The 72089-nt window shown below is 44.1% G+C and overlaps 1 non-coding gene across 1 annotated transcript; it reads left to right on the top strand.

Moving 5' to 3' along the window:
* Positions 1–46571: 46571 nt before the first annotated feature.
* Positions 46572–46675, top strand: LOC144820565 (U6 spliceosomal RNA). The gene has a single exon (XR_013607852.1). It is a non-coding gene; the product is annotated as a U6 spliceosomal RNA (small nuclear RNA).
* Positions 46676–72089: the final 25414 nt, after the last annotated feature.

Genomic DNA, 72089 nt, shown 5'->3' with positions numbered 1-72089 from the left:
AAACCTACCCACTCAGGTGGACATGTGTTGGATCTTGTGTTTGCTAATCAGACTGAGACAGAGGTGACTGGCATACTACCCCAATGGTGGACTGACCACTCCCTAATCCACTTTAAGATCACTATATCCACTCATGTGAATAAAAATGCCTGTCCTGCAACCTACCGAAAGGGAAGAGACTGGTCTAAACTACCAAAAGATAAAACGGATCCCACCTTAAACAATCAGACACCTTTTGCTCCGGGTAATTCGGTGGGTTGCCTACTTTAATTATGTCACTGATACCCTTGATAAACTTGTCCCCCTGAAAAAGATAAGGAACAGAGGGAAACCGTCGTCCCCTGGTTCAGTGAGGAGCTGAAATTATTACATAATCAATGTAGAGTAGACAGGCAGAAAGAAAGTGGCGAAGACTCTATCTAGAGTCAGATAAGAGTCTGCTAAAGATAGCATAGAATAAATATAAAGGGGCAATGGTCAAATAAAAAGCTCTTTTTTATGCCACTTCTATACTTCAATCACCGAACAGCACAAAAACTCTCTTTAATATTATAAGGGACCTTTCCAACCCAGACTGCACGAGCAACACGGTGGTTGCAACACAAAAGCTCTATGACGAAATCTCTATCTTCTTTGAAGAAAAGATTGCCAAAATTGTGGGGGACTTGTTCAGGATAAGACCAGCAGTAAGGACACTCTCCTTTTGACTGTCGTGGAGGAACCATGGGCAGTATCATCTATTGAGAGTTTTCAACCTCTCACAGAAGAGCTCTTTAACAGCCTTGCTCTTAGTGTATCTTCTGGCTCCCTCTTAATCCCCCTTCCTCATAAGATCTGGAAGGAGTATGGGCCAGAACTATTTCCCTGGATGCGACGGATCTGTGTCAGTCACTGGAGGAAGGAGTAGTGCGGGAAATATGGAAGCAGGCAACGGTAACTCCCCTACTCAAGAAACCCTCACTGGACCCAACTATCCCAGCTCATTTAGGCCTATATCCCTCCTGCCCTACCCTATAAAAATCCTGGAAAAGGCTGTTAGTAGATCTTTGTTGAGGTATCTTGAAGATAACCACCTACTGGGTAAGGATCAGTTTGGGTTCCGCCCAGGCCATGGGACAGAGACTGCGTTGGCTACCATGCTGGACACACTGCGAATGCGAGCCGACAATGGTAATTCATCAACACTAGTGCTGTTGGATATGTCGGCCGCATTCGACACGGTAAGCCACGCAGTCCTGCTAGGCAGACTGGAGAAACTGGGGGTGAAGGGCAAAGCTCTGACATGGCTACAATCATACCTGTCAGGTAGACAACAGGTAGTGACCATGACTCCGTATGCCTCTCCTAAATCCCTGGTTCACCATGGAGTGCCACAGGGCTCGGCGATCAGCCCTATCCTTTTTAACATATATTTGCGGCCTTTGATCCCCATTATAAAATCTTATGGGATCGACCTGATCAATTACGCTGACGACACCCAACTGGTGTTTTCCCTTGAAGGGAAACATGCAGTGTTTATGGACATATTCCAGGAATGCATGTGTCGGGTTTCTGGTTGGCTTAATGCAAATTCCCTACAATTTAACGAGGGGAAAATGGAGATAGTCTACTGCTCGACTGTGAAATTGAATCAGCAGCCACAGTGTCAGCTTAGGCTCTCCCCGGGGGCTGATCTATGTGTCCCAGCTAAGAAGTGCGTAACCTGGGAGTACTGTTTGATGAAGATCTTCAAATGGTATTGCAAACTAATAAAACCATCAGCGTCTGCTTTGGTCTCCTAAAAGCACTTAGACAGATTCTCCCTCTTCTTCCCGTCGAGACCAGGCCCCTGGTGGTAAGGAGTATAATCTTATGCAGACTGGATTACTGCAACTCCCTATATTTAGGTGCCCCCTCATATATCTTGCAAGGACTGCAGAGAGTCCAGAACTTTGCGGCCAAGCTGGCACTTAATAGACCACATAGCTCCTCTACCACAATGGCTCTGAGAGACCTCCATTGGCTGCCCGTGAGGGACAGAGTCACATTTAAATCACTGTGCATTGTCTACAGAGCACTGCACAGTACGGGCCCCCTACCAATGCAGGAGAGATTTACATGGTACAAGCCCACTAGGCCTCTTCGCTCCTCTAGCCTGAGTCTAGCAACAACCACCAGATTCAAGAGAGCCAGGATGGGAGGTAGGGCTTTTTGCACAGTAGCGTCCCAGCTGTGGACTGAGCTGCCCCAGAACATCAGGCACGCCGACTCCCTGATAGGTGTTAGAAGGAGCCTGAAGACCTGGCTATTTGCCAAATTCTGAGATTTTAGTACCCACTATTCAGCCCTGCCAGCAGCCGGCTCCATCTGATTAGGTTCTCTCTAAAAGCGCCAGGCTACCCGTAGGGTGGCAGTTGCGCTATACAAGAACTATAAAAAATAAATTAAAAAAAAGGGTAAAGATCACCCAGAATTTCTTTCTCAACATTTATTCAAGTGGGGATATAGTCTAGAGGTTCCAAAAAACCATAAGGAACCCTGTCTGGCTAGTTAAGCAATTTGGTAGTTTCTAAAGTCAGCCAAATTCCCTCCTCCCTTGTCTGTGGGGAGACACAGCTTTTTCGTGGAGATTCTGGGGTGCTTATTCTGCCTCAGGAATGTCGTTATCAACTTGTCAAGTTTTCTAAAGTCATCCAATAGCACCAGAGGAAGTATATTTATAAGATAATTTACATCATCTTGAGGGTCTCAGTTTGACCCCTCCAAGTGATCAATTTGGGGTTACACCCATCTAACAGTTGTTCAGTCTTTTTTTAATGTTAATTTTTCATTATGTTGGAGGGTTTCTAATAAATCCAAGGAAAACTCAAGTCCTAAATATTTTATAAATGAGGCTGCCAAGACAGATTTGTAGAGTTTAGTAGATCACAAGTACAGAGATTGTTTAAGCCCATGACTTCTGATTTGTCTAGGAAAAGTTTATAACCTGCAACCTGGGGATATTCATCTATGGTTTGTAGTAGTGGGGAAATTGGCAGACTGGCATTCTCAGCCATGACCAAAATAAAATCTGCTTCACCGTAGTTGTGTTGAAGTTAACACTGGTGATAGAGCAGTTAGTTTAGATACAGTAGAGAAGAAGTTCAAGGGACAGAATAAAGAGCAAAGGGGGTAGGGGGAGGTCTTGTCTAGTACCTCTCTCTAGATTAAATACCAGAGACAGCAAGCCTCCAGTCCTTACTCTGGCCGAGGGCCCACTATAGAGGGATATAACCATCTTGGTAAATGTTTCACCCAGATAGAATTTATGGACGGTTTCATGAATTAATGACCAGGAGGCTCTGTTGAAAGCCTTCTCTGCATCTAGGGTTATCACTACGGTCTGTGAGTAAGTAGATTTACCTTTTTCAATGATATAATATAGAAGGCGAGTGTTGTCACTTGATAGCTGGTTCCTCATGAAACCCACCTATGTGTGGTCAATCAAATGTGTATAAGAAGAATGTTGGCATATATTTGTGCGTCTCAATTGATTAGTGAGATTGGCCTGTAATTCTTAGTCAGTGTTGGGTCTATACCCTCTTTTGGAATAACCACAACGGTGGCCTCACTATCCATGCCCTTTATAACTCCATATGTCAAGAAATGAGGAAAAGATAAAGGAGTGTGGACCTGACTATGAAGGCAAATGTTTTGTAAAAGTTAGCCAAGAAACCATCAAGGCCTGGAGATTTATGGGGTTTCAAAGTTCTAATAGCCACTGTAACTTCCACTAATATCAGTGGTGAGCAAAAGTTAATCTTCTCTAGATCTGTTATAGTGGGCAAGTGCAGCTAATTTAATAAGTCCCTTCACTGCTTGGAACAGGAGTTTGTGTTGTCCTCATATAGCGATTCATAGAAATCTTTCAAGATGTCCAAGATTTTTTGTGGATTCTTATGGGTTATGTTCAGATTGACTTTAAGAGCAGGAAGACTTTTGCTGGACTGATTATGTTTCAAGGACAATGATAACATCATAAAATTTTTGCCTCACAGAATTTTAGGCTTTTGTATTTGTTAACTGTGGCCTTCTCCCGGGGTGTCTGAAAATCGATCGCTGGCCCAGATATCCGGCCGCGAGTTGGGAACGACAGGGAACAAAGGCCGCCTTCAAGATGGTTGGAGTGACACATACCAGACATCCGACAGGTCTACTGGGCTGACCTGTGGATCGGTGGCGGGATCGGCGAGCAGTTCGGATGGTGCTCAAGCCCCCCAGATCTCGTGGGCCGGTGGGTGGGAGCTAAACTCACTTACCAGATTCCGCTACTTCCAAGAGAGCATGGCTGAAGACCACCAGTCACCTGGAGCCAGGACGCATCCGAGGAAGACCAGAGGCATCGCTGATCACCACACAAGCTGACCACAGTGGCGGTGGTCACTTTTAATATGGCACGGTGAAGACTCTACCTTATGGTCAGTTCCTTTTCCCTCTGGTGATTGCTGTGGGCCCGGGGGGAATCCGCCTCCGGGAGCTCTGCCTGACCTCAAGATGGCGGCCGAACAGATGGAAGCACTGGAGTTCGACGCCTGTTTTGCGATGGGAGCCCTATTTGGAAGGCGGTGGGCACTGCTTGTTCCCCCTGTACCTCCCGAGCTGGGGGGGAGACGTTGTCCTTGCAGATACCTTATTCCCTGTTGTCTCACGCTTAGCAATGCCTGACCCTAAGATGCCTGTCTGACTTTACCACCAAGCAGAGGCCTGACCCTACCGTGATGAGACCTACATGAGCACCACCCGCTTCCCTGAGCTTACATCCCAGGAGGCAATCAGTTATCAGGCAATCGATCCCACACAGAGCTGGGCTCTGCCCCTATGCCGCCCAAGAAGGCTCCTAACAAATTCTCCCAACTATTTTGCAGCACCGGAAAAAGGCTCCACACCTTCGAAGACGGAAAAAGGCTCCACACCTTTAAAGACAGAACACCGGCAGAATATGGCGCTTACATAGGAGGATCTGGTAGCCACCCTACGGGATTTTAAAACTGAACTTTGCCTAGAAATTAGAGGAGACCTGCGGTCCTCCATGGGTCAACTCGGTAAACAACCTTTACAATGCAACTTTTACCACGCAGTGCCTTTACAACGCAACTTTTACAACGCAAACCATTACAACGCATTGCGCTGGGGGGCACTCTAGGATAGGGAATAGGTTTAATGTACTATCCAACACCTTCCCTACGATCCACGGGGACTGGAGTTGGAATAGTAAATTAAACAATTCACTATCCAGCGCCTAAAAGCACTATGCGTTGTAATGGTATGCATTGTAAAAACCGCGTTGTAAAAGCATGCGATGTAAAAGCATGCGTTGTAATGTCATACATCCGCCAACTCAGGGTTGAGCTCACTGAGAAAATGGGCGCTCTATGACAATATGTAGACACTGTCGGAACCAGAGTACTGGAGGTGGAGGAACAGGTGCAGGACCTGGAGGCGCGTACCACCAAACTGCAGGATTCTCAGCGAACCGTACAGGCCCAGCTCCAGCAAGCAGTACTGAAAGCAGAAGACTTGGAGAACAGAACTCGACGGGAGAACATACGTATTCGTGATTTGGCGCGGAGGGCTCTGACCTGGAGACATTCGTGGAGGGCCTCTTTGCGGAAATCCTAGCCCCTCACCAACTGAAACTCAAAATGGACCGGGTCCACCGAGTGGGGACCCTTACAACTGGGGAACGCAGGAGACCTCAGGACATTTTAGTCAAGATGGACTCTTTTAAAACTAAGGAGGCCATCCTGAGCTCAGCAAGAAAAAAGGAGGAGACGTCATTCCAAGGTTACAAATGTGCCCTCTTCCAGGATCTGGTGCCTTCTACTTTGGCACATCGACAACTGCTGAGACCGGTCACGGCAAAACTCTGAGATGAAAATGTATGTTATCATTGGACATTTCCTTTTGGGCTTGCATTCGAATACAAAAACAAGGCGTACCATGTGACAGACCTCCCCGAGGGCCTTCGCATTCTGGACCCCCCCGGAGGAAGGAAACTCGACGGACACCTCCAATGATACGGAGCGGCCCCGGAGGGGCTCCAAGTTCTGGCAAACAGTTATAAGATCTCTTTAACGTACAAGTGGTCGACACCTGAAGAATAGCTTTCTATAGACACTCCGGCTTTCGGGAGCTTCAGCCTATGAGCACTCCTGTGAAACTAAGATGGACCACAGTTTTGCAGCCAATGGATTGACATGTTGGCCAGCCTGGTATGCGAGACACTATAACCGTCTTACATGGACACTGAGGTTTTTATTTTCTTATTATTGATCTGCTCCCTAGATATCCCTTGTCCGTACCACCCAAAATACTTTTCTTTTATTTGGAAGAATTTCAAGCCGAAGGCCCTTTGGTCATTTGGCTTCTGTTTTTTTGGGGGGGAGGTTGAGGTTTTTTTTCGAGGAGGGAGGAATCCTGGTGGTGGTGTAAGGATTTTACTGATCTTTGACTTGTTTAAGGTCATGCAGCATGAGCAATGGGGGCGCGGCGAAACAAGTGGTTTCCAGGGAGGGTGAGCGTGCTCTAACAGGGTTGGAAGACGTCACACACACAAGGGAGAGCTGGTTCACATGGGGAGGGAGGGATGTCGGCCCTGCCAATGGTTTCAATAGCATCCTGGAATGTTAAGGGGCTGAACTCCCCCCAGAAATGGCAGAGAATCTGGAAATACCTCACGGACTGCAGGTTCGAGGTAGTAGCCCTCCAAGAAACTCATCTCATATCCCTTAATATATAAATCATCCGCAAGTACCAACACAATGGAGCGGCACTGCTCTTCCACAGCACTTCTAAGTTCCAACCTGAAGCCACCAAGGTCGACCGGGAAGGGAGAATCATAATGGTCAGGGGGAGGCTGAGGGGCACTCTATGCACATTTGTCTCTCTCTATGCACCCAACTCGGGCCAGTCCACATTCCTACCTAACGCTCTGGACTTGATAGGCGGTTTTACGGAAGGTCCAGTGGTATTGCTGGGTGACTTCAATTTGACATGGCACGAGACACTAGACAGCTCACATGCCACCAGGGCGACCACCAACGCCTTCTCTGAAGGGGTCAAACAGAAAATGCTCACACTAGGCCTTTGTGATGCTTGGCGGACGTTGCACCCCACTACCAAAGACTACACATACTACTCCCACGTCCACCAGACGTACTCTAGGATTGATTATGTTTTAATTAGTCAGGCTTTAATTGGGCCTCTGCAGGCAGCGTAGATTCTGCAGATTTCAATATCAGATCACAGCCTCGTCACCATTAGCTTGACCTGGGATGGGCCCAAATCTAACTTGTCACAGTGGTACTTTCCAATGGCAATCACATGTGACAAGACTATGCGCGAGGAATTGAGGGCGTCTATCACGGAATACTTTACTCTCAATAACCCGCAGGCTACATCCCCACAAAACAATTGGGACGCCTTTAAGGCGGTGCTGTCGGGTAAATGCATCCAACTTAATACGGTCCTCAATAATCAAAGGGCGAAGGATCACATTGCCTTTAAGGGGAGTTAGAAACTGTTGACAAAGCACATAAAACCACACCAACGCGGACATTGCAGTGGCAAATTACTGCGATATGGGGCAAACTATGCTCTATTTACAATAATAGGGCTGAGTACACACTGCTGAAGCTGCTGTATGCGACAAGGTGGGTCCACACTTAGCATGTCAGCTCCGAGTGAAACGGGAATGCAAATTTATTGGGGGTATACTGGATCAGGGAGGTCAGCTAGTCCATACTGAGGCCACTAAGGCCAACATCGTTGGCGACTTCTGTGGGAAACTCTATTGAGATACATCTCCAGATATGCACCTACAACAGCAATATCTGGGTTTGGAGTCTCTCCCCCATATCTCCCCACGACCGTGAGCTCCTTAGATTCGCCCACCACTTCAGAAGAGGTGAGGCAAGCCATCTCGAGATTTAAACTTCATAAAGCCCCTGACCTGATGGCCTCACGGCACAATTCTATAAGTGTTACGCGTCCGAAATCAGCTGACCCGCTTTGAACAGGTGGCTGGATTTAAGGTTAACCTGTCCAAATCCTCCATACTAAATCTCACGCTCCCCGCAGTTGAGGCGACCAGACTCAGAGGTCAGACGTCCCTGCAATGGGCTAAATACTCGGGGGTTCACCTCACACCCAGAATTGGGGATCTATACAGGGTCAACTTCCCTTCCCTGGTGACTCAGTTCCAACAAGACATTAAGAGGTGGACGCCCCTTTACATTTCCTGGTTTGGGTGGATCAGCACTGTTAAGATGACGGTCCTACCAAAACGACTATATTTATTTCAATCCCTACCTATTGATCTTGATCGAGACCTACTACCCTGCTCGCGCTCACTAGTCATAAAATTCATTTGGCAAGGTTGGAGGGCCCATCTTCCCTATCACGGCCTGCGACGGCCGAGGAACGAGGGAGGGGTGGCTCTACCAGACTACACACACTATTATCAAGCGGCACAGCTGTGAGTGGTGACCAAATGGTCTGCACGGGAGTCCAACAAGCACTGGCTCCACATGGACAGGTCGATTGTGGGGCGCTCCATATGGGATGTCCTGTGGAAGCCAAGGAAAGATCGATCTACGAACGCTTACATAAGCACTCCCACTCGCACTACTCTGACAATCTGGGATCAGGTCACAAGGAGGGAAGGGTGGACCTCATTTCCTTCCTCGTATACCCCAATTCACTTCAACCCAGCATTTCCACCGGCACTCCGTGAAGGGCCCTTTGACTTCTGGAGGGAGGGGGGATGGCTAAAGCTCTCTGACTTATTCCATAATTATGACATCCTGGCATTCGAAAACTGCAAAAGAGAATTTTTAATCCCCCACAGCGAACTCTACCACTGCCTCCAGCTTAAACACTGGGTCACACTCCCACACATTAGAGAGGCCGCGACTAGGAAGCTGACGGTTATGGAAAAGATGGTGGTTCACAAGGCGGGCTCCATGAAAGGAGCCATCTCCTCACTCTACACCATGTTACTGACCATATTACATGCACCCAGGGCATGCTACATGTCCTTCTTGAAGCTGGTTCTAGGGCGAGATATCACTGAGGAGGAATGGAAACATGTATGGGGTGACGTCACTGGACACAACAAATCGGTGGCACTGGGAGAAGCTCACTATAAGACATTGCTGGTTTGGTATCTCTACCCTAATAAGCTCCGACAGATTTTCCCTGACACCTCAAATCTCTGCTGGCGGGGATGTGCCCTGCAAGAGGATTTCCGCCACATCTGGTGGGATTGTCCAGCTATTCGGCCTTTCTGGAAAGAAATACTCTCTCATCTTAAAGATATGCTGGGTTACCCAATTCCGACCACCATCAAGGGGGCTCTATTGGGCATTAGAGATTCGGTGTTGGAACATCAAACATCAAACAAAAGCCGACAAGGTGATCATGTGGACAAGTCTAGGGGCAGCGAAACTCACGATAGCAGCTGCATGGAAAAAGTTCACACCAGTTATGACGCTGTGGCATGCTTGCCTATGGACACTCCTCTCTAAGGAACGTCTTGCAGATATCTTCCGAGATAATTAAAAGGCTTTTGAACATAAATGGGGACCGCTAGTAACCTATCTATCCAGTGGCTTGCCTTCCGCAGTTTGACCATCCTGTATACGGGCCATGCACCTCTTCCAGCTCTAGCCTATCCCGAGTTGGAATTTCGTTGAAGCAACCCTCACCTCTTGATCAGATAGAACTCTATGTTTGCCACCCCGCTTCATATCTGTACCTCTGCTGCCCACTACTTCATCATGTGACATCACCACCACCAGGGATGGGGAGGAGGGGGGGAGGGAGCGGAGGGGAATTTTTTTCTTGTTGAACTTATGTTTCTGCCTGAGGGACTCCCCTCAAGGTCTGTTGTCCAAAAAATGGCGTCCTCTCTATTTCCAAGAGGGGTTGTATAGTCTCTAAGACGTATGACGCTGGTACCTCATTAAGTGAATATTTTTTACCCCGGCCCCTACATGCCCTACTGTATTCATCTTGTCTTTTTGGCTTATGATGCTCAATTAAAAGAATTTTGACACAAAAAAAATGATTCCTTTTCAGGTCACAATAATTGTTTTTCTTTATGTTTTTTTTAGATTTTAAGTGTTATTCTGCAATTTAATTTCTATACAAAATGCAAAATGTTACTGGCCCCCCCCTTCTTTTTGTCATCGCCTGGTAATCCATCCATAAGATGGCAGAAATGGCACAACGTTTTTGTAAGATATGTGTGGTTCCTTTTTGCTTGCTAAAAGGAAGACAGCCTTAATGCTACATTGTCTAGGATCTGATGGGCAAAACGTTTTTGACCATCTTCCCGAAATCCATGATCCTGATTTGAATGAATTTGAAATTTGTATAGCGAAATTAGATAAGCATTACTTACCTAAAGTCAGTACTATTCTTGAGAGGTATCACTTTGCTCGCAGGAGTAAATTGGAAGATGAGTCTATAGAGAATTAAATAACAAGTTTGAGAAAGATGGTTTCATCATGTAAGTTTGGCTCCACTCTTGATGAAAGGATTAGGGACCAATGTATTTCAAGATGTTACATTGAACGTGTAATAGAGGAACTGTGGCAAAAGGATGAACCTTCACTTGAGGATGTTCTTATTATTGCAAAAAGGATTGAACACTCTCTTAAGTGTGTAGAAGTTAGTTAGAATGGTCAATGCTAAAGAGTATATTTCTCAAAAGGGGGCAGCATATTGAGTTGGTTCCAGCAGAGAAATCTTGGTGTGATTTTAGATCAGAATCAATCGCCTCCCATTAAATTAAGGGAGAATTTTAACAAAAATGTTATATCTTCAGTAGAAGGTGACTCTTCTGAGGATTTTATGCAAAAGTTAAAGTTATGGTTTCCTCAGGTTTTTTGTAAAAGTTTGCGTTGTTTGAGGAATTATGTACATCACATTTGTTTGGTTGATAATGTTAAACCTGTGTGTAGTAAAGTACTTAGTGTGCCTGTAGCTGTGTTTGAACAAGTAAAAAGTGAGTTAGAAATATTGAAAGCTGATGGTACTATTGAGGAGATGGAAGTGACACAATGGCTTGCTCCAGTCATAGCTGCCAAGAAGGCTGATGATTCTATGGGGCAGATTTACAATAACTGGCGCATCCCCAGGGATGCGCCAGTTATTGTGCACCGCAGCTCCGCCACCCATGGTGCGCCGCATTTACAATGCGGCGCACCATGGGGCAAAAATGGCACAGATGCGTCACACATCTGTGCCGTGAAGGCGGCGCATTGCTGGAGTTGCATCGCAAGCGCGACGCAGCTCCAGCAATGCTCTGGGGGGCCCTATCTGTCCAATGCTGCGTCAAGCCTTACGACTGCTTCAAGCAGGCGCAGGGTTTTGACGCAGCATTGGCCTAAAAGTGCCTTCGTGAAATCTTGTAGATTTCATGCAGGCACTTTTGCGAGGCGCACCTGCCCTGGAACGCCCACCCTGCGCCGGAACGCCTGCAGGTGGCGCAGGGCTTTACAACGTGAAGCACCTGCCTAGATGCGTCACGTTGTAAATGGGTCGCAGGGATGTGCCACGTTTACGCCGCTGTTGCGTGACGCAACTGCGGCGCAAACGTGCCGCAAGTCTGACATAAATCTGCCCCTTTATGTTTATGTGTGGACCTGAGAGAGTTGAACAAAAATGTGGTGGTAGATCGTTATCCTTTGCCGAAGATTGCAGACATGTTGATGCTACTTCGAGGTGCTAAGGTATTTAGCTCCATCGTTCTTAAATCTGCGTAAGGTTGGATGATGACTCAAAAGATCTACCGTTTTGTCAGGCTTTCATTTGGTCTAGTTTCAGCAGCATCAGTCTTTCAGAGAGCTTTGGAGAATGTCTTGAGAGATTTACCTGGTGTTAGAATATATCAAGACAATATATTAATCTTTGGGAGAGACAACAGAGAGCATGATGAGAGGGTCTTGAAAGTTTTGAGTAGACTTAATGAATTTAATTTGACTGTCAAAATTGAGAAGTGCAAGTTCAGGAAAGAATCCATTGACAATCTAGGTCATTCCATTTCCGCAGGTGGGGTGATGCCTATGGAGGACAGTGTTGATACTATTCGCAAACTACAATCTCCTACTAATCAAGAGAATTAATGAGTTTTTTAGGTATGGCAGAGTATTACAGCAAGTTTATTCAGGGTTTTGCTTCTCTGTGTGTTAACATGAGGTCATTGCTGCATTAAGGGTATGAGTTTGTATGGGACCAAGTTTGTGAGGATGAGTTTTGCACCCTTAAGGAGATATTGAGTGCTGCACCTAAATTGAGATGTTTTGACCCCCAAAAAAGTAATTTCTCATAACCGATGCCATTGTGAAAGGTCTGGGTGGTGTGTTATTGCAAAGGAGCCAGAGGCCATATTACATAAATTTGTTTCTTTCAAGGAGCTTGCGGGGGCTTAGATGCGATACTCTGTTATAGAAAGAGAAGCTCCCGCTGTATATTGGTCCATAAAAAATGTACGAATCTTTTGTGGGGCTGTGTATTTGAAGTCAGGACAAACCACAAACCGTTGTGTGAAACTTTTTTAAAAAAAGGGTATTGATGCTGTGTCAAGTAGAATCACCAAATGGGTTGTAGCATTACAAGATTATGATTTTGACATCACGTAGTTGCCTGGAGAGGAGAACAAAGTTGTTGGGGTTTTATTGCGCTTGGTTGATGATGATGAGAAATGCTCTTCTGATGATCATGAGCAGGATGAGGACATGGTATGTTCTATTGAAAGGAGCAGCATTACCAAAGAAAGGTGGATTGATGCTCTTAGTACAGACAGTGTGTTGCCTAAAGTTTTAGAGTGTTTAAGGGCAGGTTGGAAGACAAAACCCAAAGGAGAGGACGAGTTAGAGAAATGTTGGCACGTCAAGGATCAACTTTCTGAGCAAGGAGGTTTACTTGTCAGGGGTTTTAGGTTAATTCCACCGACTGCCCTTAGAGAGGCAGTCGGGTTCTTTAGCTCATGCAGGGCATCAGGGTATGTAAAAACTAAGGAGAGGCTGAGATTGTCTTACTGGTGGCCTGGAATGGATTTACGTGTAGAACGCAGAATCAGAGATTTTGTGCAGTTTGCATTAAGCGAGAGAGTAGCCAAGCCTAAAGTTCAACCTATGGTTATACGAGATTGACCTGATGGTCCATGGAAGGAAGTTGGGCTTGATATTGTTGGCCCTATTCGGTCTTTGGGTGTGAGCGGTATGTTCTCGTTCAATGACATGTAAAACATTTGTGATGTCTACAGTGATAAGAATGATTGTAGATTGGCTGAGTCTAGGAGGATTGAAGCTCGTAAAGGGCTTTATGATCAAAGGAATAGTGTAAAGAAGGATTTTGTGAAAGTGGGTGATTGGGTTTTAATAAAAAATCCTTGCAAGAAGGGTTCTTCTACAGCATTTTTGAAACCTGGGCAGGTCATTAAGATCTTTAATAATGCTGTGAAAACTGCTGATCATCGTATTTGGAACTTGAACAGAGTGGTTGTAGTTAGAGATGATTTGGTTCCATTTCATCCCTCGTGTGGAGGATCGAGATCTGGCTCAGCTAACTGCTCTAATGAATCAAAGGACACTTTAGGAAATTCAGACACCATTTGTAAGTCTTCAAGAGTGTCTTCTCCCCCAGCATATTTGAGTGAATATGTAAAGTGATTTTCATGCTTAAGTTTCGCTTTTGTTTCTTATGCTCATTTCGTTTATACCTTGTTACCTTTGCTTTAATTTTTTCTTTATTTGTAAAGAAGGGAGCTGTGTGGCATTCTAGTCTTATGCTCCTGTTGCCAAGAGCTTCAGAATGTATTGATGCTAGAGGCTCTTGAGGAAAGTTGAAGCTGAGTCTGCTCCCTGGTTGTGCTGTTACTGTGGATGGGATCTTTTTCTTGGAATAAACTTGATTTTAATATCAACCTGTGTACACCACTTCGTTACATTAACCCAAATCCCAGCTGCCTCACTCAAAATTCTGATGTATTCATACTTTTATTATTGTGGGCAAGGAGTGTCTGGGAGTCTGGGTTGGGGACAAAGGAAGCCTCTAGAACTTTGATTGTTTTCTCAAGTTCTTGAAGACTGTTGTTTCGTGTTTTATTCAGTTTAGATTGTAGTTTGATTAAGGAGCCTCTGACTGTATCCTTAAGTGTGTTCCAAAATGTGGAAGGGAAAGTGTCTGAGGGTCTATTCCCTCTGATGTAATTTAGTACGGTAGTTTCAGTGAAACGCCTCTAACTGACTCATTGAAACTCCAGATTTTACAAGATGGTCTCACGTTTGTACCTAGAAGCGACAGAGTAATAGCTGAGTGATCAGATATTAGCCTTGAGAGTAAATCACATACACACCCGGTCGCCCGGGTGTGTATGTGATTTAGATAATAGAAGGTAATCAATTCAGGAGTATGACATGTGTGGATTGGAAAAGAAATTGTAATCTCCAGGTATCTAAAAGATTGAATCTAGATCAAAGATTATGTAGTGATGATTTGGACTATCTGTCAAGGGTGAGATCCATGCACAGATTGAGGTCACCGCCATTGATAAGTAGTCCATCTTTAGGGACTTGGCTCCGGTGGGTACCAAGGGATTACCAGAAATCAGGTTTGGCAGTGTTTAGGCCGTACACACTTAGGACACGGAAACAGTTTATATTTTTAGATCTTTGTTTGATATGTGGAAATATACAGAAAGGCCTGAGTTCTTGATGAATAGTGTAATGGCACGCCTTTTGTTGTTGATGGCTGGAGAACAAAGGGCAGTGTTAATCCAGTTTCAACCAAAATTTTATAATTCATTATAGGTAATCCTAGATTCCTGTAAAAAGATTCTCAGCCTGATTCATCAATCTCCCGTTTTGCGAGCACCTAATAACGATTCCTAACGAATCGCTATTAAGGACTTGCAAAACGGGATTCATGTAGGAATTGCTAAATAAATAGCGATTCCTACACATTCCTTATTTGCGAGTAGCAAATTGCTAATCGCAAATAAGGAATAACTCCCCATTCATTCCTATGGGCCAAAAGGCCCATAGGAATGAATGGGGAGTATTCCTTATTTGCGATTAGCAATTTGCTACTCGCAAATAAGATAGCGATTTAAAGGGTGCCAGGGGTGTCCAAAGGACACCCTGTAGCACCCCTTAAATGCAAATTGAAACAGGTGTTGCGCACACACATGTCCAAAGGACATGCAACATGCAACTTAGAAAAATGCTTTTAAAAGCATTTTTCTAAGTTTTTGCTATTTACCGAGAGGTCTGACCTCTCGGTAAATAGCGGCCCGAAATTGCGAATTAGCAATTTAAAAATGGTTGATGAATTGCATTTAAGGAATCGCAAATAGAGATTCCTTAAATGTAATTCCTCGCAATTTAGCGAATTAGCAATTACCGATTTGCATTTGGGATGATGAATCCCAAATGCAAAAATTGCGCTCGCAAAGGGCCAGATTCTCAGATTCTGGCCCTTTGCGAGTGCAATTCGGCTTGATGAATCAGGCTGTTAATCTGCTCTTAGCTTGTGTAGGTAGTTCTCATTCAGATGATTTTTAAATTCATATCAAGGGAGTATTTAGCCTTACCATAGGAGAGTACATATGGTTGAGGGATACAGAAAATTAAGAAGAGTCAGAGTGACTGTGCATGTGGAAGCAGTGAGTGCAATGGGTGAAGCTCTCGAAGAGCAACTCCAGCATCAGTAAGAGGAAATTACTGGTGTGGGATTGAATTAAAATTATCTCAAAAAGGATTTATATGACAATGTATCAATGTCAAAGGGCAAATGTCAACAAGGAAAAGAAATTGACTGCCATCTCAGAACATTTATTAGGAAACAAAAAGGAGAAAGAAACAGCAATATCCAAATTAAGACAACCATAATAAGAAACAGAACCACAACCTGAACTCTCACCCGTCCCTCCTAACCGAACCCATCCACAATTCCAAATCATAAAGAGATGACAACAGGGTGAAAACCCATCTGACGCTGGAGTGCAAGAATAGTCAAAGAAACAAATAAGAATAGAGGTCTGCAGATTTAAGGAGTACCTTAAGCAAGAGTTTAAGTACCAAAAAGTTGCAATGTAACCAATATAATCAAGACCAACAGAGGCCAAGAGTTGGCGATGAGTGGCTTGCATCTTAAGACATAACATAACAGTAGAAACACTACCAACACTTAGTAGATACAATTTCAACAAAGAAAACACATTGTATGAATCGTGAATCACATCACGCACCCAGCGTGAGAGCCATTTAGCAAGAAAAGCGATGCACTTCACAGTAATTGTCAGATTCAATATGCAAAGTAAAGCCCGCCACGGGAGGAAACGGACCTTAGAATTTAACTTATGATAACCTGTAATAAGAAGTATCAAAGTGGGAGGTTTTTCAATATGCAAGTCATAACCAAAGTGGAGAGAGGCCAATCAAAGTGTTAACATTATTCCTGATACACGTGTATGTGTATGTTTAATATGCATGTGTACCATACATATAAGGCAATGAACAGTTGGCGATGGAGAGTTTGCCGAGCCTAATAAGCACCAGTATGTGGTATTGGTATGAAAGGCATGCAGAAACGTATCTGTCATTATTTGAAGAGCAGTAAAAGTATAGAAGTATTCAGGGGCTCATAGCAATAACATGAAGGATTACTGGAGTTTGAAATCACTTAGTAAAACAGTCGAGAAGTCTCATGCTTTCGACGTAGATGGTTCATGAGTATCCATTAGAGGATTTTCTCTTTTATCCTGGAAGGTTTGCAGGTCCCTGTACTCATTGAAGATGTGGCGTGGCAAGGACCTGCAATTTTTCAGGCTCAACAAAGAAGAATTGGAGCTTCGCATTCCTGAATCTAGGCCTGAGGGCAAGAAACCCTTTCCTAGTTTTTAAGGTGTATGTGGAATAGTCTTGCAAAAAGAATATTTTATGATCATTCCATGAGATATGATTGCTTTTATGCATGAGGGCAAGTATTAGCCCTGTGTGTTGGTATGTCAGTGGGTGGCAAATAATATAATGTGTTATATTCTTGTTAGAGGGCTTGAATGATGGGACACCATGAGTTCTGTCTAGTTCAAAGACGTTATGGAAGTTTAGGCATGTCATCTGAGGTATCCATTTCTCCAAGAAATGTAAGCAAGAGTTTTAGGAGTCTTCTGAGCCTTCAGGCACTCTGAAAATATGTAGATTCTGCCTATGAGTCTTCCAATTTCACAATGTCTCTTTGTAGGGTCTTGGTTGTGATTTGTAGTTGTCGTACATCCTTGTTTTGTTTGAAAGCATGAAATTGTACTTCAGGAGGATGAGTCATGTCTCAGCAGCAGTCACTTTTGCGTTAATAGTGTTTGTGTTGACAGTGTGAATGTCAATTCTAATCACACTTTATTTGTGTTGCATCGGTATTGGCCTTGGTGGATACAGCAAGATCATGTACTTGAGGATCCATGGTGTTATTAATGTCTTATATCCCTTTGATAGGAGACTCAGGCAGTGGTGGCTGCACTTTAGTGCGTTTATGACTCTTGGGGGGATATTCTCAAGATCGTGTCATAATCATTGCCAAAATAGGTTAAAGCAATTATTTATATCCCCGTCTATCGCTGGAAAATAACTCTGTGTTAACGTCCTATTCACAACACGGAGGTAACATGTGATAGACTCCAGATAACGCATCAAATGTGCGTGATTAAATGACTGTGACAGCGATAAAAATCCGAAGCCGAATGTAAACGATAGGCCCAACCGTGATAAAAAAATCAGTGCTAAGCTGCGCCAGGCTTGCAATTCACACATCAGGCAGGAAAAATCAGTAGAAAAGTAGAAAAAAAAGCAAACAAAAAAACGGATCACTGACAAAATATCGACCTTCAAAATATCGACCTACAGGAACATCGATGCTGAAATATCGAAGGCAAGAATATCGACATCCCATCTACAACATAGTAAGTACAAAAATATCGAAAAAAATATATAGATGTTAAAAATATCGATGTTAAAAATATTTTTCTTTCCTGTGAAAAAATATAAATATAAAATGAAGTAAATAACACTAATAAATAAAATAAACATAGTTAAAAATATCTAATAATGTTTAAAATTAATAAATAATACATATATAATAATACATTAATTAAACATATACAAACAATATATAATATATACTTACTTAACAATATGTTTTAATAATTATTTTAATCATTTATAAATTAACAAATATTATAACTTACAAATACATTTACAAACATAAAACAAAAACAAATAAAAAGTACTTAATTATTAGTAATAAATTACAAAAATTTAAAATACTTTCAATATTTAAAAAAATAATTATATACTACATTATCTAAAATTATACAAAAAATATCAAATAGCTAAACAAATAAAAATACTATTCAAAACCCATAGCTAAAAAAAATACAGTAATAAAAACGTTGCATAGCATAGAACTTGAAATTACCATTCCCACTCCAGCGAGCGCAACAGTGAAAAAACCATTGGATAGCGTATGGGTAAAAATTACTATTCCCACTCCAGAGAGTGCAACAGTAGGGAAAGCGTTGGATAGCGTAGGGGTAAAAATTACAATTCCAACTCCAGAGAGTGCAACAGTAAAATAAGCGTTGGATAGCGTAGGAGTAAAAATTACTATTCCAACTCCAAAAAGTGCAACAGTAGGGAAAGAGTTGGATAGCGTATGGGTAAAAATTACTATTCCCACTCCAGAGATTGCAACAGTAGGGAAAGCGTTGGATAGCGTAGGGGTAAAAATTACTATTCCCACTCCAGAGAGGGCAACAGTAGGGAAAGCGTTGGATAGTGTAGGGGTAAAAATTACTATTCCAACTCCAGAGAGTGCAGCAGTAGGGAAAACGTTGTATAGCATAGGGGTAAAAATTACTATTCCCACTTCAGAGAGTGCAACAGTAGAACAGTAGGGAAAACGTTGGATTGCGTAGGGGTAAAAATTACTATTCCAACTCCAGAGAGTGCAAAAGTAGGAAAAACGTTGGATAGCGTAGGAATAAAAATTACTATTCCCACTCCAGAGAGTTCAACAGTAGGGAAAGCGTTGGATAGCGTAGGGGTAAAAATTAATATTCCGACTCCAGAGAGTGCAACAGTAGGGAAAGCGGTGGATAGCGTAGGGATTACTATTCCCACTCCAGAGAGTGCAACAGTAGGGAAAGTGTCGGATAGCGTAGGGGATAAAAATTACTATTCTAACTCCAGAGAGTGCAGCAGTAAGGAAAGCATTGGATAGCATCGGGGTAAAAAATTACTATTCCCACTCCAGAGAGTGCAACAGTAGGGAAAGCGTTGGATAGCGTAGGGGTAAAAATACTATTCCCGCTCCAGAGAGTGCAACAGTAGGGAAAGCGTTGGATAGCGTAGGGGTAAAAATTACTAATCCCACTCCAGAGAGTGCAACAGTAGGGAAAGCGTTGGATAGCGTATGGGTAAAAATTACTATTCTAACTCCAGAAAGTGCAACAGTAGGGAAAGGGTTGGATAGCGTAGAGGCAAAAATTACTATTCCAACTCCAGAGAGTGCAACAGTAGGGAAATTGTTGGATAGCGTAGAAGTTAAATATACGCGGAGGGTCAGCTCGAGGACAGCTCGAGGAGCGGCACTTCCTGCCTCGTGGCACCACTTCCGCCCTGCTCGAAACCTTCGCAGGTTAGCGCTCTAGTGCTGCCGACCCTGCAGACTATTTAGACCTCGCCTTCAGCCCCAGCCTCATTGATTAACGCGGCGACCTAAGCTGCGGCGGTGTGTTGCTGTGGACTGTTTGTTTTTTTTTGTTTTTTTTTCTTTTTTCAAAACCTTTATTGGAGTAAGCATAGAAAAGTACAAGAATGGGCCTACAACCTCACGGGCTGGCCGCTAATAACAAGGCACAGTGCATGTAAGAAAATGTACACCCGTGGATAGGTACAGCTCAAGTACAAAGCATTACTCTATAGACATCACAGAACAATTTGTATTTTTATTTTTTACAAAAAGAAACACAAACACTAAAAGGCGAATGAATGATACTTAAGGTCAGCCCAAAGAGCGGAGGGGACGGTTCCACGATCAGGAGAACACACCCAGAGCCCGGAGGCTCCAGTCAAGTCGGGGAGGGGGGGGGGAGGGGAGCAGCGGGGAGAACCGGAAGTATAAAAATCCTTACGGAAGGGTTCCGGGAACTCTAGTCTAGGGAGAAAGGACAATCTCAGCTGTGTTGTCAAGGGGAGGGGTGCAAATACCCCCACGATAATCATTCCACTGGCCCCAAACCTTCGTCCACGCCCTGGGCCTGCCCCTGGCCACATAAACCGTCTTCTCACAAAACATGGACCAGTCCATATTGTCTTCCCACTTTGAGACCTCAGGGGGCCTGGAAGCGCGCCAGAGTTGCGCGACATCCCGCTTCGCAATCATGTAACCAAGGGTAGCCCATCTGGTCTGGGCCACCGAGTAGTCAGTGGGCTCCCACACATTCAACAGACATCTGCGAGGCTCCGGCCGCAGGGCCACACCCGTAACAGCAGTCATCACCTCAAGCACAGCAGTCCAATAAGCAGCTACAACCGGGCACTCCCAAAGGATATGCAAAAAGGTCGCACTCAAGCCACATCCACGCTTGCATAGCCCATCCGAAGAAAATCCCATTGTAACCAGACGCGGACCAGTGACATAGACTCGATGAAGAATCTTAAGCTGAACCAAGCGGAGACGGGCAGGAATGGCCACCTCCTTGGGAGAAGAGAGCGCCGATTGCCAATCTTCGTCGTCCAGTTCCAACCCATCGCAAACCCAAGCCTCCCGAAGTCGGACCAGTAAGTCCGCCCGATTATTAATCAATTTCTTGTAAATAAGAGAAATAGTGCTATCGGGAAGATGCCCATCAAGGACACGGTCCTCGAGGGGGGAAGATTCAGGCAGGGCCTCATCAGGAACCAAGACTGAGGCGAGGGCATGCCGGACCTGCAGGTAGCGAAAAAATTCCCTACCACTCAAACCATATTCCGCCTGGAGGGCCTGGAACGACTTCACACAACCGTTCGAGTACACGTCACCCACCTTACAGATCCCAATCACATCCCAGCGGTCAAAACCCTTGGTAGACCAGAGCCCGCCCAAACGTTCGGATGCATAAAGCGGCGTCGCCAACGTCAATCGATCCTCCCACCCCAAACTCACACTCGCAGCCCGCCACACCGTTACTGCAATCCTGGATGGGCCCACAAGATGGCGCCCGGCCGATCGGGAATAAAGCGCTCTAGTAAAGTCCCCACCCGGAAGCTGGAGTCTTTCCATCTCGAATGCAGGATTACGACCCGGGGAAAACATCACATGATTAATGGCAGACAACTGGGAAGCCCAATAATATCGCTTGATATCGGGGAGCGCCATGCCCCCGTCATACCAGGGGATGGTGAGCTTTGCGAGTGCGATACGGGGTCGCCCATCCCATATCAGCTGCCGTTGAAGACTCTCAATCTCTTGGAAATAGGTCTTAGGGATAGCGTCATATGAGTTGTGAAGCGCGTAAAGGAATCGCGGCAAGGACATCATTTTAAACAGGGCCGCCCTGCCCAGCGGAGATAAGGGAAGCTTGCGCCAACGGGCCACATCCAAGCGCAGTCTAAGCAACGGTGGTAGGAGATTACGCTCAAAGCGGAGCGTCGGGTCCAACGTAATAAAAATCCCTAAGTACTTGATGCCCGACCGGACCACGTGAATAGGAAGTCTACTCGGCAAGGGGGGCAAAACCCCCGAGAGAACATATACACAGGACTTGGTCCAGTTAATAACGGGGCCCGAGTTGGCTCCAAAAGAAGCAAGAACATCAAACAGAACAGACAGAGATTTACGCGGGGAGGTGAGGTATAAAAGGATATCGTCCGCATAAAGCGAAACGCGGTCCTCAAAGTCCGGAGACCAGCGAATCCCCTTGAGAGACGGTTCCCACCGGAGCCAGGCAGCCAACGGTTCCAAGGCGAGAGCAAACAGTAATGGAGACAAGGGGCATCCCTGACGGGTACCCCTGCCGAGGGTGAAAGGAGCCGAGACCCTACCATTTACCACTACTTGCGCCAGAGGTGCCGCGTACAGCAACTGGACCCAACCAATAAAGTCAGGCCCAAAACCAAATTTCTCAAGCGCCGCCCAAAGATAGGGCCACTCCACCGTGTCGAAGGCCATGGACGCATCCAACGATGCCAAAATGGCCGGCTCCGTCAGAAGCCCCGCCCTCGCGATCGCGCCATGAAGACGACGTAAGTTCAGAGCCGTGTTGCGATGTGGGATAAATCCAGATTGATCCGGATGGACCAAATCACTTATGACCGTCAAGAGACGGGTGGCCAGGAGTTTCGCCAACACCTTGGGTTCAACATTCAGTAGGGATATGGGCCTATAGGAGGAACAAAGATCACGTGGTTTGCCCTCCTTGGGGATGACGACTATCGTGGCCAGTCTCTGATCATAAGGGAGAACACCCCGTTCCCGGGACTCCAGAAACATGGTGCGGAGATACGGAGCAATCCTATCCGGACGCAACTTGTACAATTCGATTGGCAACCCGTTCGGGCCCAATGCTTTGCCAGAACGGAGGGAACGGAGAAGTGTGGCTCACTGATTAGAGGCGGCAGACCCGTAAGCAGAGAACGGCCCGGGACCAGGGTTCGATTCCCGACGCGGCAGGGTTGTGGACCAGGGTCAGCGGACTCGATAATTCTCGCCTCGGTGCCTACTCTAGTCAGAAACCACACTCGGCAACTCTGGGCATCAGCTTGCCTCATCTTCACAACGGCCCCCCCAGACCGCCGGGGATGCTTGGTCACACCTTAGAGATACCCATCAGGGACCATCTCTCAGGGTGAGCCAGGACGGGTTCCCCAGCGGTCGAAGCGTGGAGATACTCCTCCGGGAGTCGATTCCTAGCGCTATATAAACCCGCAGTAGCTATCTCATCAACCGTAAAGGGGGAGTCCAACGCCACACGGTCCGAATCAGAAACAATGGGCAGGGCTATATCACGCAACAGAAGGCGAGAGTCAACCACATCCCTCACAGACACAGGGGTATACACCACACGGAAGTACTCGGCAAACCGGTCAACTATCCCAATCGGGTCCGTTACACTCACACCACATGCAGACTGAATCACGGGTACCACACGATTAGCTCTCTCCTTCTTATCCAGCCACGCCAGCAATTTACCCGCTTTGTCACCCACATCATACAAACGTCCCTGTTGTTCCCGAAACATCACTTTGGCTGCATCCGTGACCAAGGACTTATAAGCAAATTGTTTCAGACCCAGGGCGTGGAGCTTCTCAGGCGTGACACCAGATTCCAAGCCCTCCTCCAGTACAGAAATTTCCCCCTCAAGATCAACCACTTCTCTATTCCTCGCTCTCTTAGCCTCAACAATAAGGGAGAGGGCCTGCCCACGAATCACAGTCTTAAAGGCCTCCCACAGGGACACAGCAGATGAAACCGACCCCTCGTTATCCAGAAAATACGAGTCGAGGGACTTAAGTAAAAGGGTGCGGGTCTCAGGGGAGGTAAGGTACCACGGATTAATGGGAGCGACCCTGCCCACTGCTTCCACCCCAACCTCAAAACGAAGCCAGAGCGGAGAGTGGTCAGAGATACCCCTGGGCATGTGCACAATCTCACGCACAGCCGGGGACTGTGTCGCAGGCATCAGGAAATAATCCAGCCGAGACAAACTCCCATGGGCCCCGGAGTGAAAGGTGTACTGCCGCTGCGTAGGATGCAAAAGCCTCCAGCAGTCCACTAGGCCGAAGGTATCCAAAAAGCCACCCAACCACTGCTGAGCCGCCGGGGTATCCCTAGGGGGGTGGCGATCATGAAGGCCAGAGACTACCGAATTAAAGTCACCAGCCAGAAAGAGAGTACTATCAGGAAGGTCCAACAAGACACGGCCCAAATCTGAAAAGGTGGAAGTCTGCAAGCCGGGGGGCACATAAACAGTTAATAAGGAGAGGGTACGGCCTTCATACCGACCCACAAGGACAGCATACCGCCCCCGGTCATCCTGTATAACATCATCAATAGCCAGGGGGAGGGAAGCCCGAATGAGAATACCCACACCCCTGGAACCCGAGGTAAACCCCGAATGTGCTACGAGGCGATAGCCCCACCTGTTCATTGCATGACAGACATTGCCTATCAAATGAGTCTCCTGCAGGAAAACAATGTCAGGAGATAAACGTCGTATACATTTCAACACCACACTGCGTTTGATACGATCACCCAGACCATTAACGTTCCACGAAACAAATCTCAACCCGCTACCCCCCATCCCACCCGACAAAGCCCAAACCCCCCATCAATGAGCACGACCACAAAAAGCAATTCAAATACAGAATAAAGTCGCCTTGAACACAGAACAGACAAACAACGAACTTCCCAACCACCCACCCCCCAAATAACAAGAAAACACCCCCCACCCTGCACCCCTGCAAAAAGCTAAAAAGCCACCCCAACCTGCAGTGTGCCTGTCGCCCAAGAACCCCTATTCTACACGAAGACCCCGGAGGAGGAAAGGCTCCGTTCCACCCGCCCCCCCGATCAACAAACAACGAGAATAAGACCATACATCAAAACACATATGAGGTAGAGGAACATAGGCTTACATCCCTGGAAAAGTCAGACAAAACAAGGCATCAGTCAAAAACGAAACGTTCAGCTCTCAACACCACCTTCAGCACCGCCCGGGTGGGCTTCGGACTCAGTCTCAGGAGGTCGATTAGGCAGGGAGTCCAGCCAGTCATTCACAGCCTCTGGCCGATCAAAAAAGAAAGTTCGATCATCATACTCCACCCGCAGCCTGGTCGGAAAGAGCATTGCGTAACGCATCCCCAAGTCCCTAAGACGTTTCTTGGCACCACGAAATCCCATCCGCTGCTTCTGGACCTGTTGGGAAAAGTCCGGATAAAAGTTCACAGTGGCATTTTCAAAGGCTACTGGGCCCTTCACCCGCGAGGCCTGCAGGATAGCGTCCCGATCTCTGTAGTGGAAAAGCTTGGCAACAATAGGTCTCGGCGGGGCGCCTGGCTTGCCCTGGCCCCCCGGAACACGATGTGCGCGCTCCACTGTGAAAAATTTACTAAGGCCAGACGGTGAAAGGTGATTCTGGATAAGATCTTCAACCAGGAGATCAACCGAGTGGGGTTCTGGATTCTCCGGCACACCAACCACGCGAACATTACAGCGACGTGCCCTGTTCTCAAAATCTTCCAAGCGCCGGGTCATGAAATCGTTCACCCTGCGGAGATTGCCAATCTCCGTCTGAATATCAGAGACGTCCGTCGTGAGGCTGGAAGATTTGATATCCAACGACTTCACCTTTTCGTTCGTCTTGGAGAGATCGGCTCGAATCAAATTCACCTCAATCGCCACAGTGTCAAGTTTGTAGGCCAAAGTTTCATACTGGTGGCCTATGGATTCCCTCATGCCAGAAATGGCGCCCATGATGTCCTGCAAGGAGGGCTCCGGCGACGCATCCAGTACTTGGTCAGACGCAGTGGGACCGGGCGGGGCCGCTCCGGGGGACCCCTTAGAGTGGGTATAACGATCCATGACATTAGATTGAACCGGACCCCCGCGCAGAGGTGTCTTCGTCTTGCGCGTCTCTCGGTCCCCTCTGCCCGCCATTTTGAAGATGCGTCACGAGCAATGTCACCAGGGTCGACAGACCGGGCACCAGAAATGGAGGCCCCTGGACCAAAGGACTACAAGAGGTGTAGCACCAGGATAGAGGCAGCCCACTCCAGAAACAGTGCAGCCAAGGGCCAGACAACCTACGTGTATCACAGCCGCAGCTCTGGCCCAGCCCTCTCACCAATGTCCCAGTCTGAGGCAGAAACGAAACCGAAACTTAAGAGGGGGACTCACAAGATCAATCCCCCTGCCGTTGTTGTTCAACTCCAAGACGGCCACCAAACCTCACCCAGTCCCGGGCGCACTTCGAGGGCGGAGCCCAAAAGTTCAAGTGAACATAATTCAGGCACCCGATGTCCAAATCCGTTTACGAAAAGTCCAGGTAGATCAGCCCAACGTCCTCTATATGAATCCTCGCAAAAATTCAGGATTAAATCAGAATATCAAGCCGGGAGCGGCGGGGGTCCGGGGAGCGCTGTGCTCACGCGGCCATCTCGGATGCCCGCCAAGCTCCTCCTCCCTGAAAGCATTTTTAAAAACTGTAATTTGCACTTTTTGCACCTACCTGTATTTTCTTGCCCTCATGACCCCGTTCCGCCCCGGCTTGGTGCCGTTTGTGCGGAGGGTCAGCTCGAGGAGCGGCACTTCCTGCCTCGTGGCACCACTTCCGCCCTGCTCGAAACCTTCGCAGGTTAGCGCTCTAGTGCTGCCGAGCCTGCAGACTATTTAGACCTCGCCTTCAGCCCCAGCCTCATTGATTAACGCGGCGACCTAAGCTGCGGCGGTGTGTTGCTGTGGACTGTTTGTTTTAAAAATTGTATATTGCTGCTGATTCACTAGCACGTCTTGGAAACATTTTAAAACTGTAATTTGCTGATTTTACTAGCACGCCCTGAAAGCATTTTTAAAAACTGTAATTTGCACTTTTTGCACCTACCTGTATTTCCTTGCCCTCGTGACCCCGTTCCGCCCCGGCTTGGTGCCGTTTGTGCGGAGGGTCAGCTCGAGGAGCGGCACTTCCTGCCTCGTGGCACCACTTCCGCCCTGCTCGAAACCTTCGCAGGTTAGCGCTCTAGTGCTGCCGAGCCTGCAGACTATTTAGACCTCGCCTTCAGCCCCAGCCTCATTGATTAACGCGGCGACCTAAGCTGCGGCGGTGTGTTGCTGTGGACTGTTTGTTTTAAAAATTGTATATTGCTGCTGATTCACTAGCACGTCTTGGAAACATTTTAAAACTGTAATTTGCTGATTTTACTAGCACGCCCTGAAAGCATTTTTAAAAACTGTAATTTGCACTTTTTGCACCTACCTGTATTTCCTTGCCCTCGTGACCCCGTTCCGCCCCGGCTTGGTGCCGTTTGTGCGGAGGGTCAGCTCGAGGAGCGGCACTTCCTGCCTCGTGGCACCACTTCCGCCCTGCTCGAAACCTTCGCAGGTTAGCGCTCTAGTGCTGCCGAGCCTGCAGACTTATTTAGACCTCGCCTTCAGCCCCAGCCTCATTGATTAACGCGGCGACCTAAGCTGCGGCGGTGTGTTGCTGTGGACTGTTTGTTTTAAAAATTGTATATTGCTGCTGATTCACTAGCACGTCTTGGAAACATTTTAAAACTGTAATTTGCTGATTTTACTAGCACGCCCTGAAAGCATTTTTAAAAACTGTAATTTGCACTTTTTGCACCTACCTGTATTTCCTTGCCCTCGTGACCCCGTTCCGCCCCGGCTTGGTGCCGTTTGTGCGGAGGGTCAGCTCGAGGAGCGGCACTTCCTGCCTCGTGGCACCACTTCCGCCCTGCTCGAAACCTTCGCAGGTTAGCGCTCTAGTGCTGCCGAGCCTGCAGACTATTTAGACCTCGCCTTCAGCCCCAGCATGATTGATTAACGCGGCGACCTAAGCTGCGGCGGTGTGTTGCTGTGGACTGTTTGTTTTAAAAATTGTATATTGCTGCTGATTCACTAGCACGTCTTGGAAACATTTTAAAACTGTAATTTGCTGATTTTACTAGCACGCCCTGAAAGCATTTTTAAAAACTGTAATTTGCACTTTTTGCACCTACCTGTATTTCCTTGCCCTCATGACCCCGTTCCGCCCCGGCTTGGTACCGTTTGTGCGGAGGGTCAGCTCGAGGAGCGGCACTTCCTGCCTCGTGGCACCACTTCCGCCCTGCTCGAAACCTTCGCAGGTTAGCGCTCTAGTGCTGCCGAGCCTGCAGACTATTTAGACCTCGCCTTCAGCCCCAGCCTCATTGATTAACGCGGCGACCTAAGCTGCGGCGGTGTGTTGCTGTGGACTGTTTGTTTTAAAAATTGTATATTGCTGCTGATTCACTAGCACGTCTTGGAAACATTTTAAAACTGTAATTTGCTGATTTTACTAGCACGCCCTGAAAGCATTTTTAAAAACTGTAATTTGCACTTTTTGCACCTACCTGTATTTCCTTGCCCTCGTGACCCCGTTCCGCCCCGGCTTGGTGCCGTTTGTGCGGAGGGTCAGCTCGAGGAGCGGCACTTCCTGCCTCGTGGCACCACTTCCGCCCTGCTCGAAACCTTCGCAGGTTAGCGCTCTAGTGCTGCCGAGCCTGCAGACTATTTAGACCTCGCCTTCAGCCCCAGCCTCATTGATTAACGCGGCGACCTAAGCTGCGGCGGTGTGTTGCTGTGGACTGTTTGTTTTAAAAATTGTATATTGCTGCTGATTCACTAGCACGTCTTGGAAACATTTTAAAACTGTAATTTGCTGATTTTACTAGCACGCCCTGAAAGCATTTTTAAAAACTGTAATTTGCACTTTTTGCACCTACCTGTATTTCCTTGCCCTCGTGACCCCGTTCCGCCCCGGCTTGGTGCCGTTTGTGCGGAGGGTCAGCTCGAGGAGCGGCACTTCCTGCCTCGTGGCACCACTTCCGCCCTGCTCGAAACCTTCGCAGGTTAGCGCTCTAGTGCTGCCGAGCCTGCAGATAATTTAGACCTCGCCTTCAGCCCCAGCCTCATTGATTAACGCGGCGACCTAAGCTGCGGCGGTGTGTTGCTGTGGACGGTTTGTTTTAAAAATTGTATATTGCTGCTGATTCACTAGCACGTCTTGGAAACATTTTAAAACTGTAATTTGCTGATTTTACTAGCACGCCCTGAAAGCATTTTTAAAAACTGTAATTTGCACTTTTTGCACCTACCAGTATTTCCTTGCCCTCGTGACCCCGTTCCGCCCCGGCTTGGTGCCGTTTGTGCGGAGGGTCAGCTCGAGGAGCGGCACTTCCTGCCTCGTGGCACCACTTCCGCCCTGCTCGAAACCTTCGCAGGTTAGCGCTCTAGTGCTCCCTCACCCCTACTATTTAATGGCAGTATGGAGGAAGCGCAGCGGACGAGCGCAGCGGGAGCGCAGCGGGAGCGCCGACTTCGCGCCGAAGTCGCGCACAAGTCAAGCCCGTCTGCGCCCGTCCGCGGCCGACCGGGCCCAGGGCCCTGTCATAATGCCCAATTATATTTGTACTCCTCCGCCGATCTCATGAGCCTTAACTTACCAGGACCTATTCCCGCTCGTGCAGTTAAAGCGGCCCTGTCATGTGGTATTCTCGTTCCATCAGACTTCCCGGCACTGGCTTCTGTCCATGACCCCTCCCCTTCAGCTCCACTATTCTACACTTCCTTATTGATTTATTATCTTAACACCCGCTCTCTTATACGTCATCAGCTTGAGGTGTTCCAATTACTGATCCAAAGTTCTATCGACATTCTTCTCCTAGCGGAAACCTGGATCACTGAAGACTCAGCCCCTGACATCCTCGCTGCTATCCCTCCGGGATACTATATTTTGCATACTAACCGGCCTGCTGGGAAGATGGGTGGCGGAGTGGCGGCTATTATCCGCTCCGAACATGTCTTTTCTGAGATCACGGCCATTCCCATCCCTAAAACTGAATACCTGTCACTAAAATTCACCTCTCCTAAATCGTCCTTTGTCTGCGTCCCCGTATATAGACCCCCTGCCTCTATGCCTGTCTTTCCTCAAATCTTCAGTGATGCAATCGCTCAACTTGCTATCAACCACGCTAATATCATGGTAATTGGTGACTTCAATTACTGGCCATCTGATGTTCATGAAAGTCAATCGTCGGTAGAATTCACAGACCTTTTAAAAGGCATGAATCTCATTCAACACATCCACACCCCCACCCACCTGAGAGGTCATATTCTTGACCAAGTTTGGACATCAAATCTCGATATTTCACCTCCCTCAGTTGTCCCTTGTTCCTGGTCTGATCATTATTTCATTTCCTTTCACTTACATCTGCACACTCTGTGTCCTCCCCCCCGTACCACAAATATCATGGCTCGTAACTGGAAAAGGGCCAACCTCCCTGACTTTTTTGACTCACTGGCCTCTACTGCCCCTCCGTCGTCGACCTTATTAGGAAATCAGGCTGACAATCTTGAGGAATGGCTGCGTCAGGCTAGTGATAAAGCTGCCCCTTTTAAGAAAATTAAAACTAAGCGCCCCCACGATGCACAATGTTGGTTTTCTGACCAACTTAAAGCGGAGAAACTTACACTGCGGCAAACTGAACGCCGCTGGCGCCGCCATTATGACCCTCAGCTTAAACTTGCCTACATTGAGTCCTTGAAATCTTATAAATGCTCAATTCTGGCAGCCAAGACGGCATACTTCTCACAAAAAATTCTGAACTCTAATAACAAAACTAAAGATATTTTTTCAATTGTAAATGAGCTCTCCCTGCTAGATAGAGTCACCCCTCAACCCCAGCCGACCCAAACTCTTTGTGACTCGCTCAACTCTTACTTTACAGAAAAAATAACTACAATAAAAAATAATATTCCGTCGCCGGCATCCCCTACTTCTCCTCCTCTTCCCCCCGACTAATACTACTATTTTGACAGAGTTCCCACCTATATCGCCAGAAGAGTTCATTACTCTCCTTCATAAAGTCAGTTTGGGATCCCCCAATGACTGCTGCCCCCCGCAGGTTCTGAAAGAAGCCTTTCTTGCTTGCCCAGGCCCCCCTTTAGCACTACTTAATAACTCCCTTGCTATCGGTGAGGTCCCATCTTCTTTCAAGCAACCTGCAGTTCTACCTATATTAAAGAAACCTAATGCAGACCCCACAATCCTCAGTAATTACAGACCGATCTCCCTCTTGCCATACCTAGGAAAGATCTTGGAGACCTACGACACCCGCTGTCTGAGCTCTTTTATAGAGAAATCATCCTTCTTAGACCCCCAACAAGCGGGTTTCAGACCCCTCCACTCCACCGAGGCGGTCATAGTAGCTGTCATGGACACCCTTAGGAAAGGAGCAGACAAAAACATCTCTCAAGCCCTTGTCCTATTAGATCTTTCGGCGGCATTCGACACGGTCGATCACACCATCTTGATCAACCGTGTCCAAAACGCCGGCATTCAGGGGGTGGCCCTTGACTGGCTCAGATCTTTCCTCTACCAGCGTTCACAGTCTGTTCACCTTTCCACTTTCTCCGCCCCTTACACCTCCCTTCCCTGCGGTGTTCCACAGGGTTCAGCACTATCTCCTCTCCTTTTTAATTTGTACCTCCAACCACTGTTAGCTTCCCTCCGCAACTCCCCTGTCACAATTTATAATTATGCGGACGATCTTCAGTTAATTTTTCCCATAGATTCCCTCCCTTCCTCCCGGACCAATTTCCAGACCATCATGCTGACCATAGCGGAGTGGATGCACCACAGCCATTTAAAGCTGAACCCTACCAAAACTGAGCTTGTTTTGGTAGGAGGCCCCAATCATCCTTGGAATTCCACCTTTTGGCCAACATCCTTGGGGCTTGCACCCTCCCCTGTGAGTTCAGTCAAAAGCCTGGGGGTGATCATCTCTGAAGACCTATCTATGAGACCGCATATTAATGCGGTCACTTCTGCCTGTTTCTTCCATCTCAGGCGGATCCGTAAGATCAGCAGGTATTTTAGCAAAGAAGCCCTGACCCAAGTGGTTATTGCGCTCATCACCTCCAGGCTCGATTATGCAAACATTTTATATGTAGGTATTCCTGCATATCATCTCCAACGACTGCAGCTGGTGCAGAATCAGGCTGCCCGCCTGATTTTCCACCAGCCCAAACATCAGCACGTCACTCCCCTCCTCCGTAGTCTGCACTGGCTTCCAGTTTCTAAACGCTGCACGTTTAAAATGGCATGTACTACCTTCAAGGCCCTGTCGGATGCAGCTCCTGCCTTCATTACTTCGGCCCTGTCCCGTCATATCCCGATCAGAACTCTTCGCTCAGCCTCATCAAACTTTCTCGAGATCCCTAGATTCAAAAGAAAAAAGCATGGCGGCCTGAGCTTCTCCTTTCTGGCCCCCTCCACTTGGAACTCCCTTCCACTCTCACTTCGTCTTTGCCCAAAGTACGATTGTTTCCGTAGACTTTTAAAAACCCTGCTCTTCCAAGCCGCATATGACTAACCCTTCAGCCTCTGGTCCACGCTACCTGTCAATGAGCGCCAAGAAACCGATGGTGATAGTGCGCATTATAAATATTTGTTGTAAATAAAATAATTAATAATTTAATTTTTTTTAAACTCTACATCATTTGCATATTAAAAACATAATTACAATTGAATAATTAATTAACAATAAATTAACAATATATACCAATAAAAATTAATTAATAAATATTAGTTAACAAATAATAAATATTCAACACAAAAATATTTTTCAAAACTAAAGACATAATTACAATTGAATAATTAATTAACAATAAATTAACAATAAATACCAATTAATATAAATTAATAAATATTAGTTAACAAATAATAAATATTGAACAATAAAATATTTTTCAAAACAAAAAACAGATCAATAATTACAAATTAATTAACAATTAAAATATAGTAAACAATACATTTATTTTAAATAAAAAAATATTTTAAATGAAACAATAATACCAATTAATAAAAAGGTATTTCCAATAAATAAAAAGTAATTAACAATTAAAAATCTGAATTACCAATTCAAATAATTAATTGCCAAATAAAAACTTTAATTACCAATTACAAACATTAATTGCCAATTAAAAAAATTAATTACCAGTTAAAATAATTAATTACCAATTAAAATAATTAATTACCTATTAATCATTTATTAAAAATAAAATAAGAATCAATTCCAATAAAAATAAATCATTACCTAATTAAAATTAAATTACTTCCCACCCAATTCCCCTATAAACCCACAACCTGCTACAGAACTTCAACACAAAAATTAATTAAAAATAATTTACAATTACAAAAAATTATTAATTAATTTACTATAATTAAAATTACTTCCCACCCTATTCCCCTATAAACCCACAACCCGCTCCAGTATTAAAACATCAAATTAACTTAAAATTAACATTATTAATATATAAAAAATTGTACACATATAATTTAAAACAAATAAAATACTTAACAAAAAACATATAACACATACATATAAAATACATAATAAAATACATAACAATGAACAAATATCAATATTAGTAACATCGAAATTAGTAACATCGATATATTTGATATCGATATTACTAACTTCGATATTACTTACATCGATATGAAAAAATTCGATATTACTTACCTTATGGTCAATATTCTGTCCAACGATATTCTTGACCCCGATATTCTCCACCTTCAATATTTCCAACTCGATATTACTGTAAGTCGAAATTTAGGAATCGATATTTAGACTGCACCAAAAAAAACAACTGCGAAGCACAATGGAGGTAGCCGGAGCAAGTGCAGAGGACAACCAGAACCAAACAAGCCCCATGGAGGACCAGCCTGGGACCTCAGGTCAGGAAAGGGCAAGGAGAAGAAGAGGAAGATGCCATTCAGTACGCAGAAAAACAGGATCCTGATAATGGAGGTGATAGAACACCATCAACTACTGTTCATCACCTCCACTGTGTCATTTGCAACAAAAAATGGAATATGGCAGTCCATCGTGGACAAGGTGAATGCAGTCGGAGTGCTGAGGAGGACAATGGAAGAGGTCAAGAGGAGCTGGAATGAGGTGAAGTGCAAAACCAAGGAGAAACTCGGCAAGAACCAGAAGGCAGCAATGTAGACTGGAAGTGGGAGTACAGTGCCACAGGAGGAGCTGGATGAGATGGAGGAAATGGTGTCCACAGTCATCAGTGTGGAGATGCCGGCTGGAGTTGGGGGACCGGACACTGCTTAACATGACCTGACACAACAGCAACAGGGTGAGTAACAGGGGGCAAAGGGCACAATGGAACACATGCACAATTAAGTATAGCACAGTGCACACCCGAAATGACTCTGGATCATGTCCCAAATCACCTTGGCACACTTTAGCACACCTAGAAACAGCAAGTAGGCCCCTGTCGGCTATGTGCACAGAGGGGGCCCTTCTCACACATCACCAATCTCACAACCAACCCATTCACATGTGCCAAACCCAGCAAAGCGGCGTATCTGTGAGCCACACTGACAATGTAAGTGACACTGCATGACGAATAGCATGGCTGCAGTCAATATATAGGGTGACCAGGCATCCCGGATTTGCCTGGACAGTCCTGCATTTTCACCAGCTGTCCCGATAGATTTCATGAAATTAAGCTCATGTCACTGTTTTTAGAGAGGGTCGGCTGAAAACGGTGAGAGGTATCTTTTTTTGTTTTGCAAAGCAGGGATAGTTAGCAGCTGATATAAGAAAGCAGTTTAATTAACAGGCATGCTACTGGCTCTAAAAATGGCATTTAATGTATGTTATCACTGCCTCTTCTGTAATTCTCTGCTAAGGAGCACTGTCATTCTGTGCGCTGGGTTGAAGTAAAATTGCAGTCCTTCTTCTATTTTTGGGAAATGTCCCAGTTTTTGGCTTTAAAATTATGGTCACACTATCAATATATCATGACAATATGCGCGCCACGATACTGAGGTGGTTGAGTGTGGACCACATCCGTAAAGGAGCAGGTCATACTTTGACACAGCCACATGCACAAACAACCCCGACGTCAACAACACATCTGCGGACAAACCATGCCCCAGAGTCACAACTCCTACCAAGATCCCAATTTACCCAATTACGCAACATCTCATCACTGTATAAGCACAGAAGTCTAAGGCACACCGCCTGAAAGGAATAAGGGCGAGCAAAATCAGAGCTGCAGGGGCGACTCTCCCAAAATGCAGCACACTCACATAACATTCAGAGCACATCAACATTGACAACAATGTGCTACAAACTGCAACACATTCACAACAGAACAGAGGACACAACTGCTGCTGCTTGTGTGTAGAAACTGGCCAATCACATTTGGCATAGCAGGGAAATGTGAGTTGATAATGTACAAGTACAAACACACATCCGTGATGTTGTCGAAATGTCCACTGTCCCGCATCAAATAGGCAGCTCCTCCCAAACATTCACAATGTACATTGTCATGCAGTCTGTATGTAAACTTGTATAATGCGTCAACATACATGTGAACACAAAGTTAAACTGCATCTCCCCTTCACATTGCAGAGGGAGAATCAACACCTCCTGCAGAGCAGACCGTGGATCTCTTCACTGATGACGAAGAGGACCTCCACACCATAGACCCTGACACCCTCCAACAGCTCATGGACAACCTCGGAACCCCACCTCCAAGAGCAGGGCAGCCCAGCTGCATCGAGGAGACCCCACACCCTGCACAGAACACACAGCAAGTAGCACCCACCACCAAGCCTGTCTCCCAGGACCCCCACGAACAACACATGGCCTTTCAACGCCGAGTGTTGGGGTGCCAGGAGAAGATAGCTGATCAGGTGCGAGTGGGGTTCAACCTCATGGCATCCAAACTAGATGCCATACGTGGGTGTCTAAGTCCCATCAGGGACCGCTCAGAGTCCCTAACAGACACCCACAGTCTGCTCCATGCTCTCCAACGATCCATGGTTGAAGTAGATGGAGTCCTTACTTGGAGACAAGAACAATCATCTAGTCAGAGTGGCTCCAGCGATGTCAGCCGGGAGTTGGGGCACATGCGGAGGATCATGGAGAACATGGAGTGGACGCAGGCAGAAAAATGGCTGCCACTGCGGCACACCAGTGAGGTAGCTGGGTTCTTCCATGCCCTGCAGACCCTCTTCATGGCATTGCTGCACAAAGCCTGGTGCAGATGAATGCTGCTGCTATCACTCCATCCACATAACCGCCCCCTGAAGTGTCAGTGTCACACAGTGCGGCAGACATTCCACCTCCGGCCCCTGATGTGTTGATGACACACAGTGCTGCAGACATTCCAACTCCGGCCACTGATGTGTCACCTACACACAGTGATGCACACAAAACAACAACACCCACATGTGAGGCACATGATACGTCAGAGGACGAAGATGCTGATAATTCTGCCTCATTGGTAAAAAGGACGTAGTAGCATTCATCTCCACCATATGGCCTGTTTCTGCTTGGTTCTGCCCTCTGCATCATCACCTTCCACTGTCCCCGGATACACTCTGCGACACTCACCTTGGACCTCGACATGGCAAAAATGTAAAGTGGGGTTTGCATGGCCCTGTACTGCTCCAGCCTCAACACTCCACCAAATGTGAATAAAACATTTTAATTCACACAGATGTGTCATGTCTATGATCAATCAAGTGTGAAAGCGGGGATGAATGTATTGGCAGTGATTCCCCCTCACATCCATGTTGCTAGTGTTGTGGGACTTGAGTCACAGGGTAAAACTGTCTGCATCATGGTGGTACATATTTGAGCACAAACGATGCCCTGTTGTCTTGTCTTGGTCACTAATGACAGCCTTTATGTCATGAATTTGGACACCTGTCATACGTTGTTGAGTGGGATTACGTACTATCTTTGACACCCTGAAATGGCATTTTGAATACGTGACACCCTAAACTGGCTCTCTGTACAGATGTGACACACTCACCATTTAATTTCCATTTGTGAGCTTGTTAGCACTAAATGTTGCAGTTACACTTGTCAGAGTAATGTGCTAATGTAGAGGAGTGACATGCACACAGGGAATGTGTTTTGGAATGAATGTTTTTGCACATGCTGTGCCTGTGGTCATTTTGTCCTGTCCCATGATTGCTGAAGAAAGTCACAATGTGACGTGCTCCTGTCAAGAAATTGTTAATGATTGTGTTCTTTCGGGCTATTCCTGCTGCAACTGCAGTGGGGTGTGGTCCACCTGCCTCATCTTCCTCATTGTCCGGTGAATCTGGCACCTGGATGCATGCAGCATTGGTGCGTACACATATGTGTGCAAAACACAACAAGAAATGATCATCTTGCACACTATTTCTGGGCTGTACAGGAGCCTTCCACCTGTAAAGTCCATTCACCTGAAATGTGACTTTAACATGCCAAATGAGCGCTCCACAATGCCCCTGGTGCTTTGTGGGCCGCATTGTAATGCCTCTGGGCCTGGGTGTTCGTGTCTCGGAGGGGTGTCATCAACCACGGGCAGGGTGCATATCCTTGATTACCTGTGACAGGGGAGAGAGATATGTGTCAATCTATGGTTCTGCATTCTGTGTTGGCAGGCTTATTAGTTTAGTGGTGTGTGATATGTGCGACTTTGTGATTCATGTTTGACATGTATTGATTGTGGCAAATGAGCGGCATCTAGGTGTATTAAGTTGTCGCACAGCTGCTCCTCACTCCCCCTGAGCCTATTTACTTGTGTGCGCTGCGTGGTTGCATAACTTGCTCTACTGAGACACACAATTGTCATGACTGTCTGCACATGTCCACAAGCCTGAAACCAACTCTGTGACATTGGCCGTTGAAGGTGGTCAGCCACGTGTGTGAGGTCCTATGGTCAGGATATAGCAAACACAGAGACACACGCAGTATTTACTTTGGTGGCCATCCCAGAAGTGAGCCACTCCAGAGCCCCAGGCCATTTATTCCCACTCTTATGCTGGACTGGAGTACGCTGGCCCAGCCCATGAGATAGCTAGATGTCCAAGGTCTTCCCCACTGCCTGTGGTAATATGGTTGCGTCCACTGTCCACACACTACAAACACCAGCAGTATATGTCCACATGGACATATCTGTGCTCTGCATTCTGAAGTATGTCCAGCACATCACCGCCACACTTGGCATTGTGTACATTCTTATTCATGGGTTACTTGCCTCCTTAGCACAGACTTGGTTCCCTCCTCTCTCCACATTCAGCAATTGTGTGGCAGCGGTGCAATGACGTGGATGGTTTGTCTACATGGCCGGCCATGGTTACTACAGTTACTTGTGTTGTCGTGTCGGGTAGGTGGGCATGTTGTTTGGCATGTTGTATATGATTTTGTAACGTGTCCATTCCCACAGTTGTGAGTTGCATGATTGTGGAGTTGAAGGGTCTCCAGCTATTCCTGCGCAGTGTGGGGGAAGTGTAGGTGCTGGGATACCAAGCTGATGATGGCATCCAAGTCAGGTGTTAGGAACTTTGATAGGGCTGGCTGTGAGACTCCTTTGACTCTGGCAGTTGTTGGTTGGAAGGTACCATAGGCCAACAAGTGCAGCAGAGCCAGCAGCTTAGTCTGCGGAGGGATGTTGGTTGTCTGCTGTGTTGGTACTGTCAGCCTGTGGGCAATGTGGGTCAGGATGGGTCAGGATGGTTGTCCTTTTGAGCCTGTAGTGGGCAATGACATCCTCTGGTGTTAAGTCTGTGAGGCTGGTGCGTTTTCAGACGGTCCACTGTATAGTTCTGCGCTGCCTCAGTGGTAGTCGGAGGGGTGATCTGTGGGGGGGGGGCTCCTGGGGGTGGTGGTGTTGGGTGTTGCGGCCCTCTTGGGTCTCCGAGCTGCATGATCAGTAGCTCCATGACCTGTGTTGGTCTTCAGATGTGGCTCTGGGCTGGGCACCCTTTCATACTTCAGGTTGTTGTCCTGCTTAACACCAGTAAAAGGCAGGTGTTAAATCCCTGCTCCTAACGTGCCTTATCGCCTGTTTTTGGATCGCATTGCAGATCTGGCTGGTCATTGAGAATATCGAGAAGTTGTTATTTTGTGTGTTTTTGCACAGGTACGCCTATTCTGCATCTCATTAGCGTTAGTTGTCGCTCTCATCCGTGGCAATGTTTTTTGCGGCAGATATCGCTGGAAAACTGGCGATATCAGCAGTTTGCACCAGCTTGAGAATTGGGCAATAAATCTACTGCTACTTTTGTGGCGCTAAAGTGTTGATAAATCAGCGATAAGTCCTTGAGAATATGTCCTTTGAATTATTTTTCTGCTGTGTTTCTTTCTGAGGAAAGACAGTTGGGGGAGTACACCAAACTGCCACACCGGCTGAGCTCAATGTGAGGTAACAACACCCATAACTGCGCAAGATGTTGACATATGCGATTTAGGTACCGCATGGGTCTGGTTGTAGGTTGAGGAGATAGTCATAGTGAGCTGAGGATGAAGGAGGTAGGTGCAGTATCTCAGACACTCAAAAGAGTAGAAATAGGATCAGACTGTCGAGGAAGCAGGTATCATAGAGGTCCAGGGAGAAGACTGGGAGGACCTGCATATCACACAAGAGCTCCACTAGCTTGCACAAGCTCTCACAAGCACAAATTACCAGTGAGGATGAAGCATAAATGAAGCACAGGTCACATTGATCACAGTTAGCGACAGCACAGCACAAGCACGATATTGCTTTTTTTGACAGCACCAGGACGGGCACAAATAAGGTGTAAGAGCCAGAAAGATAGCTTAGTGTGACCAGGAGTAGTATAATGCACTTTTATAAACCCCTAGTAGGAGAGTCTCCCTAAACAAAAGTCACAAGTGATTGAAGTCAATGGCACTAGGAAAGCTTTGTGGTGAGGCGCCATCTTTGAATTAGGCAAAATGAAAGGGGGTATATAGCTGATATTAGGCTGGTATTAAGCATCAAAAGTCCCCAAAAATGCCTCATATGTCCGTTGCAGCTCAGACTCAGCAGCAATTATGGTGAGAGTGGGATTGCCATAGGTAGAAAAGGCTTACTAGTCTATGGAGCATAGCGTGTCCTCGTCTGACACCCATTAGGTCCATCTGCCATTTTGGTAAGATGCGCAAAGCCACATTGGAGACACGGTGGATCAAGGATACAAAATGCAGGTAAACTCCTCAAACCTGGCAGCAAGTAGGATCTTAGGGAGCGCTGGAGTTTCCCAAAGCAGCTTCTTCTTTTGTGCGTTATAGGATGTTTTGTAGACCTCATAAACTGCTGTTAGCACCAGGCAGCAGCAGGAGCGACAAGATCAAGCTGCCCTTGACCCTGCCGTCCAAGCCAGGCCCTAGTTGTAGTCATTTTTAAGTTTATATACTGACACAACATTCAATCAATCAATCAATCATAGCATTTGTAAAGCGCACTACATACCCTGAGGGTCTCAAGGCGCTGGGGGGGAAGGGTGCTGCTACTGTTCGAAGAGCCAGGTCTTGAGGAGTCTCGTGAAGGTTAGAAGGTCTTCGGTCTGCCATAGGCGGATGGGGAGGGTGTTCCACGTCTTGGCGGCGAGGTGGGAGAATGATCTGCTGCCAGCGGTCATTCTTTGGATTCCGGGGGTGGTGGCGAGGGCGTGGTCTGCAGAGCGGAGCGGCGGGCAGGGGTGGAGAGGCTGAGTCGTCTGTTTAGGTACGCTGGTCCGGTGTTGTGGAGTGCCTTATGTGTGAGGGTGAGAAGCTTGAAGGTTATCCTCTTGTTGATGGGGAGCCAGTGCAGATCTTTCAGGTGGGGTGTGATGTGGCTGCGGCGGAAGATGTCGAGGATCAGGCATGCTGAGGAGTTCTGGATGTGTTGGAGTCATTTCAGGAGTTTAGCCGGGGCTCCAGCGTAGAGTGCGTTGCCGTAGTCCAGTCTGTTGCTGACGAGGGCCTGGGTTACCGTCCTTCTAGTTTCGGTGGGGTTCCACTTGAAGATCCTGCGAAGCATGCGGAGGGTTTCCTTAGTTCATGTTTTCTGCATGTACTTTTTTGTCTCCCAAAAACATGATCAAATAGCAGCATTTCAAGCTTATAAACACACATGCCATTCACGCTCAGATGTTAGCATTGTTAGTTTATAAATACACTCCACGTTTGATTGCCTCAGCTCGTGTTTTCTGAATTAATATTTTTTGGCTTTAGCCAAAGAAATTTGCTTAGATGATGGCATTTTTAGTTTGGAAACACACATGGCATTCGCTTGTTTATTTTATAATATGAAATAGAGCGACCCGAGGGTGCTAGAGAGTTTTACATGAGCCCTAGTTACATTATACAATGTCAGATTCATTTTTGGGGGTATTTTTATAGAGCTCGAACTCGACTGAACCAAAGGTATTTAATCGCTTCATAAACACGCCAGTTACAGTACACAAGGCCAGGGTAATTGTTTTGTTTTTAGGTGCATGGAGAATAAATGATGCCAATGCCAGTGTTTCCCCTCAACCTGACAAACGGAAGCTGCATTCATTATTGTTGCTTTATCCAGTGCTCCTATATCCAGGGGGTTCTGGCACAGAGGGGACTTGCTAGTAAACGGATCGTGTGAGCTGTGTTTTGAATGGAAAACTTTGGCGAAGGACACCAGGTGAAAGGAGGCCTGGGGAGGAGGGATGTGACGTCTCCGCCATTGGAAAGTACATCACTGCTTTTTTACATAGACTGTTCAATACCCTAGTGATGCAGTGGCACACAGAATATTACAGTGCTGTTGACTTGCATCATGGCGCTTGTCTTTCTGTCTGTCCATTAAAAAGCCTTACAATGTCTCCATAAATGTATCATGAGGCAAGCATGTATTCCTGTATCAGACTGCATGACCCAGTGTGTAGTAATTGTATAGCTCTTCAATCTCTGGCAGCGCTGCACCCAGGAGAATATACTGCATTGCTAAACACTTATAAGGTCCCAAAAGCGAGACTTATTTACTATGCCAATGCTTCTTATTTACAGGGTAAATGTCCTGATTTATATAACTTAAAGGTATGCACACACATTGACCAGCTATTCACTATTATTGTCGTAGGATTCCCTTTGTCACTGCGTGACTGGCTCACACATACTATCATATTCTCACCCACCCACACACTCACTCACATTTAAACATTCTCCCTTATATCCCTCCAAGCATTCTCTCTTGTATTGTTTCTTTCCTGTTTTCAGCTGCAGCTGTTCTACTTCCTCATTTGAAATAATATTTGATGTGAAGCACTCACATTCCAGTAGGATAGGTAGCACTATAGATCCATTTTAAAAAAAAGAAATTTGGAGCCAGATTAACTGAAGTGAGGTCAGGTCACAAACTAGTTTTCTAACACAGATTGCCTTGGAACCTCACCTTCATTTTGCCCTGTGACTGATTTACTTATCCGTCGCAGCCTGAATTGCATATGCACAGGCAGTAAAAACACACCTGCATCTTTCATTTTAATGACAAAGGAGCCTGTTTATGATGTTGCAAATGATTGCAAATTTAGGTGAGGAGGCCTGCCAGGGACATAGACATCCATCCCTGCCCATAGGTGGAAGCTGTCTTTTATGAACAACTCCCACTTTGTGAATGTGCAACCATCCGCATTCAGGTCTCAGTAACGGAACAATAAGCAGCCAAAAATGTTCAGTCGTAAATCATTGACACACCGAATCCCCATCAAAACCAAAGGGGATGATGGACGGAGTGTTGAACATTGCAAGCACTCACCCCCAGTCAACTGATCTGGGTTTAATCCATCATCATTCTTTAGCTCACTCCGCCACCCCAGTTCAGACATGGCCATATGCAAATCAGTCTGACCCTGTGCCTCATGGGAACAGTCCAGCCCGAACCACCAAGCCATGTCTTCCCTGGACCAGAAACAAGCATCCTGGAACCGGTTTCTGGCTAATCAGCTGTCATCAGCCAGGCTAGCTTGAATCCAGTGGCAAAGTGAGCATGGGACCCACGTCTGGGCATACCCTGCCAACTTAGGGCGAACAAAGCAAAACCAAAGGGGATGATGGACGGAATGTTGAACATTGCAAGCACTCACCCCCAGTCAACTGATCTGGGTTTAATCCATCATCATCCTTTAGCTCACTCCCCCACCCCAGTTCAGACATGGCCATATGCAAATCAGTCTGACCCTGTGCCTTATGGGAACAGTCCAGCCCTAACTGCCAAGCCATGTCTTCCCTGGACCGGAAATAAGCATCATGGGACCAGTTTCTGGCTAATCAGCCGTCATCAGCCATGCTAGCTTGAATCCAGTGGCAAAGTGAGCAAGGGACCCAAGTCTGGGCATACCCTGCCAACTTATGGCGAACAAAGCAAAACCAGAGTGGATGATGGACGGAGTGTTGAACGTTGCAAGCACTCACCCCCAGTCAACTGATCTGGGTTTAATCCATCATCATTCTTTAGCTCACTCCGCCACCCCAGTTCAGACATGGCCATATGCAAATCAGTCTCACCCTGAGCCTCATGGGAACAGTCCAGCCCAAGCTGCCAAGCCATGTCTTCCCTGGACCGGAAACAAGCATCCTGGGACCGGTTTCTGGCTAATCAGCCATCATCAGCAAGGCTAGCTTGAATCCCACTCACAAAGGAGCTGAGTATTTCCATTCCACTCCCCATATCCTTGCCAATTTGCTCACAAAGTGTTGTTAGACAGAAAGATATTTCCAACCCCAAAAGTACATTGTGACACACATGTTGTGGCAGAAAAAGCCTGCGATTTGAGGCATCGGCTATGTTGCAGCCACACAATAGCCTTGTTCGGCAGGCCCTAAATGAAAAAAATGAATGTACTCACTGAGCAGTCTTTACAATTCATTCCACAACGGCCTCTGTGGACTATGGTGATACCGATTAGGGACTAAATTTAATTTGTGTAGCCTTAAAACCAATAAATAAATCATTAATTAAATTAACTTCGTGGCACTGCCTTTGCCTATGCTGGGATGTACGTTTCGTGGTTTCATATTTTATTTTCTACCCCCACTCGTTGCACTGATTTCAGAAATAATTGAACATTTGTACTGCTATAGGGGGTAATGAAAGAGAAGGCGCACATCAGCAATATATACGGCATAAGTGTACCAACACATTACTCAATTGAAGAATATATATTTATAGACACAGCCTCGCACTCATATATTTCAGCTACGGCTTTCACGTTTCCCTAATACGATTTACATTTCTCCAACAATGCACTCCCATACCTTATCACATCTCACACACTTAAATGCCCTCCTCTTTACTCACTCTTAAAAAGTGAGAAAAATATACATGAACAAATCTGCTCAGTGATGTTTGTGTGAGCATTATTCATTCCACTGATTTCCTTTCGAGAGTGCTTCGTGTTATTCTGTTGCTATAGTGATTAGTGAAGTTGGCAGATAATCTCACCCCAAGACTCACAGACACGTCCATGAAGCTACTGTAATCAGCCCACTAAAACAAGGATGTGAGCTGGGTTAAAGAAAATACATTTACAGACGTAGATGTTCTTCCATTAGCGTCGTCAGGGTCATAAAGCGTACGTGGTTAAAAGAATGTGCATTGCTATTTTGTTTGCCGTTTAGTAGAGAAAAGAGGTGCAATTTGCCTGTCAGTGACTGACAGCTGAATTCATTATTCATATAGGGTTTCACCATAATAATCCGAGCCAGGCGCCACGTCAGGAGAAGCTGTTCGAGCAATCCAATGTCATTTGCATCTACTCTTGTCTTATACCGTCTATTTAACCCGAAAGCCAAACTTGGCCTACTTAAGTTACTCCAGCAAACAACCATTGGAAAAAGCAAAAAGATCTGGCTTTAATGTGCTAACGCATATAAACATACATGGGCAACTACTATTTGCATTGTCAACATGTCAAAACCAGAACTACTGTCTTTGCTACCTCATAATTCAACACAAAATAATTACAAAGGTCTCTGAAAATAATTTCCATGAGATATTTGGGAGGAGTAGCATCCTGTGCATCAGGTAACTGAGGGCCTCCTGTCAATACAATAGGGATCTTGTCAAAATTTACTCAGAACCTCAGAGTCTCCTTAGCTCTACTTCTACCTCATAAATAATAGGTTCAGATCTAGCTTAATCAGGTCTACATATGGCAAAGTATCCTGCCTATGCAGTTATATTAGCCATCACTCCCGGACAGGTACTTAGCATTCTTCTCCAGATTACATTATTGGCAAGGGTTCCTTCCATGTGAGGTACACAAAGTGAAAGTGAAAGATAGCAGCACTCTATATATGTAAATACATTTCCAGTATTTGGAAATACAGCATCAAACTTCACCCATGTTCCAATTTTGAAAAATACAGCATCAACCTCCACCCGTCAGTAAAACATTTTGAAGGTGGATCCTGCATGTGAATTTATGACAAATGTCACTGCTCCCCCTGCCGCATGGACACCTCTGTTCAGAAGATGTGCCCTGTAATTTATACTTATTGCAATAGGTGTGTGCGCCATGTTTAGTGAACAGATTCAATAAATATATATATTTTTTAAATCAGAACTCACAGAATGGGGATTCACTTTTTATGAGTCAACCTTGACAAACACGGGTTTTGTAATCCCAATCATTTATAAAACCCTTTCCACCGCTCTGTGTATTATCAAAGTGTCTAGAATTAGAAGTGGCTGTCCCCATATCCAATAAGCAGTTGAAATCCACCATGAACTACTCTCCTGAAGTGCCAGTTTGACTGAAACATCAAAGTACAGGTGAGGGTCCTTAGAGTTTTAGCAACGGAATTAATAGGGGATTTAACTCTTCCCTACAAGCTGCAATTAATCAATTAACCAATGGCATTTAATTGGTCATTTGCATCTCTTTGTTTCAGTACAGCTGATACCATCCTTCATGCCAAAACACCCGATGAATTGATAGCCAACACCAGAAAGCCCCTAGTCCTAGAAATTCTCTGATTAGCTTTAATATTCGTCCTAGCTATTCTGACGCACCAGCCTTCACTCCTTTGTCTGTACTTGGTTGTTCCTGCAACTACACTAAAGGGATGAATTAACCAATTATGAACAATTGAATAGGCCTGCTTAGAAATGTTATCTCGTCCAACGATTCAAAGCGTTGGGAATGTATTTATATAGCTGGTAGTAGCAAAAACAGTTTGAGACATGTGCAAAATTAGATTATAAATTGGGATTGGTGACTTTTCCTTAATATTTACTAAAAATCTTACTTCACCATTGGTTGAGCCTTTAAGAAAGTTTACAAATAGTCGTTTAATTATCTCTCTTTCTGGCCCCTACACTTAGATAGTACAATTACTATTTAATATTGCTTTCCAGTTTTTCTTTATGGGCCAGCCAGCCTTCCTAGAGCTAAAATAGCATGTGGGTGCTAGTCACTGAAAAGAAATGCTAACTTAAAATTTTTACACGTTCTACTTTTAAATATCATAAACTCTACCTTGTGGTCTACAAGGTCTATACAGGAGTGACTTATTAATATTTAAACTGAAGGTATTTACCTGTCAAAGGGTTTATTTTGATGCAGTACATGGTCACAGTCAGGTTACAGTGGTAGGCTTGAAGCCAAGCTTGCATTGTCAATATAATGGATGGTAGAATAGGTTCTGCAGTCCACTAGTGGCATTTAACTTAAAGACCCTGGGTGCATTTTGTACCGCATACCACCATCTTATAGATAAGTTAAATATACCAATTAAGAGCAAGTCAATTTGATCATGTTTAAAGGGGGAGAATAGGCACTTTACTACTGGTTCACCTGAATATAGTGCACAGAGTTCTAAAGCCAGCAAAACAGATGGGACAAAAATCTGAGAGGGACTTAAAGCAAAATATGCTCATTTCCTACAAGACCTGTCTAAATTTCATACGTGCTGAATCTCAGCTAACTGACACTGCATTCGCTTTTCCAGCATATATTAAAAAAATTGGAACAACACAGAGAAGTTTAGCATGGCCTCTGCACAATGATGAAACACAAGTTCATGATACATTACATACTCTGCTACCCCTCCAATCACACATTGGCTGTTCTTGCCTTGGACCTTGTACACTGCTCCTCAGCCTTTTAGGTAGGATTCCTCTATATAAATACCACATATATACATACACGCATACATCCATACATACAAATATCTGCTAAGAATTACTGGACAACATGAGTCCCATTGCTGATGGCTACTGTAGTTAATTGAGGCTGGTGGATGCTTGGAGGCTCTGTGGATGGTGGCCTACAGCAGAAGAATGGGCAAACTAATAACAGCTGCACTGTGACAAGCTACAGCAAGTCTCCAAAATGCTGTGGAATAACTCATCATAGGTCCATTATAACAGCAGGGCCCAACTCTGGCACAGCAAGAAGGCGAAAGGACCAACATATTTCAGAAGACAAGCAATGATGTAGGTGCTTGATTTTGACTGTTGCCTCATTTGGCTCATGGTGGGTAAGGAGTCTGCCACTGAACCACAGAAATGAACATAACGTGACAATCTAGGATTCCCAGGAGAAAGGCAGAGGTAAGTACTTAGACATCTCACAGGTATCATAGGGAAAAGAAACACCTAGGAATGTGAAGAGAATGCTCAGAATATTAATAATATATATACTGGTTAGCTTATGAAATGGTAAAGATGAGACATCTACCATTGGGGTGCCTAACAAAAGCTACTAGTAGAATAGTTGTTACTAAGGGTGGCATACAGGAGTTGAAAAGCCAGTGGAAAATATGGAGTCCATGGTTCCTCCGGATGCTGGACCTCCTCCTGCATTCATACAATCTAAAATGCCAGATTCCCGACCCAGGTGATAATGTGAGGGAGTGTGATAGGTATATCTCTGCCACAATGGTATCTGTAGGGAAAGGGTGTCCTTTCCTGTTCTTCCCTTTGGTTTATGGTTCAAGCATTCTGCTTTTTTTTTTTTTTAAGATCGAGTTTATTGAAACCAAGCATAAAGGAAATAAAATAACAGTGCATCAAAGCAATATAAAAGTATCTGAAAATGAGGTACATTACAAAGATGCGCATGAAACTGGTTCAATAAACAGTGATATATAATCATAACTGAACCAGGGAAAGGAGAGAAAGGGGGATCAAAGGGAAAAATAAAACAAAACACAACAATAAATTCTATCAACAGACAAAGTGAAACATTGTTAAATAATGGCAAACTGAATGAAACACTGTATGCTTAATAAAGGACGTTATAGCGTTAAACATTAGTAAACTGCTAAATGAATATAGAAAAATATTAAGAACAATAATGAAAGAGAAAAGACAACTAGAAAAAATCAAGGCGGTTTACAAACCTCATCTGACTTATTTGGTATAGAACCAATAGATGAACTTGGGGAGGATAAAGTGGATAAATATGTAGTAAGTTGGAGCCATAATAGGTCCCGTTTGATTGCAAGGGAAATAGGAGTAACATAGTTAGTATCAACTCTATGGTGAAAACAGATTGCATTCCACCAAGCGGAGTACGTAACTTTTGTGGAATCTTTCCAGTTGGATGTTATCAAATGGAAAGCTACAGCTATTAGTAGGTCGAGTTTTTCAAAATGAGAAGGATGATGGGGGAGAGACGGGGAGAGGGAGCCTAAGAAGAGAGTACAGTAGGAAAAGGGGATCCTAGAGTTAAAAATAACGTTGATACGGGGCCAAACAGCCTGCCAGAAGGCATGTATATGAGGGCAGCAAAACAACATGTGATGCAAATCAGCAGTCGGACAAGGGCAAGACCAACATTTAGGAGAGAGGTCAGGGGAAAAAGAAGCCAATTTTGCAGGAGAAAATAATAAACGCTGATAAATAAAGTAAAGGGTTTGGGTGGTGTTAGCAGCTCTTGACGTCTTAAGAATCTTTAACCAGATTTTGTCCCACAAAGAGACGGACCAGGATGTTGACAAATCCTGTTCCCAGGCCAATTCAGTTTTGGTTTTAAGCCGTTCCAAAGGAGTTAAAAGACTAGTGTATATACGAGAAGCGGGAGGAGAAGTTCCTAAAAGTGGAAAAAGAGTGGAGCATGAAGCAGGAAGATCAGGAGATGTAGGGAGTGTGTGAAGATATTATTGAAGAGCGGGAAGTAGACAATCATGTTGTTTCTTAAAGGAAATAGGAAGGAGGAATTGAGATTGAAGATCAGAAAAGGTTAAGGTCACATTTTTAGACACGAGTTGAGAAATCCCCAGTAAACCTTTGGATCTCCAAGATTTCCAGAAGAAGGAGCAATTGTTGATACGAAGAAGTTTATTATGCCAAATAGGTTGTTGTGATAAGGAAGTAAGAGAAGGGTAAGAGGAAGACAAAAGGGGAGATAAAAGATGTCGTGTATGTGTTACAATAGGAGAGTGGAGAAAAGAAGCATTTGCAGTATACATAAGTGTTTCAAGAAATAAATTCAAATGGTGAAGTAAGGGATTTTTCAATCGATAACCAAACCGGAGGGTGAGTGGGGGAGTCAGTAGATAACCATCGAGACTCTTGTTTTAGAGAAAAAGCATAGTGATAAGACTTTAAGTCAGGGAACTTAAGTCCTCCATTAGATTTATTTTGTTTAAGATATAAGGCGATCCGTGGGGGTTTGTTCTTCCAGAGAAATTTCAGTAAGATTGAATCTAATTTCTTAAAATAATATTTCGGTATGTGAATGGGTATCATGGAAAGGGAATATAAGATTATAGCCGCTAGCATAATTTTTATGTAATCCAGTCTACGAAAGAAAGAGAGGATGCCATCTGGTAATTGAATCAGTTAATTTTTTGGTGATATAATCGAAGTTAAATTTTAAAGTATCAGAAATAGAGGAGGAGAACCATAAACCTAAGTACTTAACTTTAGTTGGTTGCCAAGAGAAACCTGAGTGGTCAAAATAATGACGAAGACATAAGATATTAAGAGGCAAGACTTCACATTTATCTCGGTTAAGGCGATAACCTGAGACCTTTGAGAAGCTGTCGACTTGATGAAGAAAAGAGGGAAGAGAAGTATCGGGATTAGAACAATATAGAAGGATATCGTCAGCATGAACAGACAATTTACCTTGGCAGGGGCCAGGATTGTAACCGATAATTTGAATATCTTGCCTAACTTTAGTCAAGAGGGTTCTAATGCCACAATAAACAATAAAGGGGATAGGGGATAACCTTGACGAACGCCTCTAGAAAGGGAAAAATAATCCGAGATTTTGCCATTTGCAAAGATAGAAGCTCTAGGGTCCGAATACAATAGGGAAATAAGGGAAATCAATTTAGAAGGAAAGCCAATCCATTTAAGAGCATGAAACATAAAATCCCAACTAATTCTATTGAACGCTTTTTCTGCATCCAAAGTTATAGCAGCAAGTGGATAGTGTGCAGAAGAAGCTTTGCTAAGTACATTAAAGAAAACTCTGGAATTATCGGAGGATAAACGACCTTTGACGAAACCAGACTGTTCCGGTCCAATGAGTTCAGGTAGGATGGGATCGATACGCAGAGCTAGTAATTTTGCAAAAATCTTATAATCTGTATTTACAAGGGAGATGGGGCGGTAATTTTTAAAGAGTGAGGGATCCTTACTTTCCTTAGGGATTAAACAAATCATAGCTTCTTGAAAAGTACCTTGGAAAGAGCTGTTCGCAATAAAGGAATTAAATAGGAGGAGAAGATGTGGGAGAAGAAGTTTCGAAAAATGATCATAAAATTCAATGGTAAAACCGTCAGGGCCTGGAGCCTTACCTCGTCGTAAGACCGAAACTGCATGAGTAATTTCCCGTAACGTTATGTCTGACGCAAGCGAATCAAAGTTAATGTGGGAAGAGGAAGGAGAAGTAAGGGACTGAAAGTAATCGGAGAAATCGGATAGGAGGGGTCGGGTCTCTGGGGTATAAAGTTTTTTTTAAAAGGTGACAAATTCTTGCAAGATGTCTACATCTTTAAAGAGAGATTTACCCGTGGAGTCTGTGATAGAAGCAATCCTGGTTCTGTCCTGGCGAGTTTTCAAGTAATTAGCTAAAAGCTTCCCCATTCTGTTTTGACCTCCATAGTATCGTGTGTTACATTTTAAAAGATAAGAGGCAGCGGCATCAGTAGATAATATATTAAAGGAGACATTAGCAGAAATTAAATCCTTTAAAGAGGAGCCAGTGAGTGATTGATAATAGGAATATTCTAGTCGTTTAATTTTGGTAAGAAGATTAGCAGATTGTTTCTCAAAAGTCTTTTTTTTCTGAGAGACGTAATTAATTATGAAACCTCTAGCAGTCGCCTTAAAAGAATCCCAAATCATAGCTGGAAAGGCATCAGAGTTGTTATTAGTAACAAAAAAGTCTTTAGCAAAGGAACTGAATTAGCCAGAGAAATTAGTATCCACAAGAAGGGAATTGTTAAAACGCCATCTACCGGAGGCGGGGGAAAAAGGAATTAAATCAAAATCAGCATTAACCGGGGCATGATCTGAAATTAAGATGGAGCCTATCTCTGAATTAAAAGCACATTGAGCCAGGGACTTACTAAAAAAGAGGTAATCAATGCGAGATTGATTCTTATGATTAGGAGAAAAATAACTATATTCTCGAAGGTCTGAATGGCAAAGTCTCCAGATATCAATTAGGGATTTACGCCTAATGGTTGAAGTAAATTGGGTATGGATTTTGGAATTGATAAATTTAACTGGGGAATGTCTATCTAGAATGGGATCATGAATTTGAATACAGTCACCACCAAAAATAATGTAATCGGCATCGTAAGAAAGTAATTTGTCAGAAATATGTACCCAAAATTTGTTATCAACAGAGACAGGAGCATAAACATTAAAAATAACTAAAGGTACATTATCAATTAACAGTTTGATAATCACCCAGCGACCCTCAGAATCAATTTCCTGATGATCAATAGAAACATTAAACTTTTTATGAATCAAGACCACAACACCATTTTTTTTCCCTAAAGCTGGGGAGGAGATAACGTTACCAACCCATAGTCGCTTTAATTTAGAGGCCTCAACATCTGAGAAGTGGGTTTCTTGCAGCATGGCAATGTCAGAATGTAATTTAGCCAGGTGGGATAATACTTGTTGTATTTTAATGGGGTTATTTAAACCTTTAACATTCCAAGTAGTGACGCAACTAAGAGAAAGGAACATTATTGAATAAAGAGCATACAATGTAATAACAATTTAAAAAAGTAAGTTAAATAACAGGTAAGAAAAATGAAAACTGGAAATAGAAATACGATGAAGGAGGTACTGAAGAAAATGACAGGTAAAAAAGAAAAGGAAGAAAGAGGGAAGGAGAAAACATTGTGGAAAAAAGAGGAAAGAGAAGATAAGAGAAAAACCAGTACAAGAGTTGAAGAAGGAACAAGAAGGGGAGAAAGAAGAAGATGTAGAGAGAAATATTAGAAGAAAGATGTAAAAGAAACAATTAAGGAATACATAAAACAGAAACATACCTATGGAGTGAGGAATTCAAAGAGACAAGGGGGGGAAGGAAGCATACAGGTTGGACGGTGCAGTCGGGATCAGGCAGACAGAGAACCAGGAGGCATCATTGTAGGAAGAAGGAAAAACTGCGGGGAAAAAACTGTAACAATAAAAACAACAGTGAGTACATCAGTACATAAGAATAAAACAAAACGCATTTAATAAAACAGTGAAAAGAGAGAGAACATTAAAAGGAGAAAAAAAGAATTGGATAATCATCCAGCATTAAATGAGGAAGAGGAAGAGTCCATGGCGTCTGTGGAGTGAGAGATTATGAAACTTTGGAGACGTAGCGGATCTTCGTAGGTCATTGTTCTGTTATTGTACATGACCTTAAAAAGACAAAGGTGAAAGAGACCGTATTGAGTGCCCATTGCACGAAGAGCAGGTCTCATGTTGAGGAAAGCCTTCCTTTTAGCGGCAGTGGCCTTGGCTTAATCCTGTGCAAAAAATAGAGTGGAACCGGACCATGTGAAGCGTTGGGAAGCTTTAGCCGCTGACAAAACTTTCAATAAGTCTGTGTATTCCAAGAAATGAAGGATTACACCTCTGGGTTTCTGTGACGGAGAAGTAGGTGAAGAAGGACGACCCAATCTGTGTGCTCTTTGAATATTGAGCATGGGGCCATCTGGCATGTGAAGGACCTTGAGGATAAAAGATTTGAAGAATGAAAGGGGGTAATTCCCCTCCTGTCCTTCCGCCAGGCGGTAAATACGGAGATTGTTGTGCCTATTACAATTTTCAAGTTCCTCGACTTGGCGCTGGAGAACAGAGACTTGAGATGGGAGAGGTGAGAATGTAGCACAAGTATCAGTGATGGAGGTTACAGAGTGTTCCACAGCAGTGACCCTGTTTTCAAGTTGTGTCCAAGTGTCAGTGAGGACGTAGCTTAGCGTTAGTTTCTTCCATGCAGGGGCGTAGTGCCCTAATCTCCTCCAATAGTACTTCATTTGAGACAGATGAGACTGTTTTTGGTGGAGATGGAGGATTTTGGTTAAGACGCTTGGAAAAAGATTTTCCTGAAGATGTTGTAGTAGGATCCATATTCGCCATGGTGTTTAATGGAGCAAGCGACAAGGAATCCTGAAAGTTAAAAAATGTAGTAAACATCTTCAAATTTTTTATATAAGTAGGTTGTACTGGTGCCTTTGCGGGATGGGAACGTTTGATTCTGCCCATAAAAAGCAGCAGGAAAAAGAAGAATAGTAACAATAGCTAAGTGGTATAGAGTCAAAAAGCACTGCGAATGAGGAGGAGGGACAGCTCGAAGTAGTCACAGTGTAAAATTCCTTAGAAGAAACCCCTCCGCAGTAATGTATGTCAATAGTAATGCAGCGCTCTCATGTTATGCAGCGAAGACAGCTGGGTGTGAAGAAAAAACTTGTGTGGGGAGGCATGGTATATTGTGGACAATGTACGCAATGAAGGAAGAAAAAAAAAGAAATGAGGAGAGACAGCCCCTAAAATGGCCGCCTCTACCAAGCCATTCATGCAAGGTACAATTCCATATCTGGAGACATGCTGAGGTCATATAGCATGTTCCAGGAGAAGAAATGACAAAACTATGCCCCCAAACACTTTAGGAATAAAAAAGAAAAACAAAGGATGCCACAGTGATCCAGTGTGAAATCGCACGTTTTGCCAGTCAGCGCGGGTTGTAGTAAAACAAAGTGGCGGTTGCGATGCTGCGACAATGGAGATAAACTCACGGCATTCAGGGGGATGTATATCCACCGTCAAAGAGCCCGCAAATGTCTTGGAGGAAGGAGAGAGTGTTCCAACGCTTTCACATCCTGAAATGGGTGATGTAGCAACGTGGGAAGTGAGCAGCCGCCTGATGTCTCCACGGAGCTTCACCCGAGCGCCGCCATTCCTGTCGGGCGCCAAACCACGCCCCCCCCAAGCATTCTGCTTTGAAAATAAGTTGAACATACTTTAAAAGTTGTTTGCTATGTAAATCATTCTGTAGTTCTACAATACCACTACATATTCCTAGAGCAATCAAAGTTGGAGAGGCTCCATTGTTAGCACCCACAAAATGAAATGCACCTAATGAGGAAAATGCTATAATATCCACTGCATCTCCTGCCTTCCCAAAAGAGATCCACAATATAGAATTAAATGACAATTTCACAGATTTTATTGAGAAAGTAGCGAAAACAAATGAAAGCCTGGGGAAGATGTCTTCAAAGTCATCCTACATCGCAACTGTGGCATGGCAGCCACCTCTTGTAGAACCATGCACCCCAAGTAAGTCAGAAGAGATGTCCATTTCTGCCTCAAAGTGCTTCCGCTAGAGGGAGTGAGAAGGAGAGTGATTAAAGCAGAGTGTTGTTATGGTAGTAATTTCCGATTGCTTTCTCGTCAAGTCTGATAAAAGCTGCCTCCCCAACAAGAAACTTGACTGTATCTTGATTTAACCATGGTGAATTGGAAGGTGAGGAATCAACATGTTTGGAGGATGAAAAAGGGAGCCAGGAACAAATACTTTCCATGATAAATTGATTACTATTAAGTGAGAGAAGGCAAAATGTAATCACATGGATGTGACAATGGTCAAGTTCGTTCGGATCCATCACTCACTTAGGGAGATTGTAGTGTAGTTCCTATATTCCCAATAGGCTCTGCGCATTGGAATAACATAAACAATAGTTTAGACGTAGGACTGAGGTCGACTAGGTCTCTACTGGAAATATGTTAGACTTAATTATGAATGCCAGCTAGCTCAGAGGTCACTAGAAACGTTCTCGAATAAACAGGAAGGAGTTAACTTTCCTGATTAGACCAGAAGGGATTAGTTTCTGACAACTGCATAAACATGACAACTTTGCTCCCTCCAGAACAAGGAGTATATCTCCAGAGTCGTGTGAAAACAATAGACAGCTATTTCACTCAGTCAATCGTGCATGCTTAGTTTCACCAGAGTGCAGAATAATAGAGAGACAGGCGTTTTCCATAAAAGGTGTTATTTATTGAGCAGTCTTCTTTCTCATGCAAGAGAAGTGAATTGCCACAATTGCAATACTTGTCATAAAGTAAAGTGCGTACAGTAAAAGTGGTATTATGAAATAATACTGTAAAAGCATTGATATGGTTTCTGAGCCATATGATACTTAAAATGGATAAAATATATACATACATAAAATCATTGACTAAACATACTCAACTGGTGCTTCTAAGATACGCCTACCCCGGTGTACCTAACCTAAGCCTAGTATGTGGGAAGGAGTATATGAGCTGCAGTTTAAGTTAAGTTAGTTTTTGCCAAGAATCTGAATCAAGAATTCTCTAAGGATCTAATCAGCTCCGTACCTTGGTTATAGATTGAAGGAGGTCTTGAATCTCTTTCTCAGGACTCGATTTCCCAGCAACCCGCAAGGGTGACTAGAAACACTGGAGCTGGATTTCTCGGCAAGAGAAAAGACAGCGTCTCTCTCAGTGCGTCAATGGGAGGGTCGGCTTCCTTCGGCTCTCGCATCAGCTGGGCTTCGGGCAAGTAGATAGCCGCTCTGCTCCAAACCAGTGTGTGTTTGCTTAAGGCAACATTGGTATATTTATACCTGGAAGGTGCCGAGTTTGACGTAAGGTTGGACATAAGACGTCACTAAGAACTTACAGTTCTTTCTGGACTCCAGGAGTTCTTGCACAAATCAAAACAAAAGCAGCGGGATTTCCCGGGCTGCTGGAGGCTTGGTTTGTTTGAAGAATGTGTTGTACTTTCTAGGAGTCTATGGGAGTAGCCTTGCCATATTTGGACTGCAATGGCTATGACTAAATATGGGTATGATTCTTATGCCTTTATAAGGATATGTTTTGTTATAACCATATAAGGGCATGCATCTGGAATATTTAAATAGGGTCCTAGATACATTCACAACACCCACTCCACGTATAATGTCCATCATTATTAAATACTAAGCAATACTAAACATATAACGATGCATGTGTTTTCCAGCCCACTCCAAAATACATAAATTGCATTTGAAATGGTTTATGGTATATACACGAAAATGAGTATTTGTACTGTACGCTTTTCAAGCAGTGGTATCATTCAGATAATGCATATAAATATCGGCTGAATGAATTGCGAAAATTACATTTATGAAATGGCTCTTAATACAGAAAAGAAGGTCGAGACCATTTCATCACATATTTACAAAATACTGTACATGTGCTAGAGGATGAATCAAAATATTGTCTATAGAGTTTCAAAATAGAAGTTCTGTTCTCTAAGAATAGTTCTACTTTAAGCAGAGTACCGTGTGCCAGAAAAAGGTAAATATTTTGGGAATGGAAAAATAATTTTGCTTTCAGAGAAAAAAATAGTCCCAATTGTTTTCAGTAGTGTTGTTTATCAAAAAACTGAAGGCCGATTTCAGAGTTCAGGGAACGCTGTGTGCTCGTTGTTTGAAAATGTATTCTCGCTGTTAGGAGAGAACATCATATCAGACAGACTTGTGAAAAATTGGTATACAACAGTAGGTGAAAGTTTGACCGAGTTAGAAAAAGCTGCAATAGTGCATATGTGAGAATCATTGCCATCATCGATGTCTGGATCAGCAATGCTCACAGAAGGTTGTACCTGTGTGGTGCTGCTTTCATCTCGTACTTCACCGCCACCTAATCGTAATGGTGAAGTCTCAACGAATGCCGTCATCAGAATAGGTAGACGCTGGGGACAACACGTTGCATGAGCCGTTACCGAACCAAGCAAAGTATCGATGGTAGTGTAAGACAGACGTCCAACACGCATTCTTCTCCGCATAGCAGACATCGAAGCACAGGTAGGAAGCAATCTTGCCAGATTGGTCTGAATGAAAGAAACCAGGTAGTACTCAGATCTCTTAGCTGGGCAAAGCCAAGGACTTTAGTGATCCGTTCTCGGTAATGTATGGCCAGGGTCGTTTCTTCCATCATAGCCTGAGTTTTGTCTGTGGCTTGACTTGCCATATCGGAGCAGAAGGAACAAAAATAAAATTGCTGCTAGGAGTCCCAAAAGAAGAGGCAGTCCGCCGAATACAGAATGCACACAATTTTGGAAGATGCCCAGAACTGTTTCAAAGGGTGCTAACAGTCCCGAAAAAATGGTCTTAAATACATGTGCGATGCCACTGGTATCTGACATGTTTAAGATTTGGCTTAACATTTCTACGAAATGCATGGGGCAATTTGCCGATAATAGGGTATGTATCTCTGCCGCTGTCCTTGCAACTTGCAGATCATACGTCTCTTTGGACGAGGTTAAAGGCACAGTTTTTTGTAAAAGAATAGACTTCATTCTGCTTAAAGTATCAATTCGAATAGAAGAGATATTCACAGAAGGCCATAATGTTGCCTCCTTGTCTGGATCGCTGTTTGGATACAATCCTTACATACAGCAAATGACCCTGGAAGTAACGCTCACGAGATAGGCTAATCCTGGCACCATGCCACAACAGCTGTGGTCATTTATTACAACGTAGCTGCCGTTGGAAAGCTGTCTGAAAAAAGGCTCTATCTGTGTTGCAGGAGTGCCATGCAGGTGACATGAAATGTTATTTGATGAACCTTCGCAGGCTCCATGCATGTTAATACCTTGACACAGAAGTGTACCGCTTAGTGATTTTTTACAGTTGTTACCACTAAGGAATACTCCTTTTTTCCCTTCACTATAACATTTATGTGTATAAGGTAATTTCCAGGTTGACTTGATGTATCCTTTACCCAACCTTTCATACAGGCCTGCCCTGCTGGTATATACTTTTGGCAATATTGAAACTGAAAAGTTGTTATTGGAATTGTGATTGTACCATGTATTATCCATTCAATGACAGGTCTCTCTGACATTGTCAATGGTAATCTCTCAAGTTTTTCAATGCTCAGAATCGTATAATCTGCTCCTTCTTGTGCCAAACTGATTTGTTTATCAGTAAGGTTAAAGATAGAAAATAATGACGTTATGTTGATTAGACGCCATGGCACGTGACCTGAACGCAAATTTTGTAACGTCCAGCCAAGCTGTACAATAGAACGTAATTGGGACTGGCCATGTTGTAACATTAGCAAGTCCTGCTCTATTATATCAATAGCAGATGATACAATGCTGTCCAGTGAATAAATTCTGGAGGACAGAGTCGTTAACCCACTGTCCACCTCAGACAGTGATTTTTCCAAATTTATAAGATCAATTTCTCGTATTTTTTCCGCAGTTTCAATTTGCATTACTTTCCAAGCATCGTTGTAAGCTGCGTATATACCGGCGTATATGAAACGTTTTTGCCGCTGTTTGCGAGGTCCCAATATGAAATCTCGCAAGTCAGCACCTTCTTTAAGTAAAGTTAAGTGTTGCTTAATTTCCTGCAGTGTGGATCTCTATAGCCGTTCAGGGCATAGTTTCCCTACACTGTATGTTGTAATTATCCCTGGATGTTGTCTCTGGGAATATCTAGGGTCTGGCCTGTTTTGTTTGAACCCCTGTCTATTATTCAGGAATCTTTCATGACAGTTATTAGTGTCTGTGGGCCAGATCAACCATTTTTTCCAATCAGGATTTGTTCTGTTTTGGTGTAAAATATGGGATACGTCTATCTCCACATCTGTAGTGCTATTACTATCAGGTATGGGCTTTGGAATAGACTATTTGTTTAAGTCTTTTATCTTGGCTAGGCCAAGACAGGTTATTTGTTGAATGGTGTCATTCAGGAATATTATCTGTTCTGGGATTATGCAGGCTCTGAATAATGATTCTATATCTTGTACCTGCCAGTCTTTTGTACCCCAGATGGTTTTTGTTTCAATGTTATTTTTCCAGAATTCAAAACCAAATGTAGACATTTTTTCATAAAAATGTTCAGAATAAATCAATTTAGTATTTGTCAACATGTTTTTCATTCCTGTCTTATTTAACATTCTAAAATAAAATGTTTCTGGATCAGTGTTGTTAAAACCCTGAGAAGTATGGGAATTTCTCATAAAATGTTTTTGAACTGCCTTTTGGCTTTGTTGGACAATGTTCCCATTGGTTATAAGTAAAAACATTTCTAGGATTAGCAGATTTATGCAAATAGTGATGACCATAGTGGTTAAAACAGTACATTTCTTCATAGTTTGATGAACCCTGCAAATAATCATGTTCTGTGAATTTTGCTGACATTTCTAAATCTGACATCATATTATTTATATTTTCAAAGTCCCAATCATCAGAGAAAGTACTTGGTGTCACAAAGTCACTTAAGGAAACCTTGAACTGGTGTGGATATTTCAAGAGCTCAATCGGGCCATAGATTTCGTAATCCGTTTTATCCCATGCTACACCCCCAGGTATAGGATTGGCTGTGATGTTCACTGATGACAGTTCTCTTTTTTTCAATGTGAGAAGATCTGTGAGGCTTTAGGGCCACGTTGATGTTTTGACTTGCTGTGTCCATTGTACTATATTTTCCATCAATAAATCTACCCAAACATAAAATCATGATGAGCCAAAGTAGGAGGAAAAGTACACCTAAAACAATCCATAATTCAATCCATGGTGAAATCATATATGTTTCTTTCAGTTGATGAAATAATTCAGTCATTTTTTCTTTGAAAGTTTTTGTTGCTGGTGTTTCTTCATGTTCACTTTGATCATCAGAAAAGTCATCGAAATTGATGAAGTAGCCAGATGCAGTTCTGTCAATTGTTGGAATTGCTTCCGGATTTTCATTAATCTTTGGATATGTATGTTCAGAGGCTACATCATTGTAGACTGGTGTTTCTTGACGAACTGTTGCAATTTAGGTTTCAAGAGGCACAGGTTCCATGGCTTTGTTGCATAGTCCTTTTTGTTCACTGCAGGTTTATCAAAAGTGATTAGTCTCTCAGTTTGAACCTCATGGATTGTACAAGGTTTGGTCTTCTGCTACTTCTTGGGAGTTCACTGGGCCTACTACTTATTATTGGCCACATGATTGTGGTTTTACCATGTCGATTGATACAACTCTGTTCTCCTTTTTACCAGCAAGGGGCGGTAGTACTACTGATCTTGTTCCGCTGACAGCTAAGACAGGTACTGCTTTTCTGTAAGAAGGCCCAAATTCCTTCTTCACCGCGATCTTTTCTCTGACTAGATCCGCAATCTATGGAATTCAGACAGGTCTTGCTAGGACAGGTGGTTTTTCTTCAGTGGCCGTTGGCTTTAGCTTTGTGTTACTTAGACTTCTTCTTGTTTAATTTAAGTCCTGTAAAACAGCCAAACGATCTTTGATATCAAAGGATTTTTCTTTCACCACTGAAGTCTGACAATCTAAGTCCTGGATTATCATTCTAGTACCGAACAAAAGTTTGTATGGAGTGATACCTCTTAGAGAATTTCTTGGCAGATTATTAAGACTACGTTGGACACTTGTTAGATGTTTGACCCACCCATCACCCGAACCTAATACCCTCGCTGTTTTAGATTGCTTTATGTCACGTTTTTTTCTCTCCACTACCGCATTTCCCTCGGGATGGAATGGACAAGAGTACCGCAATGCAATGCCCATGCTGGCCATGGCCTCCTTGTAAGCCCGAGAGCTAAACTCAGGACCCTGGTCAGAATGTAGCATGCCAATTGCGTATGTGCCAATAAAGACTCACAAATCTTTTATAACAGTTCTGGTGTCAGCCGAGCGCTGGGGCCTCATCTAAATGAATCTCATCTTAATAATTATGGGATCACCTTTTTCCATCTGGATTTTTGCGTGTAGATAGCCTAATGCTTTCTAATAAAGGTATCTGGGCTGGTGTCTCGTCTGGTTCACCACTGCAATCTCTATTGCAGTCCTGACAACTCGTTGCAAAGTTATACATTTGCACGTTCATCCCCGGCCACCAGTATTGTGATTGTAATTCTATTACAGATTTCAAGATCTCTTGGTGCCTCAGACCCATTCCCATGTGTGCTTCTTGAATCAAGTAAGCTCTCCGGTTCGCGTTTGGAATTACTCTATCCCCCACTCCAGGGATTTGAGCAAAAGGAACGGAGTTCGCATCAATTATGTATTTATTTCCGAGTGGATAATTTAGAGGTAACACCGCATAGTTGCCTTTCATTGAGGCTCTTACTGCTTGTAGCGTTTCACCATCTATTTGTTTTTTAGTATGCTTTTTTGTAGCTACCAAAGACGGTTTGACAGCTGCCGCTGTGGCTCTGTTAGCCAATGAATTCCCTGCAACGTGAACGCCATCACGTTGATGACTCAGTGTATGTATCACCTGAGTCTTTTGTAGTTCTTTCTGTAAAAGAACTACTTGTTCCCAAAGTTTTTTATGCTTTACTGTGACACCAGTCTCATCTTTGTAACCGTTTTTGATCCATGTCTGCATGTCATTATTGTAAGACTTGACGTAGTAATGCGAATCGCACACTATTAGTGTGGGGAATTCGCGATCGGCATTTTCAAGCTCCATCTTTAAAGATCCTTTTTCAGCTCGCTGAGCTGTACAGTTTCTGATTGATTCAGTTTTGGTGAACATTGGTCTGAATTTACCTAAGCGGCAGCGACCTTTAACAATCGCGCATGGTGCATTGTAAACTTGTTTTTTTTCACAACGTAGTGTTGTGCAAATCTGTCCGTGTAGATTACACAGGTGTATGGTTCGGGAGGCAGAATTTCGATTGACAGAGGACATTCACTTTCGTATTCTAGATCTTCTAGTCTTTTCATTTTTGGATCAAAAGCGTGTTTCACGTCTTCTGCAGAAAGAGAATTTTCCCATTGTATCCATTTTGGATCTAATGCCACAGCATTTGGAATGCGTGGTCTTGTCACTGCCTCAAGGGCTGATACTGCTGTTAAAACAGATATGCTCTTGCCTTGGGCTAGGGCTCTTTCTTTTGCTACAGCAGTTTGAACCGCTGTTAGAATTTTTTAGTAGAACTGAATTTCATTTCAGCTTGTGTGTACAAGTGTGATTTATAAGCTATTGGTACCGTTTCTCCCTCATTAGAGTCAGGTACGTGAATCCGCATCTTTCTGGGATGACCCTGATTACAAGGTTGCGTTCATTTGCCCATGTTTGCAGTTTTGTTTTAGTTAACATGTCTGTTTGTAATGTTCGTAACATTTCTGTGTGTTTCTGAGTCCAAATAATTGGTTTGAAATCAGGTTTTATTAATTCATAGAGAGGTTTAACCCTCTCTGCATAATTTAGAATGTATGTTCTTCCGAAATTCAGGAAACCTAGAATTTATTGTACGTTTTTCAGCGTTTTTGGAGCTTGGAGTACTGCACACTTCTCTAAGAAGTTGTCTGCTAGGCTTTTCCCTTCACTTGATAATTCATATCCCAAAAATAGGACAGTTAGGTAGGCAATTCATGACTTCTTAAAGTTGAATTTGTACCCTTCAACTGCGAACCCACGTATTATGGTGTTCACTCTTTTCAAGTGTGTCTCCAGGTCATCGTCTGTAAGATAGATGTCCTAGACATAAGATAATGCCTCATCATCATACATTTGTGGTAACTCTGTTACCCTTGCTGAAAATAATCCTGGGCTATTCTTGAATCCCTGTGGGAGTCGACAGAATTGTTTTTGCGCCCCCATTGTTGCGAAAGCTGTCAAATACCTGCTTTCAGGTGCAATGTTTTGACAAAAGAAACCATTTGAGATATCTAATGTTGTTTTATATTTTTTGCGCACAATGTTATTCATTAGTGCTGCACTGTGTGAGTTTTGTACTGCAAATGTTTTGCAGCAGGAGGTTAGGTGTCTGTAGTCCAAAACTAGACAATATGAATCGTCTGGCTTGGAGACAGGAAACAAAGGATTGTTCATTTGTGAGGTGCATGTTTCAATCACCCCCTGATATTCAAGTTGATCTAAGATCTCCCTGACTTGCTTTTTAGCTTCTTGCTTAACAGGATACTGCCTTTGTGCAGTCGGTTGATTTTTTAACTGGATTTTATGGTGAGGAGAATCCTCATCCCATCCTACGTGATTTTTATATAATGCAGGGACTTGGGCCACTGCCCATTTTCTAGCATACGTGTATTTTGTATGAATTGGAATGTGATTTGAGAAGGCAGGCATAATCATTTCTTCGTCATGTGGGCACTCCCTGACAAACTCTGGTGGCCAGTCTTTCTCTGCTAGCAGGATATATTAGCCTTTAGATAGGTTATCCCAAAAGAGACCTTTTATTTTCCTAGTTTTGTCCCCCTCTAAACGTAATGTTATTTCATATAATTTATGGGGCACACTAACTCTGGTGTCTGCAGTATCCACCTGAATGTATTCATTTGTGTCCACTGTCTCCAGAAGATTCATCAGGACCTTGCGAGCTATGGTCACTTCTGCTGCGCTGTCTAGCATTGTTTGGGCCCATTCTCCGTTTTTCAGTTGTGTCCTCAGAATCCTCGGCATGTTTTATTTTAATGCTGGCTACCTTCTTTTTTGGAAATTGTAATTTTTTACTTTGATGAGCAGGTTCCTTGTCTTTGAACTTCGCGCGCTCTTCTTTATGTTCTGACCGTCCTCTTCTTTCCGATTTCTGTGAGGAAGTCTGAAAAGATCGAGAGGGACGAGTATCATTATCTTGATATCTGTCAGGTTTTCTTAATTTATCCCTATCTCTAAGGTTGTATCTATTTTCAGAGGGCTCCCGTTGTGGAGACCTGCCACCCCGTTCTGGAGATCTATTTCTCCGTTGGGGACCCCTTCCTCTGGACTGGAATTGTTTTTCTCTGGGAGTAGTTTGTTTATTACCCTCCCACCTCTTTTTTGGAGTATTCAGATTATTCTTAATAAACGTTTTTTCAGGATTTTCAGTTAGTTCTGGTTTTAGTGGTTTCCCACCCAAACTATCTCTACCTAATTCTTCATAGGATTTTTCAATTATTCTTGCAAGTTCAAAAGGTTGTTCTGCTATATTTGTTTCTTTCAATTTCTGGCGGCAGGTTGTACCGTCAATTGTCAATTGAACTAATTCTCTATATGCTTTTGTTAATTCTTTTAGTTTAACTATAAGTTCTTCGCTTGACATTCGTTCAATGTCAGGATGTGGTGTGTAGCCGGCTAGAACGGGCCATGTGGCTCCTGGTCTACCTAGTGGACCGAGCCTGGTGTAGTGATTTTGATGTTTTAGGGCGCCATTAAACCAGAGCTGGTGCTCTTGGTATGTTAGTGGAATCTCAATGTCCTCGAAAGGCACGTATTCCGTTGGAGAGTTCTCTATTTTGTAGTAGTGGAACTCGCGTGTCACAGCATGTGCTGCTGGAAAATGTATCCAGGAATAGAATACCTCTGTCTGCCGATATTCATGGGCCTCTACCACAAATATGACTGTACCACCTCTTTATGATACTCCATTATTTATAAGTTTGTAAGTTACACTCTTCCTTACATTGACTGCGATTAGTATAGCCTCCGGGTCATCTTCCCGGAGACTTGTGTCTTCCGCTAAAAGTTGGGATGCTAATCTAGCTCTCTCCCTTTCGTCTTCACTTTCCGACATTTTCCTGACAGAAAGTTTTGCAGATCAAGTTTCAAGGAAACAAAGATTAGGTGCACAATATTTTGGAACACTGTATCCTTCAACGTTGACTAAACCAAAAACTAATACATAGAATTCTCATCCTACTAAGTTCCGGCGGATATTAACCTTTCACCCACTCCAGACGTCTATTGGAGTTTTTACGGGAAAAAAGGGGTCTGTGTGAAAAGCACGACTGAGTTACTAGGTCTCTACTGAATATGTTAGACTTAATTATGAATGCCAGCTAGCTCAGAGGTCACTAGAAACTTTCTCAAATGAACAGGAAGGAGTTAACTTTCCTGATTAGACAAGAAGGGATTAGTTTCTGACAACCGCATAAACATGACAACATTGCTCCATCCAGAACAAGGAGTATATCTCCAGAGTCATGTGAAAACAATAGACAGCTATTTCACTCAGTCAATCGTGCATGCTTAGTTTCACCAGAGTGCAGAGAAATAGAGAGACGGGCGTTTTCAATAAAAGGTGTTTTTTATTGAGCAGTCTTCTTTCTCATGCAAGAGAAGTGAATTGCCACAATTGCAATACTTGTCATAAAGTAAAGTGCGTACAGTAAAAGTAGTATTATGAAATAATACTGTAAAAGCATTGATATGGTTTCTGAGCCATATGATACTTAAAATGGATAAAATATATACATACATAAAATCATTGACTAAACGTACTCAACTGGGGCTTCTAAGATACACCTACCCCGGTGTACCTAACCTAAGCCTAGTACGTGGGAAGGAGTATATGAGCTGCAGTTTAAGTTAAGTTAATTTTTGCCAAGAATCTGAATCAAGAATTCTCTAAGGATCTAATCAGCTCGGCACCTTGGTTATAGAATGAAGGAGGTCTTGTATCTCTCTCTCAGGACTCGATTTCCCAGCAACCCGCAAGGGTGACTGGAAGCACTGGAGCTGGATTTCTCGGCAAGAGAAAAGACAGCGTCTCTCTCAGTGCGTCAATGGGAGGGTCGGCTTCCTTCAGCTCTCGCATCAGCTGGGCTTCGGGCAAGTAGATAGCCGCTCTGCTCCAAACCACCGTGTGTTTGCTTAAGGCAACATTGGTATAATTATACCTGGAAGGTGCCGAGTTTGACGTACGGTTGGACATAAGACGTCACTAAGAACTTACAGTTCTTTCTGGACTCCAGGAGTTCTTGCACAAATCAAAACAAAAGCAGGGGGATTTCCCGGGCTGCTGGAGGCTTGGTTTGTTTAATGACGTGTTGTACTTTCTAGGAGTCTATGGGAGTAGCCTTGCCGTATTTGGACTGCATTGGCTATGACTAAATATGGGTATAATTCTTATACCTTTATAAGGATATGTTTTTTTTTATAACCATAGAAGGGCATGAATCGGGAATATTTAAATAGGGTCCTAGATACATTCACAACAAGATGACTACCAGAGTTTCTGAAATGAGAATATAGTTGAAGAGGAAGAAAACGTGCCACCTCAAATAGTGGTTCCTGTTGAATTGTGTATGCGGTGCATTTATGGTGTAAATGCCATGTTGGATGACCTAAGTAATTGGCAAAGTAGGAATATCTACAAAATGTTTGGCATTTAAGGTGGGGTGGATTAAATCTGAAGTTTAATAAAAAAAAATCTCCAAAGCTTTTACAATTTGTCAATGTGAAATTTCAGATACAAAGTGCTCAACACTTTCCATTTTGACGAGCGACCCTATCGATCCTCGACAGTTTTTTGAGTAGTGACAGAGAAAGAAAAATCTAAGTTTGGAGTTCAAATAAAGAATTGGTTGAAGAAAACTGAGTTTATGGCTAAAGGCATGAGAATAGCTGTTTGGGCTATGAAAGAAATGACCAGTCGCAGTTAAAAGAGGAAAGTGGTTTATGATTTCCAGATGGTACTCTCAGATTTCATATGATTGCAGAATAATTAAGGATTAGCTCAAGGGAGGTGCTGCTGTGCAAGGAAAAATACATTAGAAAAAAATTACCACAAGTGCAATAAGATGGGATGGTCCAACAAGAGTTGTGAGTTCACAAAACATTAATTATAGCTCAGAATGTGTCATTATGTTTTCAGGACACATGAAAATCAAATAATAAAAAGTATACATAAAACAAGACAGGTTAAAGCCGATAGGTCTTGCCTATGTGAGATCTAGTGGCTTTGCCAATGTCCATTATCCATGTTGTACAGCAGCGTGGCTGCTGTGCATTATGGCTAGAAGTTATTCGAAAAAGAGTGCTATGATGTGGGAACAGGATTATCCCAGGCAACGGAAGGGTGAAGGGTTGGAGGGAAGAGGCAACACAGACAAGGTGAGGGTAGAAGGTGGGAGGTAAAAGACAAAACGGTCAATGGGAGATAGGTGGGTAGCAAGGAAGAAGGAACACGGATAACTGGAGGTTGGGGGATGGCAGGGAAGGAGAACTAACTCGGGCAGAATCAACATGGACAACGGGGTGAGGGTCGGAGGGAAGAATCAACGCAAAGAAGAGGGGAGATGTGAAGGAAGAAGCATCGAAGATGACTGCACTAGATAGAAAGAGAAATAGTGTCTCAATCACAGCGCCAGCAGGAGAAGGACCCTAATCAAGATGAAACAATTCACACAATATAGTGGTAAAACCAGGCTGTTCATGAAGACATGGAGAAAGAGTACAAGAAAAGAGTGATTTACTAGGACCTGGGATGAAAGCCTACTTCATGGTTTAGGTTTAGCAGTGTTGTTCTTCTAAGATGGCAATTTATCACTACCCAGGAGATCCAGAAGGTCCAGATGAGTAGCTCCTCACCTAAGGTGGACAAACATCGATCAAGAAGGAAAGCAGACTACAGGCTGTCCCAAAGGCACACGTCAGACCACACAAGAGTCTATCCAGCTGTCTGACAAGTAAACTGGGGGCCAAAAAACTGCAACCCGGCAGGGTCAAAGGAAAAAAATGAATATTGAAAGTAGGTGCAGAGTGGAAGAGTCATCAATCAGTTCACTTGCGTGTGTAGCAGTTTCTGGTGAGAGTATGTATTAAAATATTCAAGGAAGAATCAGTGTACCATTTCCATTTCTCTGGACTCCTTGCGTTGGCTGTTTCTTCCACACAGACAAGCTCATCAACAGCAGCAAGGCATGCCAACAGATCTTCAGTTAAGGCTCTCAGTCTTCTCCCTAGCCAGCAGGAAAGGGGCAGTGCCAGGTGCATGTCCTGATAGACCAAACCCAACAGGGTCCATACATATCTCTGTTCACAGGGTGTGCAATAGAGAGGCAGGAATTCCAGCTTGTACTTCTAGGCCAAGGCAATAGGCTATGACGACTTCCAATAACAAATAGCGCATCCTCCAGAATCCAGACATCCGTCGTGCTGTGGCAGAGTGTTCGTCTTCAGAAGTGTTTCTAAGGACACTACAATCACAAAGTGCATCACAGTGACTGTTGCCTATTTACAGATGAGCAGGTGCTCTTTCCAGACGGCTACTCCGGAAAAGAAGGACAACCCCAGCAAACCCATACCGAGGGAATGGTTTAGCCAAACAAAATAACAAAGTGTGGGTGCATGAGTGTGGGTCAAATGAAAACGGGAACTAGGAGTCATAACAACCACATTCAAAACATGGCTAGATGTTGTAGTTAAAGTGCTGATTCTATTTATAGACCCCTGTCTTACCTGACTTGGAAATGCCGTGTTGCTTTGCGCTTTGTGTGATGCCTACCTTCCTCTACCTGGGTGTTTCCCAGCACATAATGAGCAACATTCCAACCCCTGATGCAGGCCGTCTTTTCCCAATCGCAGATCGTTGAAATCGAACTCCCTCTTTATGTTTAGCCCTGACACAGAAGCATCCTCCTTCCTGATGTTCCTGACCCCATGATGTGTTTCTGTTAATCCCTGACACCTTGGCCAAAGCTGCCTGTCAGCGCTTGCGCAAATGGAGGGATCCCTCCCCCTTAAGGCACAGCACAGAGTTTCAAGTCTCTTCAGTTTCCTACAATGTCTAAGCCTTCCGATCCGTCCACGGTCAATCCTACCTTGATACCAGCAAGGCTAATTAATGGGCGTGGCTTCCGCTTCTCTCCCACCTCCCCAGGTGCCGGAGTGATTCTCAGCATTACGGTGCCACACAGCTGCAGTTCAAATAGCACTCAAGCATCCCTCAGCTTTCTCAGTTTATGTCTTTATTGATTTCAATATATTGATTTCAGTTAAAAACCATATTATCCAGCTCATCGCCAACGGTCTGCAGCTATGCCCTATCTATAACAGTAATTTGTGATTTTAAATGGATTATTATTGATGTGTTGGGCAGAGAGCTCGCAGGATTGATGTTAACTGTGACTGATGTCCTACAAGGTGCATACAATCTAACTTGTAAAAGGGAAACTGACCTCGTACAGCTCTCTACTGCCCTTCGGTCATATGGTCTGCTCTATCCGCACAACACAAACATGCATACAGAGTTAGGAAAACAAAGAACTTAAAAGGTCCATATCGCACTTTTTCAAAGGATTAGAATGTAATAAATAAAATGACGTAAGAATGGAGGCAAATTTGATGAAAGGGTGAAGTGTTAAAGTAAAATCTAACTTTGGTTAATTGCAATACCTTTAGCGACAGCGCTTAGTACTTTCTTAAAACAGCTATAGTGTGGCAGCAGCACAGTAGTTCTTACAGCAACATTCCTTGGTATTTCCCTGTCAGATAACAACATTCTCCGCCCAAAGCAACAGCTGCACTCTTCAGCACTCAAACATGCGAAGGGGAGGGATGCCTTGCAACATCACAGGCCCAAGGCAGGATCATATTGTATAGCACACAATGCAGGCTTCACTTGAATTGCACGGCAGGTCACTGGCAGCGGGTGGGAAGCAGACAGGCCTGGTATAAGGTGGTGACTTTTCTCAAGGGTCATCAGAAAATCTTCAGAAATGTTATGAACTCTCTGGAAGCCTCAGAGGAGGAAGCAATAGGAGGTCAAGTTAAATTATGACGAGTGATTTAATGTTCAACAAGGAACATTAAACAGGTTAACATTCTTTTAAGGATTTTGATATGAATTCGAAGGTAGTCACAAAATTAATGAATGAGAGCCAATGGGAGGTTTTTATCCAGTGAACGGCAGTGGTTTTGGCTGGGAGATGATTTAGGGCATGGAAAAGCGATAGCAGTCATATGGAGGCAGGCCATTTATGAGGCCTGAGATTTGTGCTTTGTGCAATGTAGATTCAGGCACTCATTGCACATGAAGTGATGCATTGCCTATGCACACCCTGCTTGGAATTAAATCAAGAATATTGTTGAGTTTGGCCAGATAGTAATTAACAATGTTGTAGGAACAAAGCACAAGGTTAATTGAGCATATTACAAATTGTAGGGACATAGGTGGACATTACGCAAAATGAGGAAAGTCACTTGCCAGGTGGAAATCAATGAATTATATCCTCCTATTTCGACTGAAAGGACACAACAGCAATGCATTGCTTCGATAGAGAGAAGGATGAACTCTGTAAGAGCAGAGCCGTGCAAGTCACCTTTACAGGTGAAAGTGGTAAACGTTGTGGTGGATGGTTTTGAGGTTTGGCAACAGATCCAAGCATTATAGTATGCATTGTCTGTCTGCAAAATGTATTGTTTAAATTACTTCTTTAAATTTGCTGATGATGTTATGGTATAATTTACTTACTGATGATATTGGTATATTATTTTGTTTTAGCACCCTGTAGCTTGTTTGTTCTGGCATTTGTTTAAGTTCTATAAATAGGTTAACACTTGTGTTATCAAGACCTGAGGTTATCATTGAATCATGACTCTCAGGATTTTTGTCAACACCTGCACATCATCAACCACATTCAAATCCTCAAATCAAAATAGATGCTGCAGTTTGCAATGCACTCCAGGGGGTCGATTCCGATTTGGGAAAAACCGCTCCGAATAGCCGTTCGGAGCGTTTTTCCCGTACGAATCGTACCCTGCAACGTCCCCCGTACGTACGACGAAGTACGATTCGTACCAGGAGCCGTACTCCGTACGAGTTGTACAAGACACCGTACGACTCTAATCTCCGTACGATTCTCCCTCGGAACTCGCTGTACGCAACATCTGTATGGTTCGTGGCTGGTTTTTACGACCCAGCAAGTACGATACGTGTCGGGTGCGCACCGTACGACCCTTTTTCTACGGGAGCTGAAAACAGTCGTAAAAGCAGAGTTCGCGCCGAAACAGGTACGGAACGGCCCCCCCGGGTACGGTGCGTACCCCCCATTATCGCAGGGGTATGCACTGTACCCCTGCGATCATGGGGTGTATAAGCCATACCCCCATTGCACGATCGGTGTATGAGCCGTACCCCCATTGTACGATCGGTGTACGAGCCGTACCCCCATTGTACGATCGGTGTACGAGCCGTACCCCCATTGTACGATGGGTGTACGAGCCATACCCCATTGTACGATGGGTGTGCGAGCCGTACCCCCATTGTACGATGGGTGTACGAGCCGTACCCCCATTGTACGATGGGGGTACGGCTCGTACACCGATCGTACAATGAGGGTACGGCTCATACACCGATCATACAATGGGGGTACGGCTCGTACACCCCATGATCGCAGGGGTACGGTGCGTACCCCTGCGATCATGGGGGGTATGGACCGTACGGTGTGTATGTGTTTGTGTGCTTTTTGGTACGACTTGCCCTTACCCGACGTGGACCGTACGAATCGCGTCCTCATACCCCGGTCCGGATCGTACTCGTCGTGTCGTACTGCATGTGTACGAGTCGTACGGTATGTGTACGAGTCGTACGGTTCACGGTTTCAGCCTTGCAATACGTACGGATCGCGACGATTCGGGCGGATTCACGAAATACGGATCGTACTTCGCGACTTGGACGGATGGGTACGATTCGTACGGAGAGGGCTCCGGATACAAATCGTACGGACGTTTTTTTTCTCGAATCGGAATCGACCCCCAGATGTTTGGAACGGAAAAGGATGTTAGAGATTGAGCAGCCATATTCGGATTAAATTATGTGTTTGTTGGATGGATTTTGGAGAAGCTGCCAAACGGGCTACAGTGGCATACCCTATGACACATTATAGTTCTGTTTTCTTCAGAAAGGCACAACGATTGTCAGAAAAGTTGAGAATAGTTAGTCAAGACCGTGAGTAGTTGTTTGGAGACAATAGGAGTATCAAAGGCCTCATGGGAAATTAGGCTTAATTGACCTTTATGATTTGTGTGTTGGAGGAGGGTTGGGAGAGCTATGTAGGATAGGAAAGGCAGCAGGCTTGTACAATGCAGCAGAGTTGATGTTTTAATTGTGTGATCTCTGGATTGAACAGATCTGCCCAGAACACCAAAGGGCAGGCTGACGTGTTCCCAAAAATCATTAGCTGTTTGGTGTTACGGGGAATTTAGGTTTACAACTCATCAGCAAATGCTCCAATGAAAGAGTGGATACTTTTCCCAAATCCTATTAATGGTATTCAGATAAAAGAGTCAAAATATCG

The sequence above is a fragment of the Lissotriton helveticus genome, chromosome 2_1 (genome assembly GCF_964261635.1).
Source record: "Lissotriton helveticus chromosome 2_1, aLisHel1.1, whole genome shotgun sequence".
Lineage (NCBI taxonomy): Eukaryota > Metazoa > Chordata > Amphibia > Caudata > Salamandridae > Lissotriton > Lissotriton helveticus.
The sequence above is the reverse complement of the archived record's forward strand: the minus strand, read 5'-3'. Positions and strand labels throughout refer to the sequence as shown.